Source organism: Bidens hawaiensis, unplaced genomic scaffold (genome assembly GCF_021521415.1).
Source record: "Bidens hawaiensis isolate Kalapana, Puna unplaced genomic scaffold, B.hawaiensis_p1.1 tig00020899_1, whole genome shotgun sequence".
In the NCBI taxonomy this organism is placed as follows: Eukaryota; Viridiplantae; Streptophyta; class Magnoliopsida; order Asterales; family Asteraceae; genus Bidens; species Bidens hawaiensis.
Window position 1 is genome coordinate 175,903 of NW_027493222.1, and position 72,089 is coordinate 247,991.

At 36.2% G+C, this 72,089-nt stretch overlaps 1 protein-coding gene across 1 annotated transcript; it reads right to left on the minus strand.

Annotated features, from left to right (window-relative positions):
- Positions 1 to 10,560: 10,560 nt before the first annotated feature.
- LOC143562062 (calcium-dependent protein kinase 13-like) lies at positions 10,561 to 15,238 on the minus strand. The gene is made up of 7 exons (XM_077049980.1): positions 14,497 to 15,238; positions 13,757 to 13,895; positions 13,507 to 13,659; positions 13,239 to 13,354; positions 12,996 to 13,163; positions 12,694 to 12,924; positions 10,561 to 10,728 (listed from the first exon to the last, which is right to left on the minus strand). The coding sequence occupies exons 1-7, from the start codon at positions 15,130 to 15,132 to the stop codon at positions 10,561 to 10,563; spliced, it is 1,611 nt and encodes a 536-aa protein (XP_076906095.1). The 5' UTR covers positions 15,133 to 15,238.
- Positions 15,239 to 72,089: the final 56,851 nt, after the last annotated feature.

The following is a 72,089-nucleotide window of genomic DNA, read 5'->3' on the forward strand; positions in this document are numbered from 1 at the left end:
GCATTGTAAGCTACCTTAGACATTTTTGAACCCTCACATATGTCAAATGACACATGTTCTCTTCTCATCTTCTCATGATGTCTTTTCATTTTTGGTGTAGCATGTGGTAACAATAGAAGTTGGTCAATTGAGTCAGGTTTTCCATTTCTTTTGTTCTTGACACCTTCATCAATTGAACTTTCATCACTTGTATCAACCATATCATCTAAATTCAAACATTCATCATCAAAGTCATCCTCAGAGACTTCAATTGCAACTGATTTCTCATCTTTCATATCTTCTTTCAAAACAAACTCTCCTTCTTCACTTACTTCCACCATTTTGTAGTTATCAATAAATTCCAATTTGTCTTGAAAGATATCTCTGAACTGATTAAGGTATGCCTCCCTTTTCTCTTTGTCAACTTTCAAAGAGTAGTTGTCATTAAATGGTGGAGGCATAGCCTTATACTTATCTTCCTCTTTCATCTTGTTCAGAATACCACAGATGTTACCAGTTGAGACAAGGTTTTTCAAAAATTCATTTTCCACTTGAAGTTTTGTATACTTAACCTTCTCTTCAACTACCATTATTTTCAAACCTTCAACTTATGTGACATAATTGATTGCATTCTGTAGCTGTCCATACAGTCTTATTCTAGGCTCTTAATTCTATCTTCATATGCCAAATCACTTGACTCATACACATTAATCATGAGCTATTTTCTAAAGCATTCACTTTCCAGTTTTCCTATCTTCAACTTAAGAGTATCAATGATTTCAAGTAATTCAGGTGTTGAGTACCTGTGTTGAAGAAGAGGAAGATGCTTCATTTGTTGTCTGATCCATAAATGCCACATTTGCTTTGCTTATGTCATCTTCATGATTGCTCCAGTCAAAGTTCCCATCTTGTTGGCTGGCTGCAAGTGCAACATTCCCTTGATTTCTCGGCTGATTGGTGTTATTTCTGTTGGTGTTGTTGTTGTTGGGAGCATGTGGAGGGTTTTGATTGGTATTTCTTTGGTAGTTTTGGTTTTGGGGGACAACTTGTTGGTTATTCTGTTGGGGCTGTTGGTAGTTCTGGTTGAAGTTGGGATTATTGTTTAAATTGTTGTTCTACGATCTTGATTGTCCTTGTTGGTACTGGTTCTGGAATTGGTTCTGATTTCTTGACTGAAATTGCTGACTTTGATTGTTGTTAAACTGTCTTGGCAGATTGCATTCTCTGGCAAAATGTCCAGGTTGTTGGCAGTTATAACAAATGTCCATTGACTTGTCAAACCTAATTCTTTCATAAGGACCTGATAGAAGGGATCTACCAGTCCTATTATATAGCCTCTTACTTCTTAAAGCCAACATTGTTGCCTGCCACTTCAAGTCCATATCTTCAAGATCATCAGCATTAATCTGTTCTAAATCATCTTGAACAATGCTTGTATGAACCATATTCTTGGCTACAAAAGCATTATATGAGTCTGCGAACATTGAGAATAATGCTTGGTAATCAGATCCTTGACTTCCACTTCCACCGACAAAAGGTGCACGCCCACTTACCATTGAGGCAGAGTCATCATCAATAAGCTGAACATTAAACCTTGACTGACTTCTTTGATTACTTGAGCTCCCAGCTACAAATCCTCTTGGGGTTTCACCACCATGCTCATTTGGTTCTTCAATTATAGGGATATGCTGTTGGTTCTGGGTATACAAATTGCCCATTGGAGCAATAAAAGCATTTGATACTTGAAAGCAAGGCTTGTCTTCCCTAATCATTTCATTCTCTATCATTTCAATTTCAGCAGCTTGAAGAAAGCAAATCACATCATCAAGTTTCAATGTGTCATAATTTGGTTTCTGCCTTATGAACTTGCTTGCAGTATACCACTCTTTTGACAATGATGATAAAAGCTTCGTATTCAAATCAGAGTCAGACACAACATAATCAGTTGTTCTAATCTCATTCACAATAGCCAAAAATCTCTCCAGTACTGACTTCAGCCTTTCACCATCTTTGTATTTAAACCTATCAAGTTGTTGTTTGAGTATTTCCTTCTTGATATTTTTCAGTTCAGTTTTGCCTTCAAACATTTCAAGTATGGCATCATACATTGCCTTTGCAGTCTGATGGTGAGCAACTTTAGTGAGGATCTCCCAAGACAAACCCAGTTTTAACATGGCCAAAGCTCTATCATCCACCTTCTTCATTCGTGCAGCAACTGTTGGAGTGTTATTTGCTCCTTCAGGCACATAGGGTCCGTTTTCTTATAGAGGTCCACATTTCAACATCATTATAACAAACCGCAGCATCAAAGGGCACCTTCCATTTAATGAAATTTTCTTGTCCTGACAACCTAGGAATCTTGTTAGTAGACACTTCCTGCTCTTCATAACCAGATATATTTTTTTGAATTTTAGAAGATTTTAATGACAAAAGTTGAAAAAATTAAACAAATTCTTAAAATTCTTTTGAAAAACAATCAGATCTGTGGATGAAATCTTCATATCTGATGTATCAGGTCAAGTAAGAGCAAGATCTCAAATAAAAATTCAAACTTTAATATAAATGATAAACAGAAGACACCAAAAGTTGTAGATATGGAAGAAAAACAGAATTTCTAACGTCACGGATCAATGAAACAGTGCTTCAGCTGACGTCACTCTTCATCTTCAAATCTTCAATAACAAGCAATGATTCTTTACCCAAATAGCAGGACACATGCTTTGATACCACTTGTCGGTCCTCTAATATAACGATCGATACACCACTATCGTAACCTACACCGTGAGGTGTTGACAAGATAGGTTAACGACTTGATATTTTAAGGTAAGAAAGATATCGTGTTAATGGAGGAATCACTAACACAAGATATATTGCTTGAAAATACAAAAGTAAACAAACACAGTCTGTTACTCTAAAGATTTCCATTTATAGTAATATCAATACAAACGTGAATCAATCAAGGTTACAGAAAGGGAATTTTTTGTCAGGTCGTATTCAAATAGCGGTCGTCAATATCAATGTCAGGAATAATATGTCTACGTCCGTCGCTTTTTAAGCATGTCCTAATTATTCTTTATATATGCCTACCTGACAGCTGTCATTCCTTCTAGAAACCCTAATTAATGATACATATTCGGTAAATCAAATTACAAAAACATTCTAAATGTAAAACATGTCTTCGGGTAAGCTTTAGAGCTTTTGTCTTCTTTGAGCAGACCTGGTAACCAAAGTGTGTTGGGGAATAGTTCTCCAGGTAGACTTTACTTTCCATAGAAAAAATTCACCTAGCAGACTTCAATCTTCTTGACCATAGCAAACTTTGCTCGATATGTTTCAACGAGCAAACTTGTTCTTTAGAGATCCCTTCAACTCTTGTTAATAAATAACTTATTTAGCAAACTCAACTGTGCTTGTAACACTGTAGACTTGTGCTGGTGGCATTGTAGCTTGCTCGGAGTTGAACCTTGCTCGACAAATTTCTTAAGATAATTCTTTATCAACTTTCTTCAAGCATACTCGGACCACTATTTATTAATGAATAACCTTGCTAGATCTTCCAAAGTACTTGGCTTCAAGAGCTTGGTTTTGCCAAGAGCTTGCTAGGAAGCAAACCTTGCTTGACTATGAAGAACAACCTTGCTAGACATAGTGAACCTTACTCTGATAGTCACTAAAGAAGACTTCAAGAAGATAACTTTGCCCGGAAGGAAAAATACCTTGCTAGGCTTAAGTAAAAGCTTGCTCGGAGGCCTAAGTGTGCATGATGTTCATACTTAGCCATTTTCAGTGAGGTTGAGAATATTCCAATCTTCCTTAAATCATTTTCTCATCCCAACACCACATGATAATGGGTCATATTCATGTGAGAAAGATGAACTATTTGGTTCATAATCAACCCGTTGATAGGTTAAAAGTGAAAGGATTTCATTTAAGTGATGATTGCTTGAGTTACAATATGGGAAAACAGAAAAAGAAGTCACATCCATCAAAAGCTTTGAGTTCAATAAACTTACCATTTGAGAGAGTCTATATGGATTTATTTGGACCTGTGAATGTCAATAGTATCACTGGCGAACTTTATTTCCCAGTGGTCACTGATGATTATTCAAGATTCTCATGGGTGATTTTCTTAGAATCAAAAGATGAAACGTTTGAGAATTTTATGATTCTATTCAAGAAATTGGAAATTTTGTACAAGTTGTCGATCCGAACATGGTATTCTTCATGAATTCAGTGCATCCTATACTCCACAACAAAATGGGGTTGCTAACAGGAATAATAGAACTCTCATTGAAACAGCAAGAGCCATGCTAGCAGACTCAAAATTGCCTATCAATTTTGGGACTGAGGCTATGGCTGCTGCTTGTTATACTTTGAACCGTGTTTCCACTGTGAAGTTTGGAAAAACATGCTTTGAACTCTTGTGCCGAAGAAAGCCAAATCAGAAGTGGCTCGAACCTTTTGGGTCACAATGTACGATTCTAGATCCTAATGGCAAATTAGGTGCAAAATCAGTTGTTGGATTCTTTGTGGGATATGCAAGTCCATTGAGAAGAGTATTTTTTTTCCAAGCATCAACCGAATTATTCAAGTACAACATGTTGATTGCCAAATATACAACGTACCTACTCAAAAACCGGGATATGCATGGTTGTTTGATTATGATAATCTTTGGAAGAGTTTTAATCTACATGAAGATGATTTGTCTGATGAAGTTTTTACGTTATTGTTTCAACAATATTTGAATGATGATTGCACTCAGAAACTACCTTAACTGAAAATTCCCAAATTTTCAATGAAGTAATTCATGATGATCCTAATCCTGTTGCTATTCCATCTACTCCGTATTTTGATGATGATGGAGAAACTCATGATGATTTGATTAAATCGGTGGCTACTCCGAGTTCATACGAAGTATTTGGAGAAGAAAATGTGACAAATTTACAAGAAGATGTGAGTGTGTCAACTGACATCATTCCACGAACATTTTCATATCATCCTGAAGAAAATATTATTGGAGATATACATACCGGGGTTCGGGAATGAAGTCAAGTTGAACAAAGTTTTCAATGTTTTTATACTCAATTGTTACCTTTACAAAATCGGTTTTCGTTCAAGTGTTTTATCTCTCAAATTGAACCGGAGACACACAAAGAAGCTTAAACTGAGGAAAGCTGGGTCAATGCTATGCAAGAGGAACTTCAACAATTTGAGAAGTTAGGAGTGTGGAAGCTTGTTGATTTATCTGATGATAAGAAACGTATTAACATAAAAGGTGTTCAAATGCAAGCGAGATGAAAATGGAATCATTGTTCGAAACAAAGCTCGATTATTCGTTCTCGGATTTAATCAAAGATAAGGAACTGACTACAATGAAGTATATGCGCCGGTAGCAAGACATGAAGCGATTCAATATTTTATGGCGGTTGCTTCATGGAAAGGATTTAAAGTTTATCAACTAGATGTCATATATGTTTTCCTGAATGGAACCCTTGGTGAAGAAGTCTATGTGGAAAACCACCGAGGTTTGTCGATCCGATCCACAAAGACAAGGTGTACTTACTCGATACAGCTTTACACAGTTTACATCAAGCCCCGAGAGCTTGGTATGAGACATTACCTCAATATCTGTTGGATAATTACTTTGTTCGAGGAACCGTTGATTGTACACAGTTTACCAAGTTGGTGGATGGGCATTTATTGATTGTTCAAGTATATGTGAATGATATCATTTTTGGGTCAACAAACAACAATCTGTGCAAAGAATTTGAGGATGTTATGAAGTCCGAATTCGAGATAAGTGCAATGGGAGGGTTGAAGTTTTTCCTAAGTCTTCAGGTGGAGCAATTATCCGATGGTATCTTTATTCACCAAATGAAGTATGTCAATGACATCCTAGCAAAATTCAACATCGTTGATTCAACGGCGATCAGCACTCCTCTACCTTTGAATCATGGAATTGGTCCTGATCCCACCGGGGAGAAGGTTGATCAAACGATTTACCATTCCATGATTGGCTCACTCATGTACTTAACCGCTTCTCGACCAGATATTATGTACCCAGCGGGCTTGTGTGCTAGATATCAGTCCAATCCAAAAGTCTCACACCTCATGATAGTGAAGACGATACTGCGGTATCTTAAAGGATGTCCTGGAATCAGTCTTTGGTATCCTACAGAAGATGAGTTTGTGCTGAGAGCTTTTTCTGATTCTGATTATGGAAGCTGTAAGCTGAACGCGAAGTCTACAACTGTTGGATGTCAATTATTCGGCAGTAGGTTGGCCACGTGGCAATTTAAGAAACAAACAACCGTCTCGTTGTCTACTTGCGAAGCTGAGTATGTAGCTTCCAGTTGTTGTTCTCGGGTTCTTTGGATTCAACAACAGATGCATGATTACGGTTTACATTTTCTAACCACTCCAATTTTTATAGATAATTCTGCAGCTATTTCCATAACTAAAAACCCGGTAAATCATTCTAAAACTAAACACATTGAAATACGGTATCACTTCATTCGTGATTGCCACGAGAAGAAGTTGATTATTGTAGATAAAATTCACACCGACGAGCAAAGAGTAGATATTTTTACTAAAGCTTTTGATAAAAACATATTTTTATATCTTTTAAAGCTTAACGGTATTAAGAAACTAGGAGGTGGGAAGGAGAATAATCCCGAGGTTATGGACTCTGATCTTGAGTAAACATTCATATGAGTCAAATTTTGTTTGTAAATTTTGTAAATATGATTTTAAAATTGGTTTTTGATTTTAGGGGGATATATTTTTAATAAATTTAGAAAATTTTATTATTAGCTTTTATATAGCTGTTAAACTGTGATCTTATTATTAATATTATTATAATTAGTAGTAGTTTGTATATAACTGTTAAACTTTGATTTCCTTTATTTTGCTTCATACACATGTACTTAGAGCCGAGGGTCTCTCTGGAAGCCACCTCTTCATTCCTTTGGATGGAGGTACGGTGTGCCTACATCCCACCCTCCCCAGACCCTACTTATAGCTTTGCTGTCGGTGGGATTTTATTGGGCATGATTGATTGATTGATTGATATATTTTTAGAAAATTCAAAAACATTCAAATATTTGAAAAAGCCAAAAACATTTGAAAATGTTAAAACTCCAAAAACATGTGAAAATTTTGCTCTTCGAAAAGAGTTTTTGAAGCAAAAAGGGAAGATGATAGTACATTGATCATCTAGTTTCAAATCCAGTAAGAAATAGGCTTAAAAGGTTGTCTGCTTAAATGTATTAGTGCATTTAAAACAAACAAGTATGGAAGAGTAAGTGATATAAACTTAACTAGCCAAGTTGAAGGGGGGGTTAGTTCTCTAACAAAAATCTTGGTAATGAAGGCAGAAATGTAATAGTCTGTCATACTCAAGCCTTATATTTTAGCATGATCACAGAATAAAAATTCTTTAAAATGTTTAATAGAATAATTGGATCATCAATGGTATATGGTTTTATTGCCTTAAAATATTTTATATTGATGGGGTGCTTAAGAGTTCCGGATACCATTGAGTCTTTATGCGGTTTATCATCTGGATATTCAGAAAGTGTGAATATTAAATTGCTTTTTAAGTGAACCCAAAGTCATTAAACTTGATCACTGCTATACTTTGTACAAATTCATTACTGACTTGATCAACCACTTTGTTAGACATAAATTGTTCCTCCCTTGCGAGCGTCTTAATACCAGTAAGAAATGGACCCCAGGGGATGCTATGTCTGCAAGCCATGCAGATGAAAATCGTGCATAGCCATTCATGGTTAAGGAAAGTTGGGGTATTGCTTGATAGCGAGGGGTATACCTTGTTGTGAAGGTTGTTAAAAATTTGACATGTTTTGATCTGCCGATTCTAAGGTTTATGTCAAGTTGGGGTGACATGGTAAAAATCAAAATAAGTCTAAATCAAGATATAGACTGATCATTTCCTGATATTGTGTACTTAAATGAACCTTAATCATATCACTGAAATTTCTAGAAAAAATTGTTGTTAAAGTTTAAGTAGACAACAATATCAATGACTGCCTTAACACCAGTCATAATAATGCTGAAATATAAAACTGTGATGGAAATGCGATTTCGTCAATATGATTCACTGCTCAAACTCACAAAAATGTGTGTAAATAGTAAGATTTTTCTTAATTGTTAAAACCAAAAATATTTTACATTTCTGAGTTATGAACGTATATGTCATGTCCTAAGCGGATATGAACTTATACGGCGGATTGACATGTTCGCCGGATAAGTCTTATACGCCGGATAAGTATGTCTATGTATATGTGACATGTCCGTTCATAATAGTAGTTGTTCATTCCAAGTAGAGATTCTTGTACTGATTTGATCTGTCATATCATTGAGTTTTTTACTAAAATAGGCGGGTTGGAAAATTTATTTACCAAAATGGGTATTTCTTATTTATTCTTTTATTTAACAATAATCTATTATAACTTTTTTTCCTTCTATTTAATCAACCTATTAATAATATTTTTTACTTTTATTTTTTAATCAACGCGTTTAAGACCTTTTTTAACTAGTTATAAAAAAAATTAATTAAGCCCGGATAAAATAAAAACAAAATAACAAGCTAAATAAATGTTAAAAATGAAATAAAGGTTCGAAAATATACTTAACAAAACTAATAAATTAACTTTAATGTTTTAGTTGTGTTTCTTTAAACTAAGTCAAATATAATTGAGTTTTCATTCTAGCAAACTAAACTATAACTATAGTTTCTTTAAGGTTTTGTTTAAGATATATTATTTAATAGTCTCTTTGAATTTTAAGATCTTTATTTTGTTCTTTTATAGTATACCTAGTTGTATCATTGTTTTAGGATAGATTTTGAATCTAATTCAGTAAGAATCAATATTAAATATTTACGAATCAACATTTCGTGAATATTCCTTCTAAAAACGAGTTATATCATGACAGGGACGAAGTATGGTGAGGGCTAGGGGTAGCCCGCCTCTGTATTTTTACACAGTAGTGTTAATTAACTTGTTTTTCGCCTAAAAATTTGTATATGTAATGTAAATTTATATGCTTCGGTCGATAATTTGAACCCCCACTTGTTCCCCCCCCCCCCCCAGATGTCATTTTAGTCCAAGCTTCGCCCACTTTATCATGATATGGTTTTGAAAGGAAATTAAATTGGTCTTATATTTTTATAAATATGATTCGTTTTTTCATGATTACGATAATGTTTGGTTCAGAAATAAGGTTTATGGATATATTATATATATCTTTTAATTAAAATAAAGTATAAAAGAAATAGTTATTTCAAACGCAAAGGTTAAAATTCTTCGTACATGTCTATAATGAGTTTTAATTGATAAGTTGAAAAAAAAAGGTCTAAAATGAGTTGATCCAAGAGAATAACGAAAATAATAATAATTGGTTGATTAAATAAAAAAAAGAAGAAAGAAGTTATATTAGAATAGTTAAATAAAAGAATAAATGAAATATTCTGATAAATACTTTTTACATCCCCATTTGATAAATAATTTTTCAATCCCAACCATTTTGGTAAAAAAAAATCGCTTTTAGTTCGTGTAAAGTTTTTAAATGAACTGAATTTTGAATTAAAACTTAGCCAAAAATTTTCTAAAATTAAAAAATTGGTATATATTAAGATATTTTGAGTATCTAAGATATTTTGAGAGTCGTAAGATATTTTGAGCATCTAATGCATTTGAGTGAAACAATTATAAAGGGAATGGAATTTATTATCACAACTATTTACAGAGGTTGGCAGTGGTGGGGTGTGGACAATGGGGTGTGGGCAATGGTGGTCGTGTATGGCAAAGGGCTTCGGCGATGGTGGTCAGGTAGTGGGCAAGCGCAGGGTGATGACGGTGGTGGTGGTGGTGGAGGGGAGTATGTGGGATGGAGAGGCGACAGGTGTGGCAAACATGGCAACAAGCACGTGGTTGGAAATACCAATTCCTTCACAATTTAGAAAGGATGTTGAATCCCTTGTGTAAAGAAAGTCAAGTGAATTAATTTCAATTCATTTGTCAAGCACACGCAGTTAGAATGTAATTCACATTTCTTCAAACCTAACACATTGAGAAACAAAATTCAAATTCCAATTCTGAAACGTTGAATCCTGCAAACAAAATCCACCTTAGTTTTCTAAAATGGTGGCGACATCATGGTAAGACAGTGTGTTAGGATTCAAAATCCAGAGTCAGTTCTAAAATGGTACCACAAACCATTTCCTGGTTGCTCGTTCAAGGCCTTCAGTTTAACATAAAACTTTAACATACTTTCACACAAACTGAACATATCACATGTTTGTAACTTTTTTACACAGCATATTTGAATGACAAATCAACTACACTAGAAAATAAAGTTCTATTAAAAATGCACTAAAAAGTAAAAACACTACCATGTTTCATGCAATAAACCAATACAAGTTCTCTAAAACAATTAAAATGGTAAAAACAAAAAGGCGCAAGAACCATACGACACATAGGGGTTCTGTCACATTTACAACATATTAGGAGAGGTAACATAGAAAAAAAAAACTCACCCTTATAAATCCTTGTGATGTCAACTAATTGACTCTGTGACAGTGCTCCCAAGGTTTAGAGAACCGTCTTTCATCAACTTCACACTGAGACTGTTGAATCTTCCTCTTGAATAATGCCGGGAAGCTTTTCTCCAATCGGTTCCTGTTTTCATCATGGCAGCAAACTCCTCGTAGCTGATTTTCCCATCCTGCATTATTTTGGATATGGTTATAATTTGGTCTGCTTGGACAAAACTGTGTGTATGGACCGTTTTTGTTATCAAAACAAGTCAAAATGAGCTAAAATAACCCGTGTCAGATTAGGTTCGGCTGATCCGTTAACACTTTTTTCCCCTATTTCTATAAACTTTCAAAAAAAACTTGACACTTGGCATGTTTCTGACAAACCCGACGAGATTTTTAAAAATCTTGGGGTTTTCGTCCATATTTTTAATTTAAAATCATTTTGCAAAAAGAGTTTCTCCAGACGGTTTTTTTATGTTTCTTATCTGGTCCGTCCAAATTATATTTTTCTTGAGAAAAGAGCTTATTGAATTTCGTCTTCCAGGACGCATTTTGAATATTCTAATCTTTTGTTCTTACAAGTTTGGATACCAAAAGTTACATACCAATACACTACAAATATTTTAGTGTTGCAATTTTAGTGTTGTAATGTATCAAGTTTTCTAATGAAATATTATTATTTACTATTTTAGTGTTATTATTTACTTAGTTGTAATTTTAGTGTTATAAAATCAGCAGCTGTCGAATCTTCTTCCCCACAAATCTCTCACCCCTCTATAAAACAAATAAACCACACACACTTAACTCACCTGCAACAAAATAATAATATTATTATTCACATCAATCAATCTAACAGACCATGGGTTCCCAATCCAACGGTTCACCACTCAAGTTCTTGATCTACGGCCGGACCAATATGCGAATCCCAGAACATCAATTACACCTACGGCTCCGACCGCCTCGAATCCCGTAAAACCCTAATCGCCGACATCACCGCCATGAACCCAACCCACTAAAATTACCTCAAATCCCGTGAATTTTGAATTTTCTAATGAAATCTTATTATTTACTATTTTAGTGTTATTATTTTCAAATGTATCAAGTTTTCTAATGAGAATATGATCCCATTGGAACAAAATCATTCAAAATGCTTATTGGAAGACGAAATTCAAAAGGCTCTTTTCTCAAGAAAAATATAATTTGAACGGACCAGATAAGAAACTTAAAAAAAAACCGTCTGGAGAGACTGTTTTTTACAAAATGATTTAAATTAAAAATATGCACGAAAACCCCAAGATTTTTAAAAATCTCGTCGGGTTTGTCAGAAACATGCCAAGTGTCAAGTTTTAAATGGTTGTAAAATCCAGTCAGTCATAATACCAAAGCATCGGCTCAGTACAAGTTTGTTGGATTATTTTAGGAATCTGGTTACTTTTAGAATCTTTTTTTTCTCTCTCCTCATTTGAGTCTTTTTGGGAATTTTCCCAATATATGTTGGGTTATATATATTGGGTTAGACTAGACCACTAGGGGCTGTTTGGTTGATTCAAATCTGAATGAGCCATATCTGAATTGAATGAGCCTCTGTCCCGTTCAGCAGCAAGAAGTCTGAATGATTTTGAATGAATCAGATGTTTCTGTTTGAAACCAAACAGTCTGAAGTTTGAATGAATCAGATGTTTAGATCTAAATGGTTCCATTCATATGTAAACAAACAGCCCCTAGGCCAGGCTGGCCCGCTAACTGTGCTTTTTCTTTGAGCTTTGAAAAAGTTCAAGTATTGAATACAATTATAACTTAAGTTAGGCATCACCTTATGTGTATCAAATTTGGACCTTTTTTAATATCCAAATGGGACGAAATGAGCTAATATAAACAGAGTCAAGTTGGGTCAGGCGGACCTGCTACCACGGATTTACCCTTTTTCTATGTATTAGAAAATAACTTAGTTATTCAACATGATTCTAACCTAAGGCATTAGACATCACCTTATCGGTATTGAATTCGGGCCCATTTTGTTGCAAATGAGCACCAAAATAGACCGGGTCAGACTGGCCCAGATTGACCCATTAACACATTATCTACCCTTTTTCTATAAACATAGATTATAAGTTAAGTATTGAATCTGATCATAAGTTATGCATCTTCACCTTATCTGTATCGACTTCTTGGAAGATGTCATTCGCAATATCTGCAGAAATATCATCACCATCTTCCATTAGTGTATCACGAAGCTCATCAGACTCGATGTACCCGTCACCATTTTTATCGAAGTATGAAAAAGCCTTGTGTAGATGCTCATCATTCGCCATTTTCCTTAGGTGAAGTGAAATAGCAACAAATTCACCATAATCTAGAGTGCCTTTTCCATTTGTATCCACCTGTAACCAACAAAAAATATTCAAATACTGCATTGACAATCTTACATATGAAACAGGTCGGTTAAACTTACAGCTTCAATAAAAGACTGTATTTCAGACTCTGCAAGCTGTGCATTTAACTTTTGTAATCCCGTTTTCAACTCTTCAACTGTAACTGTGCCATCATCATCGGTGTCAATCTTTTTGAACATTTCTTTGATGTCTTCAACTTCCTCATTGGACAAGAAATCAGTAATAACCTTTTACAAAGAAAAATAATCACAAAGGAACTGCATTTTGTTATGTAAATAAATAAAGAAAATAAAGTAACAAACCCTAAGAGCTTTTCTCTTGAATCGATTCATTAATGAGAACTGTTTTAGCCTCGATTTGACAACATCACCAAGTGGAACATTTGGAGCCTTTTTAGCATTTAGGATCCACGGATGTTCTGCAGGCACAAAGAATCATAAATTATACAAATGTTAATGCAGAATCAAGTCTTCAAATTGAAGAATAAAGTTCTTATTATTCCATCAACATGCATTAAAGTTTCCATTTTCATGAAACAAGCTGTTGATTACAGTTTAACCATAAACATACCAAGCACTTGTTTAGCCGTGAGCCGAAGCTTTGGATCAGGCTCCAACATTTGACGAACAAGACTCTTGGCACCTTCAGAAACACCAGGCCACGGTTCACGCTTGAAATCTATTATCCCACGAAGAATGGCTTGTGCGACCCCTTGCTCTGATTCTGAATAGCAAAATCCAATATAAGCATATAGAATCTTATCCTGGACTTCAATAACTCCGCATACATAAAACGCTAACAGTTAATAAACATAAATAACCTGCCCAAAATGGAGGAACACCACATAACAGAATATAGAGAATTACTCCTGCACTCCATATATCAATCTCTGGTCCGTAATTACGCTTAAGCACCTCTGGAGCCATGTAATATGGGCTTCCAACGATTTCTGAAAACTTCTCACCTATATTGAACAAGTTCATTATTAAAAAATCCATACAAGCAATAGATCTGTATTCATGTAATCATTAGTCAATACTATTACGTGGTAAATGCATAACTTTGTAGATCAAAATAATGTTTTAACAATGATTTCATTTGATGCGTCTTTTAGGCACGAGTAACTTTGTCTAAACTATAAATCTGTAACTATGGAGTAGGTTGTCTTTTCAGCTTAAGTTCTTACAAACAGATTGTTCGCTATCCAAAATGTGTAATGAACGAAAATACTTATGTGGCATAGAATAATACATAATTAGTTTACTGCTTTTATACATTCATAATCCTAAAACTTACAGTTGACTTAAAGCTGAACATAGGTCAACCTACAGAGAAACTTTTAATTACAAGTTAGCAAAACTCCCAACAACCGGTTATTTATGAATGGATCAAATCTAAGTTAGCATATTTAACAACATTCAAGAATCCCTATTTTGTAAGCTGCGATACTTAATTTCCTAAAACTAACATTTGTTACCATAATGCAACTAAGTACAAAAAAAACATTAACTATAGTTACTCCAAACCCTAAATCCACAAATTATAAACCTAATACGAAACCTCACCGGGCTTAAAGAAGATAGACAACCCAAAATCAATAGCCTTAAGCGTCGAATTCTCCTTCTTATTCGCAAACAAAAAATTCTCGGGTTTCAAATCCCGATGGATGACACCATGCTTATGGCACAGCTGCACAACCTCCACAATCGTCCTGGTGACGGCCGCAGCCGCCCTTTCCGTATAATGGCCACGCGCCACAATCCGATCAAAAAGCTCTCCACCCTCACACAACTCCATCACCAAATGCACGGCATTCTCGTCCTCACAGGCCTCCCTCAACGTCACAATACTCGCATTATCCGGCAAATGTTTCATAATCTCCACCTCCCTCCTCACATCATCGACATCCACCGCGGTCCGAAGCTTCCGTTTCGATATGGATTTACACGCCAGCAGCTCCCGAGAACTCCGATCTATACACAAATAAGTTACGCCGAATTCTCCACGGCCTAATTCTCTATCTAATGCGTACTTGTCTTCAATGTTTTCCTTTGATTTGTCAACTAGAACAGTAACAGGTGCTTTCTTTGTGTTGCCGGCGTTAGACTTGAGTTTGCGGTTGGTGTGATCGTGGCCGTTGGATGACTTGACGTCTTCTCTGGCGACGGCGGCCGGAGATCTGCAGCAGTTGCCCATGGAATTTGGAGGAGTTTTAAGTGAAAACCCTAGATAGATAGATAGATAGATAGATAGATCAGCTGAGCTAGCTAGGGTTTCATAGTAAAGTGGCTAGCCCCAAATTAATTGATTGAGAGAGAGCATATCCTAAAGCATTGGAATGAAATGGAGAGAGGGATTAAGTGGTTATGTAATAAAATGGAAATGGGAGTGTTTTCACTGACGGGGTCTTGCTAATTATGTATCTTTGTTTGTTTGTTTGTTTGTTTTATGGGTTTTTGGCATTTTGTAGATGGTTTTAATCGGGGATCGCAATCAAACCTGAACTCGATGGAAAAACCTGAGACACGACATAAATGAGGCGGGTAATACCAGACCGATTAGGGTTTAGGATTTATACTATACCCGGTTACCCGATCCGATTACCCGATAACATAAACTCATTTATCCGATTATATACCCGATATAGCTTATTATATTATATATATACTACTAGTTTTTATCCCCCGTGTTACGGGGGTTGTGTTTCATTTTTCGTGTTGAAAATTTATTTATTTTTTTTTATTTTAATTTTATTTATTGTAAGTAAGTTAATAATATACTTAGGGTTTGATGATAAAAGCGTTTTACAAATAAATGAGATGATATAACCCGGTTTAAAAACTATCTGGATTAGGTGAGACCCAAGACTCGTTTATTTTTTAGACAATAAAATTGTTTCTTAATTATAAATAATATTTAAAAAAAACAAAATCATATATTAATTTTTGGTAGATACCTATTTTATAGGATTTTCACATCATAAATTTGGGGAGGTAAATTTATAATTTAATGAGATGTTATAACCCGTTTAAGGAATATCTGGGTTTGGTAAGACACATACCCGTGAATTTGGGTCAAATGCATGAGAAACCTCCATTTACAAATAATACAATCTGGTGGCTTGAGAGAATTTTGGGAGTAACCAGAGAGCGATACATAGGATTTTAGAGTTTTCGTTTATATATATTATATTGATATTCCAAATATATTATTTGTCGAAACTTGTTTATGTTAATTATTAGAAATATTGTATCTTTATGGTAACCATCTTTGTAATCGATTATTTATATTTTGTAAAAACCCGACAGGTTTTGAGCCGGGTATACCCGACGGGTATTTTATCAAAACCCGAACCCGACGGGTAATTACCCGATTAAAACCCGACAGGTTTGGGACGGGTTTGGGATGGACTTTAATAACCGGGTATGGGTTTGAGAATACCTAAACCCGATCCAAAACTCGACCCATTGCCATCCCTAGTTTTAATTTGTCATCATAGATAAATATTTATCTAAGAGTATTTGCAAGACGATAAACGAACCGGATAGAGATATTGAACGATAATTTGTTTCTGTGTTTGTTCATTAAAGAATTGAGTTTGTTTATGTTCGTTCATGATCGTTCATTAATATTGTAAACATACGCTAATGAACATATGAACAAACAAATACTAATGAACAAACTAATACACCGACAATAATGAACAAACATACAATAACGGACACTAGTGAACATTAATGGAAAAACGAACATAAACGACCATAATTCATAACGGACAAACAAACAGAAACGACACTAAAGGATAAACGAACATAAATAGTTACATATTAATTCAAGAATAATGATCATAAATCCAGACAAGTTCACCCACAATTCCAGAATTACACCACATGAAATACACACAAAAAAAATAATAAAGAAAAAAACAAACCTTAACATTTAACATAGTAAACAAAACATAACTATATCAAAATAATGTCTTTATACATGGGACCTTATCGAACGGACATTAAGGAACCTAACCGAACGCACATAACCGAACGTAAATAGACGTAATCAAGAAGACGTAAAAAAAACATTACCGAACGTTCATGAACACTATTAAAGGTATAAAAGAATAGTATAATTAAAAATAAAAATGGATAAAAGGAAAAAATCAAGCATATAAGAGATATATGTGTTTTTATGTATCTTTTATAAATATACAATGGCCTTTAACATCATTTTGAAAAAAGGAAGTTTAAAACATGTTAAACTTTTCTTTTAAATTACAATTAATCGTAAATATGGTCTCTGTGGTGGAACTTAAAACGTAGGTTGTAACTCCTTAATGCCATCTCATAGATATGGGTTCTGTGGTGGCACTTTTATTTCACTTTGGGTCCACTATCAAGTCACAACGTTAGTGCTTCTGTGAAAAGACACTAATACCCTTGTTAAATCAAACTCCACTTTCCTTTTATTGTCTTTTTCTCTATTAATCTCTAATCAAAGGAAAAACTATGCTTTGCCTCCAATGTGCTTTATTGTCGGGAGACCCTTGCAGGTCCAATTCCGAAATTGCGCGTATTGAACCTCCGTAGTTTCTTGGCGGGCTCAGACTGCCCTGTAACATCCCGAAATTTCTAAAATAATATTAATTATATTATTTATGACCAGTGAGGAAGTTTACTCGGGTTAGCGGGGAAAAAAATAAAAAAAAAGTAGGAGTTAGCATGGGTCGGGCTAGTGTTGGGTAATGGATGTGGGTTATGGACTTGGGTTAATAAGAAAGGGAGATGGACCATGGGCTCAAGCCTATGATCCATAATATATAAACCTTCAACTCCCATTTTCCATTCATTTCACACATATTCCATACACCATCAAAACACACACTTAGCTCTCTCTCATCCTACTTCCTCTCTCTAGCCGAAATAGAAGAAGAATCGATTCCTGACCCGAGGTAATGATAGTATAATATTGTAGATATCCAAACCCGTTAGATCTAGTCGCGAAATGACGAGCCGACACCTTAAACCGTTAAAGTCACGAGATCCGGGTGGAATTGGGTATGAACCGGTCAAAAGATGAGCTTAGGGGTCACCCTAGCTCAGATATGGATCAAACGGGACGAAAAACGGTGAAAAACGGTGTAAAGGGGGTAAAACACGCTTTTCCGGCCATCGCCCGGTTTTCCAGCATTGCGGCGCCGGAAAGACGGCGCTGGAAAGGCGGCGTACGAGGTAAGGATGACAGAGAACATTCTCTGACATTCTGACCTAACCCTAGGCGCGTGTGTAACGAATTCGTTAAGCAATTAGTTAAGGAAGAGTTAATTCGTTATGGGAGTTAACGAATGAGCTCTCATTCGTTAGGCTAATTCGTCATGTCAATTCGTTAAAGAAGAGGTGACGAATTAGAATCAGTTCGTTATGTAATTCGTTAACGAAGAATGAACTCCAATTCGTTAAGATGACCAGTTCGTTATAAGGCCCAATTCGTTATGAGGACCGGTTCGTTACAAGGTCCAATTCGTCATGCTAAGATAACGAATCAGCTGATTCGTTACTCACTATTCGCTATGTTAGGATAACGAATCAGGTCACGAATTAGGCCATGAATCAGATAACGAATTAATCTTAATTCGTTATAGCGAGCAAGTGGGCGAAGTAGGAAATAATTTAAAATTCTAATGAAAAATGTATTAAGACAGTTAATGGAAATAAAATTTTTCCAAGCTGACCTGGCAGCTCGACCCCAGCCAGGGGCTCTGCCCCTTAGACCCTGCTAGGGGCTGCCGCCCCTAGACCCCGCTGCCAGGGGCACTGCCCCCGGACCCCCGTTCATTGAGGGTTATAATTAGACTAGAAACGTGAGATGAGTACTGATAGTAAATTGATGCATGTAATTATTATACAGTTAGCCGTGCCCAACTGAAGAAAGGAATAACTATTAACGGTGAACATAACCGACTTCAGGTGAGTTTCTAGCCCCATTCCTTGTTATGTTTTCGGGGCTGTGTGCATACTCGATGTGATAGTTAATACACTTACCCTAAGTGGTAAGTGTATGCCTGGTATGATTCATGTATGATGAACGCTTGACGGTGCGTGAACGATCTTCGGATATTGCATGTACCGCCAAGTGGTAATTTAAAGATACGATTGCTATATATGATGTACGAATGATGTGTGTATGTTATATAGATAGTACGTGAACGATCTTCGGATATTGCACGTACTGCCAGGTTATAAATAAAGATTTGAATATTATATGTAATGTAAGGATGATTGCCTGTCGATACGTGAACGATCTTCGGATATTGCATGTATTGCCAAGAATAGTGATTGTCTCCTCATATGGATATTAAATAACAAATTGTGTATTAAGTTCCCTCTACGGATAATATATAGAGTGTTCCTTTATTGGAAAGCATATTGTTCCTTTGATGGAAAGTACAGTGTTCCTTTAATGGAAAGCATATTGTTCCTTCTATGGAAATATATAGGATGTTCCTTCTATGAAAAAATATATGATGTTCCTTCTATGGAAATTTATAGGATGTTCCTTCTATGGAATTATATAGGATGTTCCTTCTATGGAGAATTTATACAGAGTGTCCTTCTACGGAAAATATATAACATGGGCATTAGCCATGATTCTTTTAATAGATATTATGTGGCGTTCCTCTTATAGATATTTAAACAAGGTTAAGATATGTGTGTATGTATGATATGTGTATGTATTGGATGTCACCTGATTAACTAGAACTCACTCAGCGTAGCTGACTTTTAGTATGCACGCAGGTAAATAGGTTTAACAAGCTAGCATGAGGATGGCACATGGCATGGCTTGAACGGCTGGCATCTGAAGATGGGAGAATTGATGTTTTAATATGACGATTTATGTTATGGTTTTAAAGAAAAGATTAAATGTTTTGTAACGAATGATTGAAGTTAACGTTTCCGCGAAAGTTTTAATTAACTCTGATTTGTAGAACTGTGTTTATGAGTAGATCCAACGTCCAAACTCTACCGGGAACGGGCCTTACATGCCCCCTGCCGTTAATTTTGACCGTTAAAGACTGTTAGAGTTGAGGATAATTTTGACTTTGTACACAAAAGAAGTGGGTGATAGATTTGTGCTATTCTAGTTTAGTGTTTAACATTACGATGGAGAAACCGGGTACAATTGAGCAAGTTACAACCATCTATAAAATAGTAACAAAATTTTGAAATTATTCAAATCAGGTCACTAAATTTTCCTTTGTGTTCTAATCCTAGGTAGTTTATGTAAAGCCCTGATCCCGGTGCCCTACATTTTACGTCGGATTTACTCATAAACACAATTATACAAATCTGAGTTAATTAAAAACTTTCGCGGAATATAAAACTTCAACCCATCATTACAAAATGTTCAAGTCTTGTCTTTAGAACATAACATAAAACCTCATATTTAAAACATTAGTTCTTTCATCTTCAGATGCCAGTCGTTCAATCCTTTTCATGTGCCATCCTCTTGCTAGCTCATTAAACATGTTTACCTGCGTGCATACTAAAACTCAGCTACGCTGAGTGAGTTCTAATTAATCAGGAAACATACATTACCTTCACATACATACTTATACATATCCGAAGACACATATTAATTTCTTAACTTGCTTATGCTTCATTCATGCATACATACATACATACACGTACATTCATACTTTTCATACCTTCATATTTTATCTTACTTTTCATACATACTTATACACTTTAAAGAGCATTACGCCCTACTTCCTCGAGTATTATTAGGGCCTGGTTCCCTCTTACCTTGGATATTATTAGGGTCCGGTTCCCTCTTGCCTCGAATATTATTAGGGTTCGGTTCCCGCTTGCCTATAATATTATTAGAGTTCGGTTCCCTCTTGCCTCGAATTTTATGAGGGTTCGGTTCCATCTTGCCTCGAATATTATTAGGGTCTGGTTCCCTTATCTACCGTACAACCATACCTTACCTTTCTTTGTCTTTATAATTATAACCTTCATACATACTTTGAATATTTGTATTAGCATACATACATTATTCATACATACTTTCTTTTACATACTCATTCCATACTTACTTCACATTACCTCCCTTGACAATACGTGCAATATCCGAAGATCATTCACGTACCGTCAAGCATGCATTCATAACATAAATATAACTATCACATCTATCATTATGACATACACTTACCACTTAAGGTAAGTGTATTAACATTCACATTAACTGTGCACACAGCCCCGAAAATATAACAAGAAAATGGGGCTATAAACTCACTTGTCTCCGGTTTCTTTCTGAGTTTATAGTAATCCCTTTCTTTAATTGAGCACGGCTAACTGTATGATAATTACATATAACAATCACTAGCCTTTTACACATCATTTAAGTTTCCTCCTAAAACTTCTAAGTCTGGAGTATTTTATTCGAATGGGGTATTCCATTTGAATGGAGTATTCTATTATAATGGAGTATTCTATTCGAATGGGCATTCTATTCGAATGGGCATTCTATTCGAATGGGCATTCTATTCGAATGGTTATTCCATTTGAATGGAGTATTCTATTCTAATGGACATTCTATTCGAATGTGTATTCCATTTGAATGGAATTAATTTCTAAGTCTATAGTATTCTCTTCGAATGGGGTATTCCATTTGAATGGAGTATTCTATTCTAATGGAGTATTCTATTCGAATGGGTATTCCATTTGAATGGAGTATTCTATTCTAATGCATATTCTATTCTAATGGGTATTCCATTTGAATGGAATTAATTTCTAAGTCTGTAGTATTCTATTCGAATGGGGTAGTCCATTTGAATGGAGTATTCTATTCGAATGGGTATTCCATTTGAATGGAGTATTCTATTCTAATGGACATTCTATTCGAATGAGTATTCAATTTGAATGGAATTAATTTTTAAGTATGGAGTAATCTATTCGAACGGGGTATTCCATTTGAATGGAGTGTTCTATTCTAATGGGGTATTCTATTCGAATGGGTATTCCATTTGAATGAGATTAATTTCTAAGTCTGGAGTATTTTATTCGAATATACCCACTGTAGGGTATTAAATACCATAATCATTTTCACTTCATAATATAACATTCACATCCATATTTTTGTGTTCTTTATCTTTTAAACATGCTCCTTTCTATTCTAGACCAAGATCTAGCTTACATATCAAAAAAGTTTACACCTTTATTGATTTCGAAGTCGTTTAAGCTAGATATAGGGTTTCTACAAGAACCGTTCTTACTCACGGGTTCAATAAGTCCACTTTTAACATCAAGTTTATATTTTTATGGTATAATAAGACCCGATTTGCCTTAGGGCTAAGTCTTAGGGAAAACCGTCCTTAAAAACATAATCTTTAAGCGAAAAGAACGTACCTTTTTACGTTCTTAGGCTACGGTTAGCTTCAATGAGCAACTATGGACTCGTGTCTTGCTTGTATAATCAAGATCTATCACGAACTAAGTTCGGTTTTGGCTTTGGATCTTGATCCGTGATATTTGAGAGTGTTTGTGTGTGTTTTTGAGTGTGTAGGGAGGCTAGAATATAAGAATGAGGGTTTGTGTGTGTTTTTGAAGGTGTAGGCTATGGCGTAGAGAAGGATTAAAATGGAAAGGATTAGGGTTTAAGGGGTATTTATACTCACTTAAGCTCATGGACCTAAGACTCATCTTTCTTTTTTGTTCTAATCTTCCATCTTTATATTTTATTAATTCTCTACTACTTCAAGTAAACTTTTTCATCAGAAATAATAATAATAATAATAATATATAAAATATTATTCTTGGAAATTCCGGGATGTTACAAGTCTACCCCCTTGAAAGAGGTTTCGTCTCAGAAACCAAGCTTATTCCTTGTAAAAGGAACACTTCCTATATTCACACACCTTATTGAATCGTCTTTGCTTTCTGGGCCATCCTTGTTATTCCTGACTTTAGCTATTAAGCTAGCTTGTCCATGAGGCCCTCGATGTACCAAGTCTCGTCCCGTCTTCCCAAGGGACTTTGTTTTATATTATATTAACTCTAACACCTATGACGACGCTTTATCGCAACACAAATATTCATCATAACCAAGATGCATTCAAGATAATTCATATCATAATTAATTTAAACAGTCACCAGTCTAAACTTTAATAAAAATTAAAACGTGTCAAGTCATTAGAATAAAACTTATGGCTAGTAACTAGCCTTCTTGAACGGTCTTTTCTAAGCATACGGAAGAAACTATTAAACTTCAAACATTCTTCTCTGCTTCACGTCCTTCCTTCGGCTTCCTGCAGTACCTTGCTAGGTGTCCACGTCCTCCACAGTTGTGACACCTATGGTAATCTTTACACTCCTAGAAGGAATGTCCTGCTTTTCACACCTGAAGCACACGCCTAAACCCATTCTGCACTCTCCCGATGTTTCTTCCCACATTTTCCACAGACCAGGAACTCATCCTTCCTTGCCTTCTTCTTAAGGGAATCTTCTTCATTAACTTCGTCGGGTTTTGGGGTTGGATTCTTTCTTTTCGTTTCAATTTTCTCCTCTTCACTGATGGCAAGGTCAGCATAAACAATCTTGGCCAATTCCACAGCTGAATCAAATGTTGCGGGTTTATTAGCCCTAACCAGTGTTCGGACACTTTGTGGTAGTCCTCTGATGTGACACTTGATCCTCTTTGCTTCAGTATTAACCATGTCAAGAACCAACCTAAACATGCAGTTGAATTCAGTGGTGTATTCACGGTGTGTCATTTTCCCACCTTCATATTCAAAAAACTCATCTCGGCCCTCTCAACTTCAGCATCGGCACAAAAACTTTTCAGGACCATCTCCTTCAAGTCATCCCACTTCATGGCCTTGATCTCTCCTCGGGTCTTTCTCTGTTCCACAGTTTCCCACCAGAAAATAGCCTCGTCGCCAAATGACTGGGTGGCATAACACACCGCTTGATCGGGTTGGCACTCATTAATTCGAATAACCTTGTCCATCGCGGTTACCCACTGAAGAGTAGCTGTCGCGTCTTCAAAGCCAGTTAACTTTGGTGGGTCACATCCCTTGAACAATTTGTAGTTACACCCACCTCGGCCTCTCTTTCTCCATCAACCTTTACAGATCGGACTTCACTTGCATCGCCTTCCTCATCATCAGCTTTCTTACCATCATTCCCTACCCTCTTAATGGTCCTCACATGGCTTCCAGCAGACTTTTCAGGTTGCAGGTTCTTCACTGCAGCAGCTACATCTTGAGCAATGGCGGCTTGAACCGCATGATCAAGTCCCCTTCATTGTTGCTCGGATTCTGTCCAGCTACACTTCCTTCTTCCCTTGTGTTAGTAGATGATTCTACAGAAGGTTCACGGGTAATGTGTGGCCTACCACGACGTCCCGTATCACCTCCTTGACCAACAACTTTCCTTGCTCCAACCATTCGTATTCTATAAGGAAACACAAACATCATCACTCAAGGAACTATTTAGTACAATAATAGTAAGGCTAACAGGTAATAACAATGGCCAGTTGTGATTAGCTGATCACGTTACTTTCTGTGTCATATACACTTCCCTTTGTGAGTCCACTTGTGCTAGTTCTACTTTTAACAGCTAGACAATCAAACTGGTTATATCATCATATAATCCTATCTCTAGCAATTAAGCTAACTTCGTTTCACATTCTTACATTACACTTGAAATTAATCAGGTATTTTACCTTTACTTAGCTTGCTTGAGTGACACATGACTTTCTTGAACTGTCATCTTCATTCTTTTCTTACATATATCCCATTCTCTATTCAAGTCTAAGCATGTAGGATGCTTAATTCTCTCGAACTTATGCTCTAATACCAACTTGTAAGGCCCTGATCCCGGTGCCCTACATTTTACGTCGGATTTACTCATAAATACAGTTCTACAAATCATAGTTAATTAAAAACTTTCGCGGAATATAAAACTTCAACCCATCATTACAAAACATTCAAGTCTTGTCTTTAGAACATAACATAAAACCTCAAACTTAAAACATCATTTCATCCATCTTCAGATGGCATTCATTCACTCCTTGCCATGTGTCATCCTCATGCTAGCTCATTAAACATATTTACCTACGTGCATACTAAAAGTCAGCTAAGCTGAGTGAGTTCTAGTTAATCAGACAACATACATTACCTTCACATACATACTTATACATATCCGAAGACACATATCAATTTCTTAAGTAGCTTATGCTTCATACATACATACATACATACATACATACATACATGCATACATACATACATACACGTACATTCATACTTTTCATAGCTTCATATATTATCTTACTTTACATACATACTTATACGTTTTAAAGAGCATTACGCCCTACTTCCTCGAGTATAATTAGGGCCCGGTTCCCTCTTGCCTCGGATATTATTTGGGTCCGGTTCTCTCTTGCCTCGAATATTATTAGGGTTCGGTTCCCTCTTGCCTCAAATATTATTAGGGTTCAGTTTCCTGTTGCCTTGAAAATTATTAGGGTCCGGTTCTCTTATCTACAGTACAACCATACCTTACATTTCTTTGTTTTTATAGTTATAACCTTCATACATACTTTCAGTATTTGTATTAGCATACATACATTATTCATACATACTTTCTTTTACATACTCATTCCATGATTACTTCACATTACCTCCCTTGACAATACGTGCAATATCCGAAGATCGTTCACGTACCGTCAAGCATGCATTCATAACATAAATATAACTATCACATCTATCATTAAGACATAAAAACATACCCCTTAAGGTAAGTGTATTAACATTCACATTGAGTATGCACACAGCCCCGAAAACATAACAAGGAAATGGGGCTAGAAACTCACATGTCTCCGGTTTCTTTTCGAGTTTATAGTAATCCCCTTCTTTAATTGAGCACAGCTAACTGTATGATAATTATAGATAGCAATCACTAACCTTTTACACATCATTTAAGTTTCCTCCTAAAACTTCTAAGTCTGGAGTATTCTATTCGAATGGGTGTTCCATTTGAATGCAGTATTCTATTCTAATGGACATTCTATTCAAACCTATTCCATTAGAATGAAATTAATTTCTAGGTCTGAAGTATTCTATCCGAATGGGGTATTCCATTTGAATGGAGTATTCTGTTCTAATGGAGTATTCTATTCAAATGAGCATTCTATTCGAATGGGTATTCCATTTGAATGGAGTATTCTATTGTAATGGACATTCTATTCGAATGTGTCACACCCTCAATGTCACACCCCGACCAAAGGCGGAACATGCCGGGGCGTAGCGTATTGATTGGACAGTAGCTCGAAGACACTAATTAAAGTGACAATAATTATTTAATTTCATTAACATTAACAAGTACACAAATTATAATAATCAAAACAACAATTACATCATGTTTTGTATTTTGAATAATATCCTAAGGTAAAACTAATTTCTTCGATCTTGAACATTGTAAATTACTTGTACCTGTAGCATGTATAAAAATAAAGTTTGTCAACACGAATGTTGGTGAGAGTGCATAAGTTTTAGTTGAGATATATATATAGACAAATCACAATTCATATGTATATGATGAGTATTACAATGCTTATGAAAATGTAAACAACTAAATAGATGTGGACCCGTTTTTATTGATACGAAATCAATGTACTTGGGTAATGTATGATCATACTAGCTGAGGATAGATGAGCATGAGATACCAACCACCAAACACAAAATAAACAATTAAGCACATAGAGCATTATCATGGAGCATGCAATAATCACACATAAACATATATTGAATTGTGTTTTGAATAGATGTGGAAATAAAAATTGTTAATGTAAATAGGGTATACATGCCACCCCCAAAACTTAAAAGATGAAAAAGGGGGATATGTAAACTCACCTTAACGAGCGGAAAGTAAATGATGAGACGATTGTAAGAAGATAAGATAGAGTCCACGGAATACGTCGACAAATGTTCCTAGATATAAACGAAAAGAAATAATATAATAATAAGACTTCTGCGGAAATTGGGTTTGATGAGTCTTAAGTGAAGTTTGTAAATAATTAGCTTAATTATCCATATTATTGTTATCATTATTATTATTATTATTGTTATTATTATTATTATTTATTATTATTATTATTATTATTATTATTATTATTGTTAATGCTTTCGTTATTGTTAGATGTTTAAACAAGTGGAGTGAATATTATATATAATATAGAAAAGAAATTAACCGGCAGCCTTTAATATGATTCGACTCTTTAAATATTATTATTAAAACATTATTGATGAATAATATGAGAAAGTTGAATTTGTTTTTAATATGGAATATGGTTCGGTTTATTAAGCAAAAGAAGCTATTGTCATTATACTTGTTATATGTATGCCATGTATATGTATATTACAAGGTTAATAAAAGCCCAAATGTACGAAAACATCAATCCGGAGTTCGTTTTATGAAGAAAAAGCATATTTAAGAATGTATACATGTATTGTTCTCATAATATTTGATTAAAAGTGAATAAAATAATTAATAAAAATTAAAAATATCAAAACTGGGTCTGGGGGATTCGAACCCGAGCCCCAGGCCGGTTCTAACCTTATTGTAACATGAGCTGGCCATCAAGCCAGCGCTTTAACTTGTTCACTACAGATAACATAAAATTTATAAGCAAGAAGACTGGTTCATGTTCTTCCCCAATTAAAACCCTAGACCTTAAATCCGTTTTATAAACTATTGTTTGTTGCAATTGTTTTAGGGTTAATGTTAATTGGTAAAAACGATTTTAAATCATAATTTAATTACCGATGACGGTCACGGATTGAGGGTTATCGAAGAGATAGGTTGTCCCGGCTCTTGAATTGATCAACGAAGGTCTTGACGGCTTTGTGCGTTGCAATTAGGTTAGGGGTTAGGGTGGCGCTGATGTGAAGATGATGTGGGTGCGTTTAATTGCATTTTGATCGAGCATTTTTAGTGTTATGAAGCCTAGGTTAGCCGTGGACGAATTTAAGGAAAATAGGTTGTCAATTACGTGATTATGGTATGATTTGGACGTGTTTTCGATCAATTAACGTTTGTACAAAGTCAAATCCGTTGATTATGCCGAGTTTTGCGAAAGAAGAAAGGAAAAAAAGGGGGGCTGTTCGACGGGATTAAGGAGAAAGGAAGAAGGTGGGAAAATGGGTTTTAGGAAATTTTGCAATTTCGTCCTTGCACTATAAGTGTGGATCCGAAAGTGGTAATAAGTTAGTTAGGGGGTATTATAGTGTCACACCCCCATATTAGGCCTAGGCGTGTGATTCGATAGTTGGTACCACATTTGTAAATAAATCAGAGTTACGATTGTTAGCGGAAGACTTTATAAAATATAAGGATTAAAGTTGTAAAATATTTACATTACAAAATTCGAAACAAAAGTCCCGATTGGATTTACTTGTTTATAAGTTTTAACAAAACATCACATTATAAATTTAAACAAAATTTATCCGAGCCATCGGATTCTTGAGCCTTCGTCCTTTAGCTCTAATCTTGGTTACCTGCAAAATGTTACAAAAATACGTCAGCAACGAATGCTGGTGAATATGCTGACGCGAAAACATTTTCTTTTACTTCGTTACCCCTCGAGGGTTACGCGTGCCTCGGCCCATCTTGGCTTAGGAATAAAAAAGTTAAAACAATATCATTATAAACTCGAGCCTCTACCTAGGTCACCCCATCAAGACACCGCAGCGTCCCGACGTACTTAGGTACCATAAATATACACAAGGTCTTTCTCACTCGAACATACTTTGGTTCGGCTCATCGTGGCTGGAGGTCGTGACCAGGCGTGGTGCGATGTGCCCACCGCATTTTACCACATGTGAAAGGATCCAGACAAACGTATACTACAGCCTGAGGGCTAGGCTTTTACTCTTATTCATAATGTTTTTAGAGACACTTAGTCTCATGTAAAGTTTTACACATAACACGTTTATTTATTTGAAAACGATTTTGTAAAAGTGGGGCGTATTCACCTTTGATCGGGATCGGTTTCCAACACCGTCCTTGCGTACTCTTTCTTGCTATCTCGCACCTATAGTACGAGTATAACTTTTATTAGTCGGATATACAATCCGGCTTAAGACCTTTAGTCTTATTACCTCGATGAACCTTTAGTTCATTTCTTTTACTTTAAAACCTTTAGTTTTAAAAGCAATATTTATAAACCTTTAGTTTATTATAAAAACCCGACGTTTCTTCTTTTCTAAGAAACGTATTCTTTTTCTTTTATCATATAAGAATATCATTATTACTTATATAATATTCATAACAAAGAATTATATAATTCACATATATATATATATATATATATATATATATATATATACACACTTCCATATTTCTTTATTTTCTTTTCTTTGTTATATAATTTCTTTCCATAAACATCGAGTATAATTCCGACTTAGGGCATTAAGCCTTTATAAAATTATATTATTATTTTAGTCGGGTAGTAAGCCTTACCTTTCCTTGGCTTATAATTCCCTAGATACTCGAGCAGCACTTCTACGCCGCTTAGTCCTTTCAACACTCGCCTTGATCGCCACTTCACTTCAGCGCGCAAATCGAGACACCCAATCTTCTCGACACACACTTCGAGATGATCGTCGGGTTGTAAAAACAACACCACTTTCTTGTTCGGAACGTCGTCGGGGAGTGGTACGAATATCGAGGTATGGCACGTTTATTGAGGAATCGGGGCACGGTTTTCTAGGTGGATTGTTGGCACGAATTTCGAGGTTTAGAGAGATGTTAGAGAGAGGTATGAGAGCAGGTTGTGAGGTGTGAAGTTATCAAACCCGGACCTTGCTATTTATAGGCAAATTCTGGATCCCATCGCGTACTGCGCCCAGACCCTGGGGACCCGTCGCGTACCGCGACGAGGTTTGATGACGTAGACAGTAGGTCTGCCACGTGTCGCCACGTCGCAGACGTTGTGCCACGTGTTAACATGTGGCGGACAATATGCCACGTGTGGCCACGTGTCGGGACACGTGGCGACCGTTGTGCCACGTATGGACACGTGGTGAAAAGGTGTCAGGAGTGTCAGGCCACGTCAGCGCGGTACGCGGTGACGTAGGCTCAACAGCGATCGTGTACGTTGTTGACTTCTTCTAGAACGTTTGACCAAGTCCCATCGGGTACCGCGATGGGCTTGTCTTTTGTCCCATCGCGTACCGCGATAGTACAAGAAATCAAATTTTTTATTTTAGCCCTTGGAGTTTGGAAGTTAGCAGAATTGATCCCTATACTTTGGACACTTGTCATTTTTGGCCCAAAATTCCCGTGATGTTACATCCTCCCCACCTTGAAATAATCTCGTCCTCGAGATTGCTTCACGAGAACAAATGGGGGTATTTCTTTCTCATTTCAGACTCGAGTTCCCAAGTATACTCGGGTCCTCGTCGGGAATCCCATTTTACTTTTACAATTTTCAAAGTTAGTCTTTTGAGTTTCTTTACTTTTGAATCTTCAATTTAAATTGGGCGCTCAACAAATTTTAAGTTTTAATTAATTTCAACATCTTTCAACGGCATCGAGAGAGATTCATCGGCTAAACATTTACGCAGATTCGAGATATGGAATACGTCGTGTATCCCTTGCATTTCATCGGGTAGTCGCAATCGATATGCGACGGTACCGACTCGTTCAAGTACCTAGAAGGGTCCAACGAATCGAGGACTTAACTTTCCTTTCTTGCCGAAGCGAACCACGCCCTTCCATGGCGAGACTTTCAAAGAACTTTATCACCGACATTGAATTCTAACGGCTTACGACGGACATCGGCGTAACTCTTTTGGCGATCACGTGCCGTCTTAGGTCGTTCGCGGATTTGGATGACTTTGTCGGTAGTTTCTTGGACTATCTCGGGTCCAGATAATTGATTATCTCCAGTTTCATACCAACACACGGGCGTTCTACATTTTCGACCATACAACGCCTCAAACGGTGCGACTTGAATACTTGCATGATAACTATTGTTATATGAAAATTCCATTAGGGTTAAGTGGTCATCCCAACTTCCACCTAAGTCTATCACGCAAGCCCGGAGCATATCTTCCAACGTTTGAGTCGTCCTTTCACTTTGCCCGTCGGTTTGTGGATGATAGGCAGTGCTAAGGTTTAACTTCGTACCTAGCGCTTGTTGGAAGCTTTTCCAGAAGTGAGACGTGAAACGACTGTCTCGATTGGAAATAATGGATAGTGGCACTCCATGTAAAGTCACAATGTTGTTAACATAGATACTCCTACATTCATTCGCGAAGGTATTCCTAATGGATTGAAGACCATATCAACAGCTCTTCCATCTTGCAAATAAGGCATATCTTGTCTAGGTAAAATTTTTGAAATGATACCCTTATTTCCATGTCTTCCAGCTACTTTATCGCCTACTTTTATTTCACGTTTCTGTAAAATATATACACGAATACTTTATGTTTTCTCTGTCTTATATGTCTTAGAGCTCTGGACCCATCTCACATCAATAACCCGACCCTTGCCGCCTATAGGTAGTTTAGACAAGTTTCTTTTGAAGTATATACTCTCATGCCAAGTATGGTTCGTAACAATCTATCTTCCATGGCATATGATTATTCTTTCACCATTTGGGGCGTTAATTTACCTACTAAAATATCACCGGTTTCCACCCAATATCCCAGCATTACAATTCCATTTTTGTCTAAATTTCGGAGTAAATGGACTTCTAAATGCGGTATTTCCTTAGTGACCCTTTTGGAGCCTTGGTTAATCTGAATTTCATATTTACGTATATGAAAAGAAGTATAAATATCTTCATATACTAAGCGCTCGCTAATGAGTACTGCATCTTCAAAATTTTAACCTTCCCTGGCATATAAGCTACTAATACGTTTTTACCCAAAGCGAGTTCGCCACCAACTGTAGCAGCACCATACGCGCGAGCTAATTTGTCCATTGAGTACGACTCATTGATAGGTATGAAGCATGCGGACTTTGTTAATCGATCCACAATCACCCAGATTGCATTATGTTGTTGAGTCGTTTTAGGGAGTTTGGTAATGAAATCCATGGTAATTAACTCCCACTTCCATACGGGAAGTTTGGGTTTCTGAATCAATCCCGAAGGCTTTTGGTGTTCAGCCTTGACTTTCAAACATGTCAAACATTTCGCCACATACGAAGCGACATCATTTTTCATCCCGTTCCACCAATAGTTTGCCTTGAGATTATGGTACATTTTTTCGCTCCCGGGATGCATCGTATATTTAGACTTATGGGCTTCGTTTAATATCTTCTCGCGCAATTCTCCAACAATTGGTACCCAAATTCGGTTTCCCATTCTAAGAATACCATCATCACCCTTGACTAACGAGCCAATGGTGCCATTACGTTTTTCATCTGAGATTTGGTTCTCGTTGATCGCTTGAGTTTGAGCGGATTTGATTTGGTCAACGAGATCGATTTGAAGTTCTAGCCTTAACGCTGGGACTCTTTTTGGCTTTTCGTGCTCTTTTAGACTTAAGGCATCAGCCACAACGTTGGCTTTAACTTCATGATAAACTATTTCGCAGTCATAGTCGTTAAGAGTCTCCATCCAGCGACGTTGGCACATGTTGAGCTCCTTTTGATCAAAGATATGCTTTAAACTCTTATGATCAGTGTACACGGTAAATCTTACCCCATAGAGATAGTGCCTCCATATCTTAAGTGCGAAGGTTATGGCGCCTAACTCTAGATCGTGAGTCGTATATTTCTTCTCGTGTACTTTCAATTGACGAGAGGCGTAAGCGATTACTTTCTTTCGTTACATCAATACACATCCCAAGCCGGAATGAGATGCGTCGCAAGAGACAACGAAATCTTCAATACCTTCTGGTAAGGCCAGTATAGGAGCTTGGTTAAGCTTTTTTTTAAGTATATCGAACGCCTCTTGTTGCTTTGTTCCCCATTCGTATTTGACGTTCTTTCGAGTCAAGGAGGTTAGGGGAACAACGATTCGAGAAAAGTTCTCGATGAACCTTCGATAATAGCCGACCAATCCCAAGAAGCTTCGAATCTCGGTTGGCGACTTTGGGATCTCCCACTTCGAGAAGCTTCAATCTTAGCGGGGTCTACTTGAATTCCGTTAACGTTGATGATGTGCCCAAGAAATTGCACCTCGTGCAACCAGAACTCGCATTTCGAGAACTTGGCGTACAATTTCTTGGTTCTAAGAGTTTCAAGTAATGTTCGAAGGTGATCCTCATGATCGGCCTTAGACTTAGAATAAATTAATATGTCGTCGATGAATACGATCACAAATTTATCTAAATAAGGCTTACAAATGCGATTCATCATATCCATGAACGCAGCCGGCGCATTAGTAAGTCCAAATGGCATAACGGTGAACTCATAATGGCCGTACCTTGTTCGAAACGCGGTCTTTGGAATGTCTTCGGATTGAACCTTAAGTTGGTGATAGCCGGAGCGGAGATCGATCTTGGAAAAGAAGCTAGCACCTTGGAGTTGGTCAAAGAGATCGTCAATTCGAGGAAGTGGATATCGGTTCTTGATGGTAACCTTTTTGAGGGCTCGGTAATCGATGCACATTCGCATGGATCCATCCTTTTTCTTAACAAAAAGTATCGGCGCTCCCCATGGCGATGAACTTGGTCATATAAATCCTTTCTCGAGAAGCTCGTCAAGTTGTTTCTTCAGTTCTCTCATCTCGGTTGGTGTGAGGAGATATGGAGCCTTGGCGATCGGAGCGGTGCCGGGAATGAGATCGATTCTAAATTCTACCTCGCGATCGGGAGGAATGCCGGGGAGTTCATCGGGAAAGACATCGGCAAAATCGGAAACTACAGAAACGTCTTTGATTTCTTTGGGTTTAGATTCTTCGGTGACGTAGGCCATGAATTCTAAGCATCCTTGATTTAAACATTTGTTAGCCCTTATCATTGAGATTAGGCTAACTTGGTCAGCGTCTTTATCCCTTTCGATTCGTATGGTACGTTTGTCCGGGGATTGGAGTTCGATGGTCTTGCTATTGCAAAGGATACGAGCATGGTTGTCGGATAACCAATCCATACCCAATACAACTTCAAAACTAGCATGAGTCATGGGCAACAATTGAATAGGTAAAACGTAACAGGCTAATAATATTTTTCCGTTTTCTAAAGCTTCGGAGATTTTAACAATTTCACCACTAGCGGTCTCGACGCTTAGAGTTTTATTAAGTTTGATTAAGGGTTCGTTTAATAGACTACAAAACTTATAATCTATAAAACTTAAATTGGCTCCTGAATCAAACAAGACTCTAGCATAGGCATTGCTAACAAGGAACGTACCGGTAATGGTTTCTGGTGTGTCGGCCGCTTTCTTCGTATCAAGGACGAACACTCTTGCATTGCCCTTCTTGGGCTCACTCTTCTGACCGCTACCACCTGAACCACCAGCCGCGGGTTTATTCTTGGGGCATTCAAAACTAAGATGTCCCATCTCCTTGCAATTGTAGCAAGTCATCTTCTTTTTCCAGCAATCGGCCGTGGCGTGACCGAATTTGTGACATGACTCACAAGGACGGGGAGTTAGATGGCATCGACCCCTATGGTATTTCTTGCAAGTTTTGCATTGTGGGATGTCGGAGCTGAAGCCAGACCTTCGTTGGTCGACTCCCTTACCCTTGAAACGGGCATTTCCTTCCTTCTTCGTATCTTGCGTCGACACGACCCTCTTATCTTCTTCTTTGTTGCGGATCATTCCGCCCATTAAGTATCTGGCCAACTCCATCGCGGAGTCTGCGGTTTGAGGCAAGTACGACCTCACCATATCATGAATCTCTCGTGGGAATCCCCATATGTAGCGTGTGACTTTGCTGGATTCGGGGGTAACCAGCTGGGGCACCAAATGACAGTATTCGTGGAATTTGGTATTATACTCATGAAGGTTTGTTCCGACGACCTTGTGAGATAGGAACTTGGTTTGGATTTGGTCCGTTTCATGCATCGGACAGAATTTTGACATTAACAGTTCCTTAAACTCGCTCCATGACAACCCATACATTACTTCCCTTCCTTTACTCATGATTAGTGTGTTCCACCACTCTAGCATTTCGCCTTTGAACATCAGGGCGAAGTATTGAATCTTTCCCTCTTCCGAACACTTGCTTGTGATTACAATTGTCTCCATTTCTTCAAGCCACCTTATAGTCGTGATGGCTCCCTTATCGCTGTGGAATTCTTTCGGCCCATAATACTTGAAGTCCTTGAACGTACACCCACCAATCTTAAGCCTTTTAAATTCTTGACGAACGCCTCCATCAGCGTTTGATTCATGTACACTCTCATCTACATGCGAGGGTCTAGAACGGGGTTTAGAAACAGATTTTTGGGAAGGGTTTACAGAGTGAGAATGTTTTGTTTGTCGATATTGAGACCTAGCTATTGATTCTTCCCTAACGGCATCTTTAATCATCTTTTGGATTCGATCCATAAATTTCTCAGGAATTGGGTCTTCTTGTTCTTTTTTGGGTCCCTTTCCTTTTTCTTTTTGTTTTTCGAATTCCTTTCGGGAAACCTCAACGTTATTACAAAGTTGAGACATATATCTTTTTCTTTCTATTCTTTTATATCTGAAATTATCCAATGCTCTTTATTAACACACATTTTTATTTCATCATTTGTATATACCATACAGGGCATATACAAGGATTATTACAACATACATATATATATACATTCTCATTCGATGTATATATATTCTTATCCATACATTATTCATCACATTACACATAAACTAGATTACACACATAAACTTGAGCACACACACGCTTCTTCTCTTGAAACACACCATTACCATCATCATCTCAGTCCTTTAGAAAATTCTTAACAACCTCGTCAGTTTGTTGCATTTGTGAAGAAGCTTCTCTCCTATCTTCTTCTTCATTTTCCCTTCTTCATCCACCTTCCTCCTCCAGTCATCAGTCTCGTGCAATGCGCGATCCAGGTGTTCTTCGTATGACTGTGGAATAACGTCGGGGTATCCATATTGTGGCGGTGGGTCACGGTAACCCAGCGTCACAATCTCTAAATGGTTTCTCGGTTCAGGATACGGGACGTAAGTCTGATCAAATGCAAGGTAGAGGTATGTCTTGGCGGCTTGATTTTGCTCTCGAATCTCATCGGCTTTATCTTGAATTGAAGGAATCCTTCCTTGAAATGGCGGGAAGCTTGATGAAGCTTGGTTCCTTAGCTGCTCAAGATACTGAACATACGGATCGACAGAACCGTAGCTTGGGTTGTTGGAAGTGAGTGATCCATCAACGGATGTTGATATTTCATTAGGGTTGTCGGGATGCTCTTCTTCCGGTTCGGTTTCTTCCATAGGATCCTCCTCTTCGGGATCCTCCTCTTCTTCCTCCATAGGCTATTCCTCCTTTTCCATATACTGAGTGGTTTCGTTGATCATCGCGGGTATCTTGAAACTCTCGTAAGGCATCGACACCCTCATTCTTGGTTTGCGGGATGATCCTTCGCCATTGTTGGGTTGTGAGTTGACTTCATGAGCGGTAGAGCTTCCAGTATGCCACCTTCTTTGGTCGGAGTGGCATTGCATCCAATCAAAGGATGGGGATCTTGGTTCTTCCTTTATGGGTCGGTTTGAAAGGAAGGTATAGGATGGGTGTGCATTTAGAAAATATCCGGTCGGGTAGTATTATGGTACTTGTGGTGGTTGGTAGGTGGGAATCTCCGAGGGGCGGTATGCTGGTATTTCCGTGGGTTGATACATAGGTATTGTCGATGGGTGATAGCTCGATTGTCTTGATGGTTCGATTCTTTGCGGTGGTGGACTATCGGGTAATTTAATTGGGCATTGCTCAGTCCCGGGGAAGTATATTGGTTTAGGACGATCAATGTATTGGTCTCGGCTAAAGAAGGCCTCAAAGTAATCTTCATCCACGACGTCTTTTGTGAACTTGTAGTATTTCCTTGCTCTTCTTACTTCATTATCATAATACTCCATTAATTTCTCATAAGACATCCTTGGGTGGTTTAGAATGTAGAGAGGGAAAGAAAAGGTTACCAGTCAATCTTATCCCTATTCAAATAAGCAAGTAAGATAATTTTCCTATGCTTGGATCGAAGCTTGGGTATTGTTTTATGATACCCAATTCGCTAATATCGATGGCTCTAATACCAACCTATCACACCCCCATCTTAGGCCTAGGCGTGTGACTCGATAGTTGGTACCACATTTGTAAATAAATCAGAGTTACGATTGTTAGCGGAAGACTTTATAAAATATAAGGATTAAAGTTGTAAAATATTTACATTACAAAAGTCGAGACAAAATTCCCGATTGGATTTACTTGTTTATAAGTTTTAACAAAACATCATATTATAGATTTAAACAAAATTTATCCGAGCCATCGGATTCTTAAGCCTTCGTCCTTTAGCTCTAATCTTGGTTACCTGCAAAATGTTATAAAAATACGTCAGCAACGAATGCTAGTGAATATGCTGACGCGAAAACATTTTCTTTTACTTTGTTACCCCTCGAGGGTTACGCGTGCCTCGACCCATCTTGGCTTAGGAATAACAAAGTTAAAAAAATATCATTATAAACTCGAGCCTCTACCTAGGTCACCCCAGCAAGACACCGCAGCGTCCCAACGTACTTAGGTACCATAAATATACACAAGGTCATTCTCACTCAAACATACTTTGGTTCGGCCCATCGTGGCTGGAGGTCGTGACCAGGCGTGGTGCGATGTGCCCACCTCATTTTACCACATGTGGAAGGATCCAGACAAACGTATACTACAGCCTGAGGGCTAGGCTTTTACTCTTATTCATAATGTTTTTAGAGACACTTAGTCTCATGTAAAGTTTTACATATAACACGTTTATTTATTTGAAAACAAGTTTGTAAAAGTGGGGCGTATTCACCTTTGATCGGGATCGGTTTCCAACACCGTCCTTGAGTACTCTTTCTTGCTATCTCGCACCGATAGTACGAGTATAACTTTTATTAGTTGGATATACAATCCGGCTTAAGACCTTTAGTCTTATTACCTCGATGAACCTTTAGTTCATTTCTTTTACTTTAAAACCTTTAGTTTTAAAAGCAATATTTATAAACCTTTAGTTTATAATAAAAACCCGACGTTTCTTCTTTTCTAAGAAACGTATTCTTTTTCTTTTATCATATAAGAATATCATTATTACTTATATAATATTCATATTATATAATTCACACACACATATATATATATATACACTTCCATATTTCTTTATTTTCTTTTCTTTTTTATATAATTTCTTTCCATAAACATCGAGTATAATTCCGACTTAGGGGATTAAGCCTTTATAATATTTTATTATTATTTTAGTCGGTAGTAAGCCTTACATTTCCTCGGCTTATAATTCCCTAGATACTCGAGCAGCACTTCTACGCCGCTTAGTCCTTTCAACACTCGCCTTGATCGCCACTTCACTTCAGCACGCAAATCGAGACACCCAATCTTCTCGGCACGCAATTCGAGATGATCATCGGGTTGTAAAAATAGCACCACCTTCTTGTTCGGAACGTCATTGGGGAGTGGTACGAATATCGAGGTATGGCACGTTTATTGAGGAATCGGGGCACGGTTTTCGAGGTGGATCGTTGGCACGGATTTCGAGGTTTAGAGAGATGTTAGAGAGAGGTATGAGAGCAGGTTGTGAGGTGTGAAGTTATCAAACCCGGACCTTGCTATTTATAGGAAAATTCTGGGTCCCATCGCGTACCGCGCCCAGACCCTGGGGACCCGTCGCGTACCACGACGAGGTCTGATGACGCAGACAGTAGGTCTGCCACGTGTCGCCACGTGGAAGACGTTGTGCCACGTGTTAACACGTGGCGGATGATATGCCACGTGTCGGGACACGTGGCGACCGTTGTGCCACGTGTGGACACGTGGTGAAAAGATGTCAGGCGTGTCAGGCCACGTCATCGCGGTACGCGATGACGTAGGCTCAACAGCGATCGCGTACGCTGTTGACTTCTTTTAGAACGTTTGACCAAGTCCCATCGCGTACCACGATGGGGTTGTCTTTTGTCCCGTAGCGTACCGCGATAGGACAAGAAATCAAAATTTTCATTTTAGCCCTTCGAGTTTGGAAGTTAGCAGAATTGATCCCTATACTTTAGACACTTGTCATTTTTGGCCCAAAATTCCCGTGATGTTACATATAGCATATTGTTCATAGTTATTATTAATAAATAATTAAACGAAAAATATCTTTAAATGAGGGCAGAAATTTATTTTGTAACGGTCGTTCAAGTAATAAATGAGGCGAAAGAAAATAAACGGGTCGGGTTTCGGATTTGAAAAGTAACGAATGTTACACTCAATTTGGACTAACGGGGTTTTACCGTGAGGCGCGTGACATATCAGGATCTAGCCATGTGTCATAACGAACAACCAATTTATAATGGAAAATATTTAAATATTATTTCTCATCATAAATGAGGTAAGTACATTTACATTAAAGTTGTTACATTTGCAGAATCGTATAATTTATGAAAAAAAACACTTAAAAACCCAGAGTGCGTGTCAAGACGCCTAGACATAACATTTCATTAAAGACTCCCAGCATAATTCGATGCTTAGTGGGATCCATGCATCCGAGACTCATTTCAACTTCGCACGTGCACCTTAAACACCTGAGAAAGACATGCTAAAACGGGTCAACATAACAGTTGGTGAGTTCACAGGTTTGAGATTAAAAATAAGTTTGTTAAACAATCCATTTAATAAGTAAACGTTGTAAGCAATAAAGCATGGATAATGTATGCATTAGTAATACCGCTAGTTAATTATGCTAGCAATCATGTTACATTAGTGTGAGTTCCATTGTGACCGAGGCTGACTTGTTAGTTTGTTTGCCACCCACGGAGTCTAATATAAGACTAGTGCATATTGCGTTCCTAGTAAATGAAACGCCCGGCGACTCCCTCAACCGAGAGCCCCGAGGGGGTTCGTCAAACCCAGTAGTACTACCTTTTCTTACCGAGCCAATGTACAATTGTTAACGGTCCAATGTGCATGGGGACTTCAGTTTAAGTGCACTATGTACCCATGAGGTATTAAAAAGTCTACAATTATCCAAAAAGTTTGTATGTTGCATGCTTTCCCCCCCAAAAGGAGTAAGTAAAAGAGTGGGGTAGTGAAACTCACCTCGAATGCGGTTCAAATTGAAAGTCAACTGCTTAAGTCAAAGTTGTTCTAGTGCCTAATTCATACAAGCACTATAAGTATCTGCTAAGAGATTCCTAGAACCCTTAGCATCCAACAACCTAATTCCAGTCTCTATTTTAACACAGCAGTATACAAATATTTGTCAAAAATTCTATATTTGTCCAATTGATGCAAGACCAATTGGATTATATTCTCACTTCAATTTATAACATCCCAGAAGTGGATTAACACCCATATCTATTTTGAATCTCAAGTTATACAATTTAAAACGCAGCTCAGAAAATTTCTCTTTCAATCAGGATTGCAACCCGATGTTGTAAATTAATAAAAAGCAGTCAAACAAAGTTCAAAAATTATGATTCTTGACATTTTGAAAACTAGATTCAAAGAACTTAATCATAGTATCAAACATCAATCAAAAACACCAACGTATCATCAAGTTATTCAATCTACAATCTAAAACACAGAATCTGTCAACAAGCAGATTTAAACCAAAAGTCACAAAAATCATGATTCTTATATCCTTATGATCTTTAATCATCAAGTAACATTTTTATACAATCAAATCTCATGTATTACAATATTATACTGATTTATAAAATAATATTAGTTACAAAAAGGTTTCCATCCTTTCTTGTATAATAAGACACAAAATTTCTTTTAACAATCAACCTTGATCATCCTTGATTCATTTTTCACAAATCCAATTATTTGGATACTAGGTTTCACGAATCAAAAATCAAAATATACACAAGAATATATACTAAACTATACTTACCTATTGCTTGATTCAAAAATCCAATATTCTTTCTTCCAAATTCACCAAATTGATTATGATTTTTGAGAGAGATTTTGAGAAAATAAAATGTGTGTATGTGTGTGTGAATTGGACGACCAAGGAGAGAAAAATAAAAGTTTTAATCTTCATTGTTATTTAATCCTCATTACACATTCATTTACACCCTCATTAAGTCATCATCAATTTGATTAAACATTAGATAACTTTATTTTATTTAAATTGTGACATGTTACATTTTATTATAACCATTTCTTAGTAACCATATGTTGTGCACTTCTCTTTTGGTACTTACCATGTAATATATTATATGTTATGTTATTTAATTGTTCAATCTCTTACAACATATGGGTATGCAATAACTAATCATGTAACATCTTAAGCATGTAACATAATTACATCTATCACATATAATACATGTAACATATCATGCGTGACAAATTTATTATAACATATAGCATGTGTGACAAGTTTATTACTCTAGTTATCAATAACTAGTTACTCTCACTTAGGTCACCAATGATACGACTAACTCAATGTGTGCATACATGACACTACATGTATAAGAGTTCATTAACTTAGTTAACAGAACTAACCGAGTTTACTGACACAATCAACAGGATTTAACTGGGTTTAGTTAACGGAGTTAGCCTGAAAATGCCGGGTGTCACAGAATGGGTATTCCATTAGAATGGAATTAATTTCTAAGTCTGGAGTATTCTATTCGAATGGGGTATTCGATTTGAATGGAGTATTCTATTCTAATGGGGTATTCTATTCGAATGAGCATTCTCTTCGAATGGGTATTCCATTTGAATGGAGTATTCTATTATAATGGACATTCTATTCGAATGGGCATTCCATTTGAATGGAATTAATTTCTAAGTATGGAGTATTCTATTCGAATGGGGTATTCCATTTGAATGAGATTAAATTCTAAGTTTAGAGTATTCTATTCGAATATACCCACTGTAGGGTATTAATTACCATATTTATCATTTCCCCTTCATAATCTAGCATCCACATCCATATTTTTGTATTCTTTATCTTCTAAACATGCTCCTTTCTATTCTGTACCGAGATCTAGCTTACTTATCAATAAAGTTTACACCTTTATTGATTTCGAGCCTGTTTAAGCTAGATCTAGGGTTTCTATATGAACCGTTCTTACTCATGGGTTCTATAAGTCCACTTTTAACATTAAGTTTATATTTTTTATGGTATAATAATACCCGATTTGCCTTAGTGCTAAGTCTTAGGGAAAACCGTCCTTAAAAACATAATCTTTAGGCGAAAAGAATGTACCTGTTTACATTCTTAGGCTACTGTTAGCTTCGATGAGTAACTATGGACTCGTGTCTTGCTTGTATAATAAAGATCTATCACGAACTAGGCTCGGTTTTGGCTTTTGATCTTGATCCGTGATATTAGAGAGTGTTTGTGTGTGTTTTTGAGTGTGTAGGGAGGCTAGAAGATAAGAATGAGGGTTTGTGTGTGTTTTTGAAGGTGTAGGCTATGGTGTAGAGATGGATAAAAATAAAAAAGATTAGGGTTTAAGGGGTATTTATATTCCCTTAAGCCCATGGACCTAAGGCTCATCTTTCCTTTTTGGTCTAACATTCCATCTTTATTATTTTATTAATTTTTGACTACTTTAAGAAAACTTTTTCATCATAAATAATAATAATAATAATATATAAAATATTATTCTTGGGAATTTCGCGATGTTACAGTCTTCCTGGATAACTGGTTATCTAGGTTTTCTTTTATTCTTAGATAGTTTGACATTACGTAATATTTTTAAAAAAATGATTAAATTAGTAAAAATAGAGTAAAATAATATTTAAATTGCAAAAAATAATTCAGAAAAATCATAAAAAAATCTGAAAAATTGTAAATAATTACAATATAATTAATACGTTCCTACTTTTGTTTTGTATGGAAGCAATTAATAATTCTATCATTAAATATTTTAAGATCACTTAACTATCATTTTGAATTTTTTCTAGAAAATGGTGGTTTCTAATAAATGTCGTAACTTAAAAAAGGGTGATTTCTTACTACTTTCTTTTTTTTTTCCAAATTTCAACTAATTTCTTTAATTTTTTTTAAAAAATATTTTGCAATGTCAAACTATTTAAAAATATAAAAAAAAACCTTGATAACCTATTATCCAGGTAAAATATCTAAGATTGAAACATAATGAAAACTTTAGAGACCTGATTGAAACAAAATATACTTTTGAGTGAATTGATTGAAACAATTTTAAAACTTGGTTACTATTCTATAGAGTAATCCCATGTAATAAATGATCTTTTTACATTAATATGTCTTTTAGAAGGTTTTACACATTCTTTTGATCAATCACGTACGAATCTTGTCTCCTCTCTCCTCTTGTCCAAGCCAAAGGTTGATTGTTCATTCATTTTCGCTAATCGTTTGTACTTAACATGGAAGTCATTGGCATGCATGCTTGGATCTCTATAATGTTTGGTTTGATCCTTTAACCATCTCTTGTTTTCCTTAGCTCTCTCAAGACTCATCATCATCATCATCATCGTCATTGTACTCAGTATATCCCATCAATAGAAAACCTATAATAGGGTCTGAAGAGGGTAAGATGTAGATATCCTTACCTCTACCCTTTAGGAATAGAGAGGCTGCTCCGGTGAGACTCCCAGCTTGATAGCAGTTTTGCATCAAGCCTTGGAAATAAGGCACATAGCACTCAACCATTGGGACACCGCCGATTGGTGCATGTACCCTTGTCTTTCGGCTATCAACGCTACCACATGATGCCTGATTAACATTCCGCCACTTTTAACGTTATTTTCACAAGATTAGTAAAATAACGTCAAAATTAGTGCAATTTCACCTTTGACCACCCAAAGGTTCACACATATATACATTATATGAGTGCACCGCAAGCAGAGCGATGGTTGAGTTTTTGTGGACCATTAAACATATATAGAAAACTTATGGACCATTAGGCACTTGGTAAATGACGGTTGCTCCGGCTTCAAACCATTGACATCATAACCGTCGATGGTAGCTGGAGATTGTTGGTGGTGGTCTATGATGGTTGCCGGAGAATAGTGGTCGTGGTCTTCGATGGTGGCCGGAGAGGTCTTCAATGGTGGCCGAAGAATGGTTATTTGGGACTGGTGGTGACGATTGTGGGAAAGAAAGGAGTTGGGTTATCTTACTATTATTACTACTATTATTAATACTATTACTATTGTTATTAATAATAATAATATTATTATTGTATTAGGTTTAAGTGTGAAAAAACAAATATGCCTTTTATTTTGACGGTCAACCAAACGATCAAACTAACAAAAATCTCAAATTAAAATAATAGTGCCACCACAGGGTCATATCTACAAAAATGGCACTACAGGGTTGCAACATGTATTTTTGGTTCAACCATAGAACCATATTTGCAATTAACTCTCTAAGTTAAAATCTATCAAGATCTGTTGGTAAGTAAACTTAAAGTAAAAACATTCATAGAGTATTTAGAAAACAATATCAACAAAATTATGATTTGAATGTCTTACTTGGATTGCATCGTAGTGTATATGGCATAAAGTCATTTGTCAAATTTAGTCTCTAATTTTGCATATCAAGTTGGTGAATTTTACATTGATCCACTAAAAATTTCATCCTGATGTGTGTAAAAGTAGTTACAAAATATTTAATAAAAAGCTATCACAAAAATAAGTGTAAATGGAAAAAAAAAAGCCAACACGTCACACTATTGTAGTGTACCGATCATGATATAGCATAGACAAGCAAGTCCGAGTATCGAACTCGAAGTCACGGGGGCTTTTAATAATTGCTTTTTGATTTGATTTAATTAAAACTATTATCTTAACTAAATTTCTTAAAATTTAAAAATAAATAAAACTAAAAAAAAGACACGAAAATTACTCGAAACTACCAAATCTGACAATGACGAACCATCTAGGCAAGGTATCTAACGATAATCAGTGAGACTTAGGAATCTAATGAACATATGAGACCGGTTTCTAAAGGTTTCCACATCCCAAAATTTAGCTTTTAATAATAATAATAATAATAAATAAATAAATAAAGGATGGATGGATGGGCAATGAATAGGCTTAAGAAGGTATAAACATCTTAAACCCTCTAACCCTAAACTTTTACACCAATTTACCTACGCATCTAAAGCTTCTTCTCAAATTTGGTTCAAGCACTACTAGAAAAAAAAGCTTTTGTTAGTGCTGAAATGTCTCACTTAGGTCTTGTATGCATTAGATAACAGTCGGAAAAGAATGTGTTTTGTGATGTTTTGGGAGTATAAGTCCTTATACGACGAATACGTGCTTACACGGCGCATAGGTTATGCGCCGACTAAGTCTTATACGTTGTATAAGTGGCAAGGTGATGTCTATAAATAGATGATTAGACTTATATGTTAGTGAGTGAATCATTCCAGAGTACCAGCTTTGTAATAGTGTCATATCTTCTGTGTACTTGACTGTTATCGATAATATATGAAGAATTAAAGAGAATGCTTGTGCATTTCACCATTTTATGGATTTCACAAATAACATAGAAGAGTAGATATTGTCATACAATATTATATCTCGATCCTACACATAATCACACGTTCCTACAGCATTCAATGACATGTGCACAATGACACGCGTTGATTTATGACGCGCAATTGTGTGAGTCTTTAAGACAAAGTCATAATTTTTTAAAATTAGAAGATTTATTACACTCATTTTTGTACGTTATTGAACAAGTGTCACAAATTACAAAAATAAGTATGCGAAGTCATCTTTCACTCAAAATAAAGAAATACAATCCCCACCATATACGTGTGCTATATATCAAGTCCCATTTGACTTAATTATATTCCCAAAACCCACGACTTCATCTTTCAAAACATTAGCCATGTTTCTCTCAAAACACAAAACTCATGACGTCACCACCATCGACCAACACCACCACGACATTCTGACACCACCACCGGCCATGAACGCCTTCACCACCTCGACATTCCAACATTACCACCAGATTTTTGAAGAAATTTTGAAGGATTATGATATAATGAAAAATACATATGTTTCCCCTGTATATTTTATATAGTATAATGTTAGTGTTTGTTCGTTTTTGTAACAACTCGGGTTTTCGTTTACTTTATTAATATCAACTACCCGACCCGTTTCATGTCTAGGAAATTTTATCATTTAAAATATCGCGTTTATCGGGTAAATATTATTAAATAATTATTTTATTCTTAATTAATATTATATATAAAATTAACTTTCAATTATATTCATTTTACACCCTAAATTTTAGTTTAACCCATTTGTGTTTCCATTCTTAAAGTTTAAGGACCTTTGCGCAAATCTGTATAATAATTATATTAATCTGTATAATAATTATATTATTATATTTAATCTTAACCATCACCCATATCCAAGTCTTACCCGAACTCATATCCAAATTGTAAACCGTTTAATTTCTTGCACCTTAATTCTCGTTCTATAATCGAAATTGATTTTCTAAGATCGTTTACTTGATAAAACCAACCTAAACCGACCTATCAATTAGGTAAAACGATCATAAGCTGATTATGTTTACTAAATTAAACGAACCCGTCTTATACCCATTTGTGTTATACTATATAAACATCATTATAATTCAATTATCGGCCGTGCACCCTCATTGTAACCCCGCGATCAAAATCCCCAACCCATTTGTGTCATAACCTTCGTCGATTACCGGTTTCTAGTTCGCGGGTTGTCGTCAAGATCGTATTCATCGTTCATGTGACACCCCGTAACTTAAGTCATTTCCTGTACAATCACTAAACATGATTTCTTTACGTTAATTCCCTCTATATTAAACTTTGTTTTTTAAGTTTAATCAGATTGAGTCTGGAATAATCCTTCACATGCACATTATACGGTGTCTAAGCAATTTGTAGTGATTACTCGAACTATCGGATGCTATCTTACATATACGAACGTTGGTGATAACTTGTTTAATTAACTCGAACGCACTTAAAGAACCTATAAGGTTTGATTCTATATTATCCGAATATACTTTATAATCATTTTATAAAATATACACAACGAAAACGAGTCTTTCTTTAAGTGTTTATTATTATTATTATTATTATTATTATTATTATTATGAACCTATTTCGTGGAATTCTACCAACGCAGAATCACATGAACAGAATCACATGAACGTAGGTTATATTTAATCGAAATGCCATGGAAGCGTTTCAAAAGTTGTTTTCATGCATAAGATAGTTATTTTATGCATTTATATATATCAAGTTAGTTTTGGAATTTTAACGTGAATGTACGTATTTGACGACCATGATATACAAATACACAACAGAGACATACATATATACATCTACATATATGAGACATGAATATGTTTTATACTTATTTTTATAATTTACCGACCATGGGATACGTAACAAATTACGAGCAATAATATTTACTTTAAAAATCCTACTTTGTGTTATAACACGGGTAAGTGAACACACGAAGGATTAAGATTATGATTAACATCTAATCTTTATAAAATATTACCTAGTCACTCCTTTTAAGGAGCTTGATTAATAATAAACTAACTATAACGAACAAAATATCTATCACGAGATCAGACCATCTCTTCATATTAAGACAAGAGTGACAAAAGTCAAACCCATACTCTCTTCCTTGTTTTGTCTGACTCGACAGACATTACTAAACACCCACCATGTCCTTCGCTACAATATTTCAAACCATACTCCTTTGTTCTTAGCTTTATAATCATCTCAAATATTCCACAATCAATACAAAGATAAACTTCAACTTCTCTGTTGATTAACCAGCCATCAACCACCACCACCCTCCACATCCCTCTCACCTTCTTGGCTCTCTCTCTCCTCTCTGTTTATCACAACCACGCAACAGCAGCAAACACCTACCTCCGCCACCTCCAACATACAGTTCCTCACGAAAACTGAGCATCACCAGCAATCACCACCTTATGTCACCATAACACCAACCCAGCACACCACCACACCGCAACGTCACCGTACCATCACTAACCCATCGCCACTAGCAGTCACCACCAAAAGCACCTCAGCCTCCAACGGCCACTGTGAACCACCATCATCATCCATCACCTTTCCTCTTTCTACACTATTAGTCAATCCCTCTTAAGGTAATACACATGCTCATGGTTCGTTCTCTCTCTCTCTCTTCGATTTATTTACAAACGCATACAACCTTACTAATCTATGTCTCATATTGTTTCATGAGACCTATACAGTGTATGTAGGAGAAGACATCTAAGAAGTTAAACGTTTATCAAGTTGGAAAACAAGTTCAAGAGTCAAGACTCTCTAATCTCTATCTAAACTCTATCCTAGTACTAAGTAAGCTAAACTTTCTAAGTCTAGCTTTATGTTTTTAAATGTGTTCATGCTAAGCTTTCACCTAATTAACAACCTAAATACTTAAAATGTTAAACAAAACCATAAACATATATGAAAAAGTATACTATGTTTAAAAAGTGTTAAGGATGGTGAAAAAAGCCGCTCAGTATGTTTAGAAGTGAGATTTATTACTATAACTTGAATAAAATTTTTTTTGCTTATATACATATATATATATATATATATATATATATATATATATAATATTTTACTATCTTTTCACCCGTCAAATATATATATATATATATATATATATATATATATATATATATATATATATATATATTTGACGGGTGAAAAGATAGTAAAATATTTATAATTATGATGTGTGTGGTTAAAATGGGTAAACCCAGATGTTAAAAATGTATGACTTGATCATTTGGAGAAATATAAAGGTAGAATCTTAAGTAAAAGATGGATAGGTGGGAAAGTATGAAAAGTTGGGTACTAAAATGTGGCTTTATTATTTTATAAGTGATATGTATTTTTAAGAAAATATCTGTTTAAATATGAAAATATACATGTTTTAAATCTAACAAAAGCATTTTAGTAATAACAACAGACGGTACTAAAACAATGATTTTACATAAAAATATAAATTTTTGAAGAAATATATATATATTAAATGTAAAAAAAATAACTTTTACTAGATAGTTAAATGAATGAAACAACATATAAAGTTGGTTTGTAGACTACGCACAAAAATATAAAATATATCATGATGTACTAAAAATAATATTACTTGTGACTTGAGAAACCTATTATTTAGAAATAAATATATAATTTTATTATTTTATAAGTGATATGTATTTTTAAGAAAATATCTGTTTAAATATTAAAATATACATGTTTTAAATCTAACAAAAGAATTTTAGTAATAACAACAGACGGTACTAAAACAATGATTTTACATAAAAATATAAATTTTTGAAGAAATATATATATATTAAATGTAAAAAAAATAACTTTTACTAGATAGTTAAATGAATGAAACAACATATAAAGTTGGTTTGTAGACTACGCACAAAAATATAAAATACATCATGATGTACTAAAAATAATATTACTTGTGACTTGAGAAACCTATTATTTAGAAATAAATATATAATTTTATTATTTTATAAGTGATATGTATTTTTAAGAAAATATCTGTTTAAATATGAAAATATACATGTTTTAAATCTAACAAAAGCATTTTAGTAATAACAACAGACGGTACTAAAACAATGATTTTACATAAAAATATAAATTTTTGAAGAAATATATATATATTAAATGTAAGAAAAATAACTTTTACTAGATAGTTAAATGAATGAAACAACATATAAAGTTGGTTTGTAGACTACGCACCAAAATATAAAATATATCATGATGTACTAAAAATAATATTATTTGTGACTTGAGAAACCTATTATTTAGAAATAAATATATAATTTTAGTTTATATTTATTTATCATTCAACAAACAAATTGGTTATATCTAAATGAAACCGATACCGATAAGATTTATGTTCTAAATACTTATATAATATCTAAATATATTCATGTTCTAAAAGGATATAAAATTTTATCACTAACTAAAAAAAAAATAAACGAAACTTTCGGTTGAGGAAAGCAATTGGACAAACATTATAAACAAAAAATTCGGTTGGTGAAAGCGACTGACACAATATAATAAGCAAAATGTTCCGTTGGTAAAAGCGACTGACACAATATGATAAACGAAATATTCGGTTGGTGAAAGCGACTGACACATATTGAATGAAATTGCTAGTTGGGTGAACGTGTCTAGCACAAACGGACTTGCGAGTTGTTAATGGTAACTAACTGACCTTACGCTTTTAGGACGTGTGAAGGCGGCAGAACCGTGAGTTTCACTACCTCATATTTATCGTTTTATTAATCGGGGGGGGGGTGTGCATACACATATACTTTTATATACGACAATTATTAACAAAACACACAATCCTTATGGGAACATGAGTTGAACTATGTTGTGCTAGAAGCCCCTTGCTTACATACTATAACCATTAGCTAATGGAGTTAGCTATAGGAATATCCGAGTAGTACTATTGACATTGACATTTCCCCCTACTGTTAGGTTACTCGCGCTAACCTCCAATATTGCATCGAAACAGGGTGCGTATATTCTATCTATGAGATTTCAACAGGGCAAAAGGATAAAAGTCGTGGTTTGGTTATAGGCTCAGGGTTCGTCAAATTAATTTGTATATTTAGCTAGTCTAAGGAGGATCATCTTATATGTTTCAACAGATTATCGTATACTTGTTTGCGAACTGATTCAATGATTTACGAATAACGTATTTCTTATGAGTGTCAAAACCAGTGAACTCACCAACCATTGTGTTGACTTTTTTTTAAACGTATGTTTTTCGGGAAATTAACAGCACATATGAGGAATCATGAAGACGGGACCTCAATGCATAATTAGGATACCTTTTTGGAGGGATTTTGCTTGTATAGCGCTATTAATGTTTAGGGTCACATACAAGAAATTTCCTTTTTGTCTTCAACTATTTTTATTTGAAAACAAGTTATTTTTGTAACCGCCTATAAAAATGTTGGGCTAATACATGTATGTTGGCGATAATCATATGCTTACGGTATGCATGACGTCACGCGCCTGCGCTTCTGTAACATCGTGAAAATTTCGAGTTCAAAATGTAAACTTTACAAAGTATAGGGACTAAATTTGCCAAACTCCAAACCAGAGGGTTAAAAATGAAAATTCTGATTTTCTTGTCATATCGCGATACGCGACAGGACAAAAGACGAGCCCATCGCGTATCGCGATGGGGCTTGGTCAAAGCTTCTGGAAGAGGTCAATAGCGATACGAGATCGCTGTTGAGCTTACGTCATCGCGTTCCGCGATGACGTGGCCTGACACGTCTGACACATTTTCACCACGTGTCCACACGTGGCACACCGTCTGCCACGTGTCCCGACACGTGGCAACACGTGGCACATCGTCCGCACGTGTCAACACGTGGCACACAGTCTGCCACGTGGCGACACGTGGCAGACCTATGTTGTGGCTCATTTGAGCTACGTCGCGCTACGTGACGGATGTTCAGGAGCCCATCGCGTACCGCGATGGGATCCCAAACTTTGCCTATAAATAGCAGGTCCGGGATCTCACTTTCACACACCAAATTCAGCTCTCATTTCTCTCTCTAACATCTCTATCCATATTAACTTACCTCGAAGTTCGTGCTTTATTTCCTCGATAAACGTGCCCCGATTTTCTCATTGTGTACCGACGTTTCCTCGAAGTGCGTGCCACCCTCCACCCACATCCGACCAAGAAAGGTGTTTGTTCTCGAAAGGCGTGCCATCAATTGTTGAAGATTGGTGTTGTCATTAAAGTGCCAAGTGATCGAGAAAGTGAAGCGGCGTTGGAGTGCTGCTCGAATTCTTAGGGTTTCGAAAACGCCAACAAGGTTAGGGGTAACGACCAATGAATATAATATAATATTATATTAAAAGGCTTAAGCCTTAAGTCGAGGTTATACTCGATACCTCGATAAAAGAAAAGAAATACAAACATAACAAAGAAAAGAGATAAGAATATGAGAATTGACAAATATATATGTGTTTAAGTATATATGATTATATTCTTTGTTATGAAATTATTATTTAAGTAATAATGAGTATTCTTAAATAATAAAAGAAAAAGAATACGTTTCATTGAGAAGAAGAAACGTCAGGTTTTTATATAAACTAAAGGTTTATAATTTACTTTTAAACTAAAGGTTTTCAAGTAAAAGAAATATATGAACTAAAGGTTCATCAAGGTAGAGATATAAAATAAGACTAAAGGTCTTAAGCCGGATTGTATATCCGACTAACAAATGGTTATACTCGTACTATTGGTGTGAGAAAGCAAGGGAAAGACCCTCGGATGGTGAGGAAGCCGATCCCAAAGAGATAAGGTGAATACGCCCCAAACTTTTATAAACTTGTTTTCAAATGAGTCAACATGTTATATGAAAATTGTTTACAAGGAACTATGTGTTCCTAAAACCGTTATAAATGAGAGTATAAACCTAGCCCTCAGGCTGTGGTATACGTGTGTTTGGATCCTTACATAGGTGGTACTACGCGGTAGGCACGCCGCACCACCCTTGGTCGTAGGACGCTCTTATGCAGGGAGTACGACCTTTTGTGTATATTTACGGGTACTTAACTAAGTCGAACGCTGCGGTGTTTGCTGAGGTGATCTAGAGTAGAGGCTCAAGTTTATATACGTGTTGATTAAACTTTGTTATTCCTAAGCCACGTTGGGCCGAGACAGGCGTAGTCTCGAGGGGTAATAAAGTAAAAGAAAATATTTTAGTGTCAGCGTGTTCACCAGTATTCGTTACTGACGTATTTTAATTACATTTTGTAGGTGAACAAGATTAGCGCTTGGAATGTCGAACTGCTACCTATATATCTGATGGCTCGGTTTTTCTTTTATAATAAACTTGAATATATAAATGATGGTTTTGTAAACTATAAAACAAGTAATCTTTTGAACTTAGATCGAGAAATGTTTTAAATCCCGACTTTTGTTTATGTAAATATTTACAACTTTGATCCTTATATTTTATAAGACTTCCGCTAATCAAACGTAACTCTGATTTATAAAAATATGGTACGAACTAATGAGTCACACGCCTAGGCCTTAAGTGAAGGTGTGACAGGTTGGTATCAAAGCCATCGATCTTAGCGAATTGGGTATCATAAAACAATACCCAAGCTTCGATCCAAGTACAGGAAATAATTGATTACTTATTTTAGGGATAAGATAGGTTGGTAACCTTTTCTTGCCCTCCACATTCTAAAACCACCCATAAATGTTAGATGCCGTTCAAAATTTGGATGGAAAAATATGTACAAGAAGAAAAAGAGGCCGGGATAGCCGAACCTTTTCCCGAAGACAACATGAGTGATGGTTACTACGAAGCATACTTTGACCAAGATGTGGAACACGATTTGACCAAACCTGTGTACTACCCCGGAAGCCGACACTACCTAATAGACCTTCCCGATAGTCCACCAAGACAAGGAATTGAACCACCAAGGCACTTAAGTTACCATCCACCAACCATACACATGTATCAACCCTCTGAAGTACCGATGTACCATCCCTTGGAAATTCCCACCTACCACCCATCACAAGTGCTGCAATACTACCCCACCTGATATTTACCAAATCCACACCCATCCTATGCCTTCCTTTCAAACTGACAAATAAAGGAAGAACCAAGATCCCCATCCTCCGACTGGATGTAGTGTCACTCTGAACCACGAAGGTGGCTCACTGGAAGCTCCACCATGAACGAAGTCAACTCGCAACCAACAATGGCGAAGGGCCGTCTCGCAAGCCCAAGATGAGGGTAATAATGCCCTACGAAAGTTTCAAAATGCCTTCAATGGTGAATGAAACTACACAACCTATGGAAAAAGATGAACCGGAAGAAGAAGAACCCGAGGAGGAGGAGGATCCCGAAGAGGGGGACCCTGAAGAAGAGGAGGATCCCGAGGAAGAGAATGAGGAAGAACCGGAAGAAGTACATCCCAATAATCCCAATGTGATGTCAAGCTCAATGGATGGATCACTCACTTCCCAAAACCCAAGCTACGGTTTCGTCGATTCGTATGTTCAATATCTGGAGCAACTCAGGAACCAAGCTTCGTCAAGCTTCCCACCATTCCAAGGAAAAATTCCCTCGATTCAAGAGCAAGCTGATGAGATTCGAGAACAAAACCAAGCTGCTAATACTTTCTTCTACCTTGCATCAGACATGACTGAGGCCCCGTATCCTGAACCGAGGAATCACTATGAGATGGTGACATTGGGTTACCGTGACCAACCTCCACATTATGGATACCCAGACAAGGTCCCGCAATCGTATGAATCACATTTGGATCGCGCTTTGCACGAAACCGATTATTGGAGGAAGAAGGTAGCTGAGGAAGGAAAGAAGAAGAAAAAGATAGGAGAGAAGCTTCTTCATAAATGTAACAAGCTGACAAGGGTAGTGAAGAAGTCCTTGAAAGATTGAAGATGGAAAGAGAGTGATGTGTGTTAATGTAATCCTATTTGTGTTGTGTAAGTATTATGTGTGATAAAGAACGTGGAGACATTCTTACTAAAGATAGGATGATCTATATATATATATACGTATTTGTATTGTGAAATAAATATATATATATATATATATATATCTTATGATATATATATATATATGTGTGTGTGTGTGTATGTGTAATAAAATATGTGTTTAATAAAAGAAACGTTGTTAAATATTCAGACTTAATTGAAAAGAAAAAGAAATATGTCTGAACAAAGCAATAACAACGAGAATGCAAGAAACGAAAAATAGATAAAAGAAAAGGGGAAAGACCCCATGGGAAATCAAGAAGAAGATATTTCCGAAAAATACATGAATAAAATACAAAAGATGATTAAGGACGCGGTGAGAGAAGAGTCTATGGCTAGGTCTCAATCTAGACAGACAAAACATTCTCATTCCGTTAATCCTTCCCGAAAGTCTGCTTAATCCCGTCTGAATCCGTCTCAATTCGAGGAGAGTGTTCATGAGTCTAACGCCGACGCGGGAGTTAGGCAAAAGTTTAAGAAACTCAAAGTTAGTGGGTGTTCATTTAAAGATTTCAAATACTATGGACCGAAAGAATTCCATGGTGACAAAGGAGCCATCACAACCGTGAGATGGCTTGAGGAGATGGAAACAATTGTGATAACGAGTAAGTGTTCCGAGGAGGAAAAGATCCAATATTCTTCCCTGATGTTCAAGGGTGAAGCACTTGAGTTGTGGAATACTCTGTTGATGATCAAAGAGAGAGAAGTGATGTATAATTTGAGTTGGGATGAGTTTAAAGCATTAATGATGACAAAATTTTGTCCCATGCATGAATCCGACCAAATCCAAACGAAATTTCTCAATCTTAAAGTCGTGGGGACAAATCTCCGTGAATACAACACAAAGTTTAACGAGTATTGCTGTCTAGTCCCCCAGCTGGTGAATCCTGAATCCAGCAGGGTTACAAGGTATATATGGGGACTGCCGCGGGAAATCCGCGACATGGTGAGGTCACACCTACCTCAAACCGCTGACTCCACGATGGAGTTAGCCGGTTATCTGATGGGCGGCATGGTCCGCAACAAGGAAGAGGACAAGAAGGTTACAACAACAACAACCCAAGGGAGAGCTGGAGGAAGTGCCAACTTCAAAGGCAAAGGCGTAAATCAAAACAACTCTACGCCATTCAAGACCTGTAGGAGGTATCACAAGGGTCGATGCAACTTCGCCCCGCCTCCTTAAGTCTGTGAGACATGCAACCGTACAAGTCATGCGGCTGCTGACTGTTGGAAGAAGAAAAAGACTTGCTACAATTGCAAGGAGATGGGCCATTTGAGCTTCGATTGCCCAAAGAATAAACCCGCGACAGGTTGTGCGGGTGGAAGTGGCAAAGACAAGAAAGGAAACGCTCGAGTCTTCGTACTCGACACAAAGAAAGCCGCTGACCTGCCGGAAAGCATCACCGGTACGTTTCTAGTCAACGAAACCTATGTTAGAGTTTTATTTGATTTGGGTGTGAATATGAGTTTTATAGATTATAGTTTTTGTAGTCTATTAAACGAATCTTTAATAAAGTTAGATAAAACTCTAAGCGTCGAGACTGCTAGTGGCGAAATTGTTAAGATCTCCGAAGCCCTTGAAAACGGAAAAATTCTTTTAGCTGGTTATATTCTGCCTATCTGTTTGCTGCCAATGAGTCTGGCTGGTTTTGATATTGTACTTGGTATGGATTGGTTATTCGATAACCATGCTCGTATCATCTGCAATAGCAAAACCATTGAACTTCAAGCCCCCGATAAACGAACGATTCGAATTGAAGGGGACAAAGACGTTGGCCACGTTAGCATAATTTCCATAATTAGGGCTAACAAATGTTTAAATCAAGGATGCTTAGCATTCATGGCCTACGTAACTGAAGAGTCAAAGCCAAAGGAAATAAAGGACGTACCCATAGTCTCCTAATTTTCTGATGTTTTTCCTGAAGAACTTCCCGGAATCCCTCCCGATCACGAAGTAGATTTTAGGATCGATCTTATTCCTGGTACCGGTCCGATCGCCAATGCCCCGTATCGCTTAGCGCCAACTGAGATCAAAGAGTTAAAGAAACAACTCGATGAGTTATTGGAAGAAGGTTTCATCCGACCGAGTTCGTCACCTTGTGGAACGCCAATTCTTTTCGTCAAGAAGAAGGATGGTTCCATGCGTATATGTATCGACTATCGTGCGTTAAACAAAGTCACAATTAAAAACCGATATCCACTCCCTCGTATCGATGATCTTTTCGACCAACTTCAAGGTGCTAGCTTCTTTTCAAAAATTGATCTCCGTTCTGGCTAGCACCAACTTAAAGTTCAACCCGAAGATATTCCAAAGACCGCGTTTCGAACAAGGTATGGACATTATGAGTTCACGGTCATGCCGTTTGGACTTATTAATGCTCCAGCCGTGTTCATGGACATGATGAATCGTATTTGCAAGCCCTACTTGGAAAAATTTGTTATCGTATTCATCGACGACATACTTATTTATTCTAAGTCAAAGGCTGATCATGAAGTCCACCTCCGTACATTTGAAATTCTTAGAACCGAGAAGTTGTATGCCAAGTTCTCGAAATGCGAGTTCTGGTTGCACGAAGTACAATTTCTTGGTCACATCATTAACGTCAACGGTATTCAAGTCGATCCCGCTAAGATTGAAGCCAGATATCTCTAAGTGGGAGATTCCAAAATCGCCAACTGAGATCCGAAGTTTCTTAGGTTTGGCTGGCTATTACCGTAGATTCATCGAAAATTTCTCTCGTATCGCCGTTCCCCTAACCTCCTTAACTCGAAAGAATATCAAGTATGAATGGGGAACGAAGCAACAAGAGGCGTTCAATATACTTAAACAAAAGCTCACCCAAGCACTTATCTTGGCTTTGCCAGAAGGTACTGAGGACTTTGTGGTATTTAGTGACGCATCTCACTGTGGATTGGGATGTGTACTAATGCAACATAAGAAAGTAATCGCCTACGCCTCTCGTCAACTAAAAGTACACAAAAAGAACTACACGACTTACGATCTAGAGTTAGGCGCCATAATCTTTGCACTTAAGATATGGAGGCACTATCTCTATGGAGTAAGATTTACCGTGTACACTGATCATAAAAGCTTGAAACATATTTTCGATCAAAAAGAGCTTAACATGCGCCAACGATGCTGGATGGAAACTTTGAACGACCATGATTGCAAAATTGTCTATCATGAAGGTAAGGCCAACGTTGTGGCTGACGCCTTAAGTCATAAAGAGCACGAAAATCCAAAAAGAGTCCGAGCATTGCGTCTAGAACTTCAAGTTGATCTTTTCGAGCAAATCAAATCCGCGCAAATTCAAGCAATCAATGAAAACCAAATCTCCGACGAAAAACGTATTGGCACCATTGACTCGCTAGTCAAGGGTGACGATGGTATCCTTAGACTTGGCAATAGGATTTGGGTACCAATCGTTGGAGGCTTGCGTCAGAAAATCTTGAACGAAGCCCATAAGTCGAAATACATGATGCATCCGGGAAGCGATAAAATGTACCACAATCTCAAGGAAAACTATTGGTGGAATGGGATGAAAAGGGATGTCGCTTCGCATGTGGCGAAATGTTTAACATGTCTGAAAGTCAAGGCTGAACACCAAAAGCCTTCGGGATTGCTTTAGCAACCCGAACTTCCCGTATGGAAGTGGGAGTTAATCACTATGGATTTTATAACCAAACTCCCGAAGACGACTCGACAACATAATGCTATTTGGGTGATTGTGGATCGATTAACAAAGTCCACACACTTCATACCCATCAATGAGTCGTACTCAATGGACAAACTAGCGCGTATTTACGTGAAAAACATTGTTGCTTTACATGGAGTACCGCTGTCCATAATTTCTGACTGAGACAGTCGTTTTACATCTCATTTCTGGAAAAGCTTCCAACAAGCTCTTGGTACGAAATTGAACCTTAGAACCGCCTATCATCCACAAACCGATGGGCAAAGCGAAAGGACGATTCAAACGTTGGAAGATATGCTCCCCGCTTGTGTGATTGACTTAGGTGGAAGTTGGGACGACCACTTACCCATAATGGAATTCTCGTACAATAATAGCTATCACACAAGTATACAAGCCTCACCATTCGAGGCGTTATATGGTCGAAAGTGTTGAATGCCCGTGTGCTGGTCTGAAACTGGAGATAATCAATTATCTGGACCTGAGATAGTCCAAGAAACCACCGACAAGATTCTCCAAATCCGAGAACGACTTAAGACGGCACGCGATCGCCAAAAGAGTTACGCCGGCGTTCGTCGTAAGCCGTTAGAATTTAATGTTGGTGACAATGTGTTATTAAAAGACTCGCCTTGGAGAGGCGTTGTTCGCTTCGGTTAGAAAGGAAAAATAAGTCCTAGATTCGTTGGACCTTTTGAGGTACTCGAACGAATCGGCACTGTTGCATACCGTTTGCGACTGCCCGAGGAAATGCAAGGGATACATGATGTATTCCATGTTTCGAATCTGCGTAAGTGTTTGACCGATGAATCGTTAGGTATGCCATTAAAAGACATTGAAATAAATGAGAACTTAAAATTCGTAGAACGTCCAATCCAAATAGAAGATTGGAAAACAAAGAAATTGAAAAGGAGAACATTGAAAATTGTGAAAGTAAAATGGGACTCGCGTAGAGGGCCCGAATATACTTGGGAACTCGAATCGGAAATGGGCCAGAAATACCCCCATTTGTTCTTGTAAAGCAATCTCGAGGACGAGATTTGTTTCAAGGTGGGGAGGATGTAACATCGTGAAAATTTTGAGTTCAAAATGTAAACTTTCCAAAGTATAGGGACTAAATTTGACAACATCCAAACAAGAGGGTTAAAAATGAAAATTCTGATTTTCTTGTCCTCTCGCGATACGCGACGGGACAAAAGACGAGCCCATCGCGTATCGCGATAGAGCTTGGTCAAAGCTTCTAGAAGAGGTCAATAGTGATACGCGATCGCTGTTGAGCTTACGTCATCGCGTACCGCGATGACGTGGCCTGACACATTTTCACTACATGTCGACACGTGGCACACCATCTGCCACGTGTCCCGACACGTGGCAACACGTGGCACATCGTCCGCCACGTGTCAACACGTGGCACACCGTCTGCCACGTGGCGACACGTGGCAGACCTACGTTGTGACTCATTTGAGCTACGTCGCGCTACGCGACGGGTGTTCAGGAGCCCATCGCGTACCGCGATAGGATCCCAAACTTTGTCTATAAATAGCAGGTCCGGGATCTCACTTTTCACACACCAAATTCAGCTCTCATTTCTCTCTCTAACATCTCTCTAGCCATATTAACTTACCTCGAAGTTCGTGCTTTATTTCCTCGATAAACGTGCCCCGATTTCCTCATTGTGTACCGACGTTTCCTCGAAGTGCGTGCCGCCCTCCACCCACATCCGACCAAGAAAGGTGTTTGTTCTCGAAAGTCGTGCCATCAATTGTTGAAAATTGGTGTTGTCATTAAAGTGCCAATTGATCGAGATAGTGAAGCGGCGTTGGAGTGCTGCTCGAATTCTTAGGGTTTCGAAAATGCCAACAAGGTTAGGCGTAACGACCAATGCATATAATATAATATTATATTAAAAGGCTTAAGCCTTAAGTCGAGGTTATACTCGATACCTCGATAAAAGAAAAGAAATATAAACATAACAAAGAAAAGAGATAAGAATATGAGAATTGTCAAATATATATGTGTCTAAGTATATATGATTATATTCTTTGTTATGAAATTATTATTTAAGTAATAATGAATATTCTTAAATAATAAAAGAAAAAGAATACGTTTCTTTGAGAAGAAGAAACGTCGGGTTTTTATATAAACTAAAGGTTTATAATCTACTTTTAAACTAAAGGTTTTCAAGTAAAAGAAATATATGAACAAAAGGTTCATCGAGGTAGAGATATAAAATAAGACTAAAGGTCTTAAGCCGGATTGTATACCCGACTAACAAATGGTTATACTCGTACTATTGGTGCGTGATAGCAAGGGAAAGACCCTCGGACGGTAAGTGAAGCCGATACCAAAGAGATAAGGTGAATACGCCTCCAAACTTTTATAAACTTGTTTTCAAATGAGTCAACATGTTATATGAAAATTGTTTACAAGGAACTATGTGTTCCTAAAACCGTTATAAATGAAAGTATAAACCTAGCACTCAGGCTGTGGTATATGTGTGTTTGGATCCTTACATAGGTGGTACTATGCGGTAGGCATGCCGCACCGCCCTTGGTCGTAGGATGCTCTCCTGCAGGGAGTACGACCTTTTGTGTATATTTACGGGTACTTAACTAAGTCGAACGCTGCGGTGTTTGCTGAGGTGATCTAGAGTAGAGGCTCAAGTTTATATTCGTGTTGATTTAACTTTATTATTCCTAAGCCACGTTGGGCCGAGACAGGCGTAGTCTCGAGGGGTAATAAAGTAAAAGAAAATATTTTAGCGTCAGCGTGTTCACCAGCATTCGTTGCTAACGTATTTTAATTACATTTTGCAGGTGAACAAGATTAGCGATTGAAATATCGAAGTGATCCGGTGGCTCGGATTTTATTTTGTAATAAACTTGAATATATAAATGATGGTTTTGTAAACTATAAAACAAGTAATCTTTTGAACTTAGATCGGGAAATGTTTTAAATCCCGACTTTTGTTTATGTAAATATTTACAACTTTGATCCTTATATTTTATATGACTTCCGCTAATCAAACGTAACTCTGATTTATACAAATATGGTACCAACTAATGGTTCACACGTCTAGGCCTTAAGTGAGGGTGTGACAGCTTCCGCCTTTGCAGGGTGCGACAGTTCACCATCAGTTCTTCACAATTATAGGTAATTAAAGTATGCTTCAAGATCGTTTTTAATCGTCTATATATATATTAAGCATTGTATATATATACTGCTTTAAATATTTTTACAAAATTGACACTTAATATTAGCATATACTAGTGTTTCGTGTTGTTAAAATCTTTGTAAACTCAGATGTGTGTGTGTATATATATATATGTATATAAATTGTCTTAAGTAAAATGGTGTAACACTAATAAACATGTTAAGAATACATATATCACTCGTTCATAAACTAATTTTCGTTAGAGACTTAAAGTACATATTCACCTAATATTTTATTTTAATTATTAAATTTATTAAATTTATTTTCTTTTACATATTATAATTATTTATTAAAGACATTATATATTGCTATTTTACTTATTCGAATAATTATAAGTATTATTTTATATTAAAGCTAGTTATTTAAATTATTAATTTATAAATTCGAATATATATTTATGATATCAAGTAAACAAGGCTGATTTTATAAATATTATAAATGATTATTTTAATAAATAAATGATAATCATTAATATTAATCGTTCAAATCTATAAAATTATAATCCCAAACATAACTCAAGTCACATCGAAATCTTAATTCATCAAATCATGTTATATCCCTTATAATAAATTTAATATAATATTATCTTAACTAGGAATCCTTGACGGTATATCCTGAAGGGTTCATATACATAAACTATTAAACATAATTCAAGTGTTCAATCTCAAATTTTAACTTGTGAAAAAATATCAAACCTTGATAAAACATATACACTAATCAAATTAACTCATTGATTATCAACTTAGATTCTAACGTATCCTTAACTTATGAATAAACATTAGCTTAACATATTTCCAATTCTTTTTCTTAATAGTTCATATGAAGTATACACAACACTTCAATCACGTCATTATTAACCATAGTTTATTTTAAACAAGAAATCCTTGTAATTCAAAATTAATCAATTGTTCTCTAAAATTGTTGTATGGTCACTCGTATAGTAACACCAATTCAAAACGTTAAAAACAATCAACTCAATCTTGTTCATTAAACCAATTGTTGGTGATTTTGATTCATTTACAGCTATTCATTCTCATAACAACTTCAATAACAAGGCTAATTTTATAAATATAATAAATGATGATTTTATTAAATAAATGATAATCATTAATATTAATCGTTCAAATCTATAAAATTATAATCCCAAACATAACTCAAGTCACATCGAAATCTTAATTCGTCAAATCATGTTATATCCCTTATAATAAATTTAATATTATATTATCTTAAGTAGGAATCTTGGACGGTATATCCTGAAGGGTTCATCTTTTCCACATCATCCTTTGTCTTTTGTTCATCTAAATAGGTGAGTATTTCACTCCCCTCTTTTACTTATTTTTACCGTTTTGGGGACACATGCGTAACTAGCTATTTTTATATTATATAGTATTCAAATTGCAACTGTTTATCCTTGTGTGTTTATCAGTTTGCCTAACTTGCTATTTGCTTACTTGCTTTATGTTGAACGCATTTTGGTGAAGTTCCTCATTTATAGAATGATTATATGACTATCTTCGGCAACCAATGTCCATTTTTAAGACAACAGTTTAGTCCTTGCTAGGTAACCAATGTCCATTTATATGGAATTGGTTGAGCCCTTTCTTTATGGTTTGATTGATTGTTTATGTTCTATGCCTTAACTGGTTTTCTCACGTGAACAGTTTGTACTTTTTTATTATTATTATTATAGTTATTATAATTATTATTATTATTATAGTGTCTTAAATCTGGTGTTATACTCACTCAACCTAGTGTTGACAAAATTATTGTATTTTTAACGCATATGTAGGTTACTGTGTGATATGATTTTCCAAGTTGTTTGAAAAACAAAGGATTGCATGCTAGATAGAAGAACACGAACTTTAAATTTTATTTTATCCTTACTTTTTCTATTTATAAAATCATGTACTTTGATTTATTGAAATTAAATAATAGTATGATACACCTTGAGAGTTGTGAGCAATCAGCTCACGCCCCAACATTTCCGCTTTAGGTTGGGATGTGACAGATTGGTATCAGAGCCGAATGTTTAAGATAGGTCGTTAGTGATGCCTTAGTAACATGCTTCGAAGCCCCATACGTGCTTATTGTTTACCTGATGTGTTCTTTTTGATTGTATAGCTTACATCATTACTTGCTAAATTAAGTACTTATTTAATTGATTAATTAATTGTTTATTTTATTTGTCATGCACACAAACACAACTCCGAAGCTACGCTTCACTCTCAAAATATTTTATTACCCCAGGACTATGTCTCATCCTCAAAATAATTTTGTTTTGTAATTGTTATTCGTTATTAGAAAATTCATTGAGAGTTTCCTAGCTTTGTTTTGCTCTTTTCCACTTAAAACTAGGGAGCATGACAAGATTTCCCGTCATAGTGGAAATTATCATGCGATCAAAACTTTAAACGTTTAACGTAATCGGCTAAACGGTTACACCATTTATTGTGTTTTATTGTTTTTAAAATGTCTAGTCGGGTGTAAAACCCATGAGACGCCATGGAGACGCCAACTGTACATTTGCACAATTTGTTATATTTGCGATATTTTGTTGGAACATTATTATCCGTGGTGATACACGAGATGTTTCAACTACTTACGCTTGAGTTCGTAATCCGTTTCTTAGTTTGGTCGGTTAATTCATCATGTAACGCTCATGGGACAACAAACTCCATTGTTTCGTTAAGTCGTTAATTAAGTTGGGTCATTCAAATTGCCATGTAATGCTCATGGGAGGCCAACTCACACATTTGTTTTGGTTTTTGTATGTTAATAAGTTGGGGAAACAAAATGCCATAGAAAGCTCATGGGAAACCCAACACATCGAAGAACATTCGTTAGTTGTCTATTTGTTTAATTTTTATACAGAACGATTTATGATATGCTTTAATTTTTCTATAATTCTATTATTAAATTATTTAGTTACTTACTTACTAAATCACTTTTGAATCAAGATCTATTGATTCGATCTATTTATACACTTAAAACATTTTTATTATCTTGATCTGATACAAATTCTTCATTCATCAAGACTCGGTTATCACGAGCCAATCAAAACGATTTGCACTCTATTGAATTGGTTTTCACCTATTCATCTTATCACGTTATTATATTATTGCACAATTTATTAATCGAATGGCTTTCGTATACTCATGGTATCATATATATAAACTATTAAACATAATTCAAGTGTTCAATCTCAAAATTTAACTTGTGAAAACATATCAAACCTTGATAAAACATATACGCTAATCAAATTAACTCATTGATTATCAACTTAGATTCTAACGTATCCTTAACTTATGAATAAACATTAGCTTAACATATTTCCAATTCTTTTTCTTAATAGTTCATATGAAGTATACACAACTCTTCAATCACATCATTATAAACCATAGTTTATTCTAAACAAGAAATCCTTGTAAACCAAAATTAATCAGTTGTTCTCTAAAATTGTTGTATGGTCACTCGTATAGTAACACCAATTCAAAACGTTAAAAACAATCAACTCAATCTTGTTTATTAAACCAATTGATGGTGATTTTATTCATTTACCGCTATTCATTCTCATAACAACATCAATAACAAACGCAAGTCTAAACATCATTTATATGCTGCTAATCAAATTAACAATCAATCTCAACAAAATCTTAGTGTCTCAAAAAAGAAACTTTATGTCAAAATTCGCGTGTTCTGCTTAAACTCCCACTATCACTATTCAATCCAATCCTCATATCGTTTTGTACCCAATGTAATCGTTCAGTTATCTTGTTAATATCTTGTTAATACTTGCCACGTACCACAAGACGATCCGCTACGACGTTTACACAAATTTTAAACCATTTTACATGTAATTGCTACAACTATGGAAATCCTAATCACCTGCTCCATGTGTGTTCTCGATTCAATCATGCTCATCAAGCTCAAAATATCCAAACTTATTCTATTAAACCATACTTTGCAACCAAATCAAATTATTGCAATTCAATCAACTTCAATTATTCAGTTTTTTATAAATCTAATTAATCAAGTTATTTTAAATTAGTAAAAACAAGTCAATCATAACTAAGTTTATCAAAGAAGATGTTTTTGTCATTTTTATCTAAACATATTTTATCTTTCTTAATCGTACATTATAACAAATCTTTATTCGATTTTTGGATTTAAACAATTTTAAGAATTTATTAATCTTAAGTGATTATGCTCATACAATAAAATCTATCTTTAAAAAAAAAAAAAAACTGTTTGCAATATTATACTTTTAAAAGATGTTTAATTTTAATATTAATATTAAAACAACTCAAAAATTCAATTTATTTTTGCAATATTTTACAAAATGACTATCTTTTATTTATAACCAAAATTTATAAAACTTTTGTTTCCTCACAAAACATGTATTTTCAAATCTTTTGTAACCCACACGATGGGACGAGTTATGTAGACCATCGAACGACCTAAATAATTATGGAGGCCTACATAGTTATCGAAGTCCTCACATGAAAATCATAATGTGTGAAATTGTGTGTCATAATATAGAATCGAAAAGTAGTTGGGATAACGGTACACATGTAGAGATGACAAGGAGATGGTGGACACGCCGCTGGTACATCCTATATATAAGTGTCGTTATCGGATTTTCATTTGAAGCGTTGTTTTGACTATTCAAAGTTTTTCGTTATGATAAATTTTAAAAGTTAATGGTGTTGTTATAGTATCCTTTAATTTCGGGACGGGATGAAATCCCCTAAAGTAGGGGAGACTGTAACAACTCGGGTTTTCGTTTACTTTATTAACATCAATTACCCGACCCATTTCATGTCCGGGAAATTTTGTCATTTAAAATATGGCGTTTATCGGGTAAATATTATTAAATAATTACTTTATTCATAATTAATATTATATATATAAATAACTTTCAATTATATTCATTTTACACTCTGAAGTTTTTGTTTAACCCATTTGTGTTTCCATCCTTAAAGTTTAAGGACCTTTGCGCAAATATGTGTAATAATTATATTCTTATGTTTAATCATAACCATCTCCCATATCCAAGCCCCAAACCCGTATTCATATCCAAATTGTAACCCATTTAATTTCTCGCACCTTAAGTCTTGTTCTATAATCGAAATTGATTTTATAAGATCGTTTACATGATAAAACCAACCTAAACCGACCTATCAATTAGGTAAAACGATCATAAGCTGATTATATTTACTAAATTAAATGAACCCGTCTTATACCCGTTTGTGTTATACTATATAAACATCATTATAATTCAATTAATCATAACCATCACCCATATCCAAGTCCCAAACCCGTATTCATATCCAAATTGCAACCCATTTAATTTATCGCACCTTAATTCTTGTTCTATAATCGAAATTGATTTTATAAGATCGTTTACATGATAAAACCAACCTAAGCCGACCTATCAATTAGGTAAAACGATCATAAGCTGATTATGTTTACTAAATTAAATGAACCCGTCTTATACCCATTTGTGTTATACTATATAAGCATAATTATAATTCAATTAATCGGCTATGCACCCTAATTGTAAAACCGCGATCAAAATCCCCAACCCAATTGCATCATAACCTTCATCTATTACATGTTTCTGGTTCGCGTATTACCGTCAAGATCGTATTCATCGTTCACCATCATTTCATCACAATTATAGGTAATTAACGTATGCTTCAAGATCGTTTTTCATCGTCTATCATTAACCCTAACAGTAATTAAACCCACATATACTGGATATAAGGCTCCGATCCCGGTGGCTACATTGGACGTTGGATTTACTCATAAACACAGTTCTAAAATCAGAGTTAACTAAAACTTTTCGCGGAATATAAACTTCAACCATATTAGTACATATCATTTAAAATATGGTCTTATCACCTCTTGTCTTTCAACATAAAAACATTATTTAACTAGCCAAATGCCCGCGCGATGCGGCGGGGTACACACATAAAAACCGCATCGAACGGTAGCCTCCTTGCAACGGTATGCATGTAACATGACATTGGACTCCTAATCGGTGCCGATAAGTGTGTAACATAATGCACGTGTGTGCGCAATTTGGTGACGGTAAGCGCCATAACGAGTGTGAGGATGAGGTTTTCGAGGATACAGATTAAGAAGTCGAGAGTGGAGGATATTAGACAAATAATCATATAATCGACTCGACACTATTCTAACCCGAAACCTATTCTAACTTGGCCTCCTTCAATCGGAACCATCCGGGCCTGAATATAACCAAATTAATCTTTTTTTTATCGACCCATTTCGACCATAACCCGTTATCACCCGTGACCCAAACTTGCATGATCTGACCCGTTTTTGGTCATAACTGGCTATCACGTAACATGCTATTTTTAAAAAATTAAGGAACTATAGCAATATCATACTCAAATTAAAGAGAATAAAATACTCGTTTTTATGGAATAATGTTTTAAAAAAAATATTAACGTGTGAAAAATTTATAGCTGTTTTAATATTGTGGGGGTAGTTGATTTAAAATAAGGGTTTAGTATGTAACTATTCATAAAATTAACAAAAACTTGATCTAAGTTGAAGGACAATAGTTGTAAATATTTTTTAACCAAATAATATTAACCGTCCATAGTGTAACTAAATGACCACATTACCCTTAAGATTCAAAATTTTTATGCAATGTAGATTGAACCTAAAGCAATTAAGGTTGTACCTCTTAAAATTTAAGAGGTCCCTCGGATTTGCTTTATATATAGTATAGATAAAAACATCACAGGTATTCAGATGCCAGTTCCTTATTCTTCTACCATGTGTCATCCTCAAGCTAGCTGCCTCATCCTACTCACCTGCGTGCATACTAAAAGTCAGCTACGCTGAGTGTGTTGTAGTTAATCAGACGACATACATGACATTCACATACTTACATAAATAAGTATCCGAAGATACATATTTTCATCTTTCCTGACATACTTACATACTTTCATTCTTTCTTCCATACGTACATACATACTTACTTTCATTCATACATATACGTTTTAAAGAGCATTCCACCCTAAAACCTTCGCAGATATACATTCGCAAATATTATTACGGCCTGCTCCCTACATTCGCAGATATTATTAGGGTCTGTTCCCTACATTCGCGGATATTATTAGGGTCTGTTCCCTACATTCGCACATATTATTAGGGTCTGTTCCCTACATTCGCAGATATTATTAGGGTATGTTCCATCTTAACCGTACCTTCCACCCGTCACATAAATCATATAAGACATACACTTACCACTTAAGGTAAGTGTATTAACTAATCGCATTGAGTATGCACACAGCCCCGAAAACATAAAAAAGAAGTGGGGCTAGAAACTCACCTGAGCTCAGTTCCTTTTCCCAGTTAATGGTAACTCCTCTTTTTAACTGGGCGCGGCTAGCTGCATAACAATTACGCATATCAATTAACGACTTCTAACTATATCGTACTTCTAAGTTATGGTAACCCCTAGCTACGGGGGTCCGGGGGCAGCGCCCCTGGCAGCGGGGTCAAGGGGTGGCTGCCCCTAGCAAGGTACAAGGGGCAAAGCCCCTGGATGGGGTCGATTTGACCTGGGTTCTGGTTAAGCAGCTGCCTTAACACAACTGCTCGACCGACTCCCACCAGTACATAGCTTCATCTTCGAACGACTGGATAGCATAACCCACTGCTTGGTCAGGATAACACTCGCTAATTCGGATAACCTTATCCATGGCGGTTATCCATTGGAGACTACCGATGGCATCCCCCAAACCAGTCAGCTTCGGCGGGTCACAACCTTTGAACGACTTATAGTTACACCCACCTCAGCGTCTCTTTTTTTCATCAATCTTCACAGATCGAACTTCACTCGAATCACCTTCCCCATCATCAACTTTCTTACTGTCATCTCCTGCCCTCTTAGCGGTCCTCACATGGCTTCCAGCAGACTTTTCAGGTTGCAGGTTCTTCACTGCAGCAGCTAGAGCTTGAGTAATGGCGTTCTGAACCACAAGATCAAGTTGATACCCCTCATTATTGCTTGGATTCTGTCCAGGTGCACTTCCTTCTTCCCTTGTGTTAGTAACTGACTCTACATAAGGTTCCCGGGCAATGCGTGGCCTACCACGACGTCCCGTATGACCTCCTTGACCAACAAATTTCCTTTCTCCAGCCATTAAGGAAACACAAAATGTCATCACTCAAGGAACTGTTTAGTACAAGGATAGTAAGGCTAACAGGTAATAACAGTGGCCAACTGTGATTAGCTGATCATGTTACTCTCTGTGTCCTACACACTTTCCTTTATGAGTTCACTTGTGTTGGATTCTACTTTTAACAATTAGACAATCAAACATTTCACATAATCAAATACTCCAATCTCTAGCAATTAAACTAACATTCTTACACATCCTTACATTACACATGAAATTATCATGTACTTTACTTTTATTTAGCTTTCTTGAGTGACATATGACTTTCTTGAACTGACATCTTCTTTCGTTTCATACTTAAGTCCCATTCTCTGTTCGAGTCTAAGCATGTAGGATGCTTATATCTCTCGAACTTATGCTCTGATACCAACTTGTAAGGCCCCGTTGCCGGTTGTCTGTATTGGACGTTGAATTTACTCATAAGCACAGTTCTAAATATCAGAGTTAGTTAAAAACTTTCACGGAATATAAACTTCAACCATATTAGTACATATAATTTAAAATCTTTTCTTATCACCTCTTTTCTTTCAACATAAAAACATTATTTAATAAAAATATCACAGGTCTGCAGATGCCAGCTTCTTATTCTTCTACCATGTGTCCTCCTCAAGCTAACTGTCTCATCATACTCACCTGCGTGCATACTAAAAGTCAGCTACGCTGAGTGAGTTGTAGTTATTCATGCAACATACATTACATTCATATACTTACATAAGTACGTATCCAAAGATACATATTTTCATCTTTCCTTACATACTTTCATTCTTTCTTTCATACTTTCATACATACATACATACTTTCATTCATACATATATGTTTTAAAGAGCATTCCGCCCTAAAACCTTCGCAGATATTATTAGGTTCTGTTCCCTACAGTCGCAGATATTATTAGGTTCTGCTTCCTACATTCACAGATATTATTAGGGTATGTTCCCTACATTCGCAGATATTATTAGGGCCTGTTCCCTACATTCGCACATATTATTATGGTCTGTTCTCTACCTCCGCACATATTATTAGGGTATGTTCCCTCTTAACCATACCTTCCATCCGTCCAATAACCATACATAACTTTATTTATATAATCATACTCTCGTACATAGTCATTTCATTACATACTTTCATACATACATATTTCATACTAGGAATACTACACATTACTTTCTCTTTTGATACGTGCTATATCCGAAGATCGTTAACGAACCGACAAGCATTCATTCATAATATTCGTACGTACTATCACATCAATCATCATAGCATACACTTACCATTCAAGGTAAATGTATTAACGTTCACATTGAGTATGCACATAGCCCTGAAAACATAATAAGGAAGTGGGGCTAGAAACTCACTTGAGCTCGGTTCCTTTCCGAGTTAATGGTAACTCCTCTCTTTAACTGGGCAGCGCTAACTGCATAACAATTATGCATATCAATTAACTACTTTTAACTATATCGTACTTCTGAGTTATGGTAATCCCTAACTACGGGGGTCCGGGGGCAGCGCCCTTGGCAGCAGGGTCTAGGGGCGGCAACCCCTAGCTGGGTCCAAGAGGCAGAGCCCCTGGCTGGGGTCGAGTTGACCTGGGTTCTGGTTAAGCTGCTTTAACACAAATTTCATTAGAATTCTTAAACTATTATTTTATTTTCTAACTCATTTGTTATGATGAATGGGTTCTGGTTAAGCATCATTCGCTATCCCATTCGTTATAACTTGATTTGAGACGAATGAGTGCATAACGAGTGACTGAGGCCATTCGTGCTTTCTATTAGATGAATGAGGGCTCATTCGTTGCAAGTGTATCTTATAGCGAATGACATGATTCATTATCATAACATAGAGAATGGGTGAGTAACGAATGGTGGGTACTATTCGTGACTTATATAAGACGAATGAGAGTTTCATTCGTTACAGAGGCACACGAATGTACCTTACAGATGCTAGCCATTCATTCCTCATAAAGAATAAGCTTCAGTATTGCTTCAACTTTATCTTGATTGGTCAAAGTCAAAATCGATATGAACCCTAAACAGTCAACAACACCAGATTCGCGATTAAACCCCTAATCATGATGAAACAACACGAAATTGGTATCATTGAACTCGCAATCACATCTCCTACAAACCCAAACCAACCAAACACTTAAGCATCACGTTTTAAATGGTGCGTTTGATTAATACATATAACCGGTTCTTTATACCATCGATTAACCCATTGAACGTTAACGAATTTCAACGGGAATCATTGTATTTGATTCGTTTTTACCATTTACATATATATCTAGGAATACTAAACGAGTCAAACGAGTTTTCGTTATAAACGTACCTTTAA

Coding starts and splice junctions, on each gene's coding strand:
- LOC143562062 (XM_077049980.1), bottom strand. CDS start 15,132: ATGGGCAACTGCTGCAGATCTCCGGCCGCCGTCGCCAGAGAAGACGTC. Junction 13,164..13,238: donor TCAAGAGAAAAGCTCTTAGG/GTTTGTTACTTT, acceptor TCTTTGTAAAAG/GTTATTACTGATTTCTTGTC. Junction 12,925..12,995: donor TACAGTCTTTTATTGAAGCT/GTAAGTTTAACC, acceptor TGTTGGTTACAG/GTGGATACAAATGGAAAAGG.